The following is a 72,089-nucleotide window of genomic DNA, read 5'->3' on the forward strand; positions in this document are numbered from 1 at the left end:
CCAATCAGGCTGAAACGTTACAGGAAGGTAGAATCTATTAAGTTGTAAGTGATCTGAACGTTTCATGATGATCGCACATTCCTATAGGGGGTAAAACCATGTCCCAAAGGTCACCGGGCCTGGTGTCACTTTAAAGAAGTAGTCCAGTTACACCTTTGTGGGCTTATAACTTGGCTTCTGAATGTCCTAGAGAGATCAGGTTTGTTTTAATGTACTCCAATCAACAGCCCCTACAACCTCAAAAAGGAATGGAGTCATTAGCACTTATGGTTTGTAAATGGCACCCAGAATTATGTTGCACGAAGCACAATTTCACATCATTCTGGGTCCATTTGTGTGAAAACAAGGTCCAATCAGGCTGAAACGTTACAGGAAGGTAGAATCTATTGAGTTGTAAGTGATCTGAACGTTTCATGATGATAGCACTTTACTAAGGGGGTCAAACCATGTCCCAAAGGTCACCGGATCTGGTGTCAATTTAAAGAAGTAGTCCAGTTACACATTTGTGGGCTTATCACTTGGCTTCTGAATGTCCTAGAGAGATCAGGTTTTTTTAGTGTACTCCAATCAACAGCCCCTACAACCTCAAAAAGGAATGGAGTCATTAGCACTTATGGTTTGTAAATGGCACCCAGAATTATGTTGCACGAAGCACAATTTCACATCATTCTGGGTTAATTGTGTGAAAACAAGGTCCAATCAGGCTGAAATGTTACAGGAAGGTAGAATCTATTGAGTTGTAAGTGATCTGAACGTTCCATGATGATAGCACTTTCCTAAGGGGGTCAAACCATGTCCCAAAGGTCACCTGATCTGGTGTCAATTTAAAGAAGTAGTCCAGTTACACCTTTGTGGGCTTATAACTTGGCTTCTGAATGTCCTAGAGAGATCAGGTTTGTTTTAGTATACTCCAATCAACAGCCCCTACAACCACAAAAAGGAATGGAGTCATTAGCACTTATGGTTTTTAAATGGCACCCAGAATTATGCTGCACTAAGCACAATTTCACATCATTCTGGGTTCATTTGTGTGAAAACAAGGTCCAATCAGGCTGAAACGTTACAGGAAGGTAGAATCTATTGAGTTGTAAGTGATCTGAACGTTTCATGATGATAGCACTTTCCTAAGGGGGTCAAACCATGTCCCAAAGGTCACCGGATCTGGTGTCAATTTAAAGAAGTAGTCCAGTTACACCTTTGTGGGCTTATAACTTGGCTTCTGAATGTCCTAGAAAGGTTAGTTTTGTTTTAGTGTACTCCAATCAACAGCCCCTACAACCACAAAAAGGAATGGAGTCATTAGAACTTATGGTTTTTAAATGGCACCCAGAATTATGCTGCACTAAGCACAATTTCACATCATTCTGGGTTAATTTGTGTGAGAACAAGGTCCAATCAGGCTGAAACGTTACAGGAAGGTAGAATCTATTGAGTTGTAAGTGATCTGAACGTTTCAAGATGATAGCACTTTCCTAAGGGGGTCAAACCATGTCCCAAAGGTCACCGGATCTGGTGTCAATTTAAAGAAGTAGTCCAATTACACCTTTGTGGGCTTATAACTTGGCTTCTGAATGTCCTAGAGAGATCAGGTTTGTTTTAGTGTACTCCAATCAACAGCCCCTACAACCACAAAAAGGAATGGAGTCATTAGCACTTATGGTTTTTAAATGGCACCCAGAATTATGCTGCACTAAGCGCAATTTCACATCATTCTGGGTTCATTTGTGTGAAAACAAGGTCCAATCAGGCTGAAACGTTACAGGAAGGTAGAATCTATAGAGTTGTAAGTGATCTGAACGTTTCATGATGATAGCACTTTCCTAAGGGGGTCAAACCATGTCCCAAAGGTCACCGGATCTGGTGTCAATTTAAAGAAGTAGTCCAGTTACACATTTGTGGGCTTATAACTTGGCTTCTGAATGTCCTAGAGAGGTCAGGTTTGTTTTAGTGTACTCCAATCAACAGCCCCTACAACCACAAAAAGGAATGGAGTCATTAGCACTTATGGTTTGTAAATGGCACCCAGAATTATGTTGCACGAAGCACAATTTGACATCATTCTGGGTTCATTTGTGTGAAAACAAGGTCCAATCAGGCTGAAACGTTACAGGAAGGTAGAATCTATTAAGTTGTAAGTGATCTGAACGTTTCATGATGATCGCACATTCCTATAGGGGGTAAAACCATGTCCCAAAGGTCACCGGGCCTGGTGTCACTTTAAAGAAGTAGTCCAGTTACACCTTTGTGGGCTTATAACTTGGCTTCTGAATGTCCTAGAGAGATTAGATTTGTTTTAGTGTACTCCGATCAACAGCCCCTACAACCACAAAAAGGAGTGGAGTCATTAGCACTTATGGTTTTTAAATGGCACCCAGAATTATGCTGCACTAAGCACAATTTCACATCATTCTGGGTTCATTTGTGTGAAAACAAGGTCCAATCAGGCTGAAACGTTACAGGAAGGTAGAATCTATTGAGTTGTAAGTGATCTGAACGTTTCATGATGATAGCACTTTCCAAAGGGGGTCAAACCATGTCCCAAAGGTCACCGGATCTGGTGTCAATTTAAAGAAGTAGTCCAGTTACACATTTGTGGGCTTATAACTTGGCTTCTGAATGTCCTAGAGAGGTTAGGTTTCTTTTAGTGTACTCCAATCAACAGCCCCTACAACCACAAAAAGGAATGGAGTCATTAGCACTTATGGTTTTTAAATGGCACCCAGAATTATGTTGCACGAAGCACAATTTCACATCATTCTGGGTTCATTGTGTGAAAACAAGGTCCAATCAGACTGAAATGTTACAGGAAGGTAGAATCTATTGAGTTGTAAGTGATCTGAACGTTTCATGATGATAGCACTTTCCTAAGGGGGTCAAACCATGTCCCAAAGGTCACCGGATCTGGTGTCAATTTAAAGAAGTAGTCCAGTTACACCTTTGTGGGCTTATAACTTGGCTTCTGAATGTCCTAGAGAGATCAGATTTGATTTAGTATACTCCAATCAACAGCCCCTACAACCACAAAAAGGAATGGAGTCATTAGCACTTATGGTTTTTAAATGGCACCCAGAATTATGTTGCACGAAGCACAATTTCACATGATTCTGGGCTCATTTGTGTGAAAACAAGGTCCAATCAGGCTGAAACGTTACAGGAAGGTAGAATATATTGAGTTGTAGGTGATCTGAACATTTCAAGATGATCGCACATTCCTATAGGGGGTCAAACCATGTCCCAAAGGTCACCGGGCCTGGTGTCACATTAAAGAAGCAGTCCAGTTACACCTTTGTGGGCTTATAACTTGGCTTCTGAATGTCCTAGAGAGGTTAGGTTTGTTTTAGTGATCTCCAGTCAACAGCCCCTACAACCACAAAAAGGAATGGAGTCATTAGCACTTATGGTTTGTAAATGGCACCCAGAATTATGTTGCACGAAGCACAATTTCACATCATTCTGGGTTCTTTTGTGTGAAAACAAGGTCCAATCAGGCTGAAACGTTACAGGAAGGTAGAATCTATTGAGTTGTAAGTGATCTGAACGTTTCATGATGATAGCACTTTCCTAAGGGGGTCAAACCATGTCCCAAAGGTCACCGGATCTGGTGTCAATTTAAAGAAGTAGTCCAGTTACACATTTGTGGGCTTATAACTTGGCTTCTGAATGTCCTAGAGAGATCAGGTTTGTTTTAATGTACTCCAATCAACAGCCCCTACAACCACAAAAAGGAATGGAGTCATTAGCACTTATGGTTTGTAAATGGCACCCAGAATTATGTTGCACGAAGCACAATTTCACATCATTCTGGGTCCATTTGTGTGAAAACAAGGTCCAATAAGGCTGAAACGCTACAAGAAGGTAGAATCTATTGAGTTGTAAGTGATCTGAACGTTTCATGATGATAGCACTTTCCTAAGGGGGTCAAACCATGTCCCAAAGGTCACCGGATCTGGTGTCAATTTAAAGAAGTAGTCCAGTTACACATTTGTGGGCTTATAACTTGGCTTCTGAATGTCCTAGAGAGATCAGGTTTGTTTTAATGTACTCCAATCAACAGCCCCTACAAACAAAAAAAGGAATGGAGTCATTAGCACTTATGGTTTTTAAATGGCACCCAGAATTATGCTGCACTAAGCACAATTTCACATCATTCTGGGTTCATTTGTGTGAAAACAAGGTCCAATCAGGCTGAAACGTTACAGGAAGGTAGAATCTATTGAGTTGTAAGTGATCTGAACATTTCAAGATGATCGCACATTCCTATAGGGGGTCAAACCATGTCCCAAAGGTCACCAGATCTGGTGTCATTTTAAAGAAGTAGTCCAGTTACACCTTTGTGGGCTTATAACTTGGCTTCTGAATGTCCTAGAGAGATCAGGTTTGTTTTAATGTACTCCAATCAACAGCCCCTACAACCAAAAGAAGGAATGGAGTCATTAGCACTTATGGTTTGTAAATGGCAACCAGAATTATGTTGCACGAAGCACAATTTCACATCATTCTGGGTCCATTTGTGTGAAAACAAGGTCCAATCAGGCTGAACCGCTACAGGAAGGTAGAATCTATTGAGTTGTAAGTGATCTGAACGTTTCATGATGATAGCTCTTTCCTAAGGGGGTCAAACCATGTCCCAAATGTCACCGGATCTGGTGTCAATTTAAAGAAGTAGTCCAGTTACACATTTGTAGGCTTATAACTTGGCTTCTGAATGTCCTAGAGAGGTTAGGTTTGTTTTAGTGTACTCCAATCAACAGCCCCTACAACCACAACAAGGAATGGAGTCATTAGCACTTATGGTTTGTAAATGGCACCCAGAATTATGTTGCACGAAGCACAATTTCACATCATTCTGGGTCCATTTCTGTGAAAACAAGCTCCAATCAGGCTGAAACGCTGCAGGAAGGTAGAATCTATTGAGTTGTAAGTGATCTGAACGTTTCATGATGATAGCTCTTTCCTAAGGGGGTCAAACCATGTCCCAAAGGTCACCGGATCTGGTGTCAATTTAAAGAACTAGTCCAGTTACACATTTGTGGGCTTATAACTTGGCTTCTGAATGTCCTAGAGAGATCAGGTTTGTTTGAATGTACTCCAATCAACAGCGCCTACAACCACAAAAAGGAATGGAGTCATTAGCACTTATGGTTTGTAAATGGCACCCAGAATTATGCTGCACTAAGCACAATTTCACATCATTCTGGGTTCATTTGTGTGAAAACAAGGTCCAATCAGGCTGAAACGTTACAGGAAGGTAGAATCTATTGAGTTGTAAGTGATCTGAACGTTTCATGATGATAGCACTTTCCTAAGGGGGTCAAACCATGTCCCAAAGGTCACCTGATCTGGTGTCAATTTAAAGAAGTAGTCCAGTTACACATTTGTGGGCTTACAACTTGGCTTCTGAATGTCCTAGAGAGATCAGGTTTGTTTTAATGTACTCCAATCAACAGCCCCTACAACCACAAAAAGGAATGGAGTCATTAGCACGTATGGTTTGTAAATGGCACCCAGAATTATGTTGCACGAAGCACAATTTCACATCATTCTGGGTCCATTCCTGTTAAAACAAGGTCCAATCAGGCTGAACCGCTACAGGAAGGTAGAATCTATTGAGTTGTAAGTGATCTGAACGTTTCATGATGATAGCTCTTTCCTAAGGGGGTCAAACCATGTCCCAAAGGTCACCGGATCTGGTGTCAATTTAAAGAAGTAGTCCAGTTACACATTTGTGGGCTTATAACTTGGCTTCGGAATGTCCTAGAGAGATCAGGTTTGTTTGAATGTACTCCAATCAACAGCCCCTACAACCACAAAAAGGAATGGAGTCATTAGCACTTATGGTTTGTAAATGGCACCCAGAATTATGCTGCACTAAGCACAATTTCACATCATTCTGGGTTCATTTGTGTGAAAACAAGGTCCAATCAGGCTGAATCGTTACAGGAAGGTAGAATCTATTGAGTTGTAAGTGATCTGAACGTTTCATGATGATAGCACTTTCCTAAGGGGGTCAAACCATGTCCCAAAGGTCACCGGATCTGGTGTCAATTTAAAGAAGTAGTCCAGTTACACATTTGTGGGCTTATAACTTGGCTTCTGAATGTCCTAGAGAGATCAGGTTTGTTTTAATGTACTCCAATCAACAGCCCCTACAACCACAACAAGGAATGGAGTCATTAGCACTTATGGTTTGTAAATGGCACCCAGAATTATGTTGCACGAAGCACAATTTCACATCATTCTGGGTCCATTTGTGTGAAAACAAGGTCCAATCAGGCTGAAACGTTACAAGAAGGTAGAATCTATTGAGTTGTAAGTGATCTGAACGTTTCATGATGATAGCACTTTCCTAAGGGGGTCAAACCATGTCCCAAAGGTCACCGGATCCGGTGTCAATTTAAAGAAGTAGTCCAGTTACACATTTGTGGGCTTATAACTTGGCTTCTGAATGTCCTAGAGAGATCAGGTTTGTTTTAATGTACTCCAATCAACAGCCCCTACAACCACAAAAAGGAATGCAGTCATTAGCACTTATGGTTTGTAAATGGCACCCAGAATTATGTTGCACGAAGCACAATTTCACATCATTCTGGGTCCATTTGTGTGAAAACAAGGTCCAATAAGGCTGAAACGCTACAAGAAGGTAGAATCTATTGAGTTGTAAGTGATCTGAACGTTTCATGATGATAGCACTTTCCTAAGGGGGTCAAACCATGTCCCAAAGGTCACCGGATCTGGTGTCAATTTAAAGAAGTAGTCCAGTTACACCTTTGTGGGCTTATAACTTGGCTTCTGAATGTCCTAGAGAGATCAGGTTTGTTTTAATGTACTCCAATCAACAGCCCCTACAAACAAAAAAAGGAATGGAGTCATTAGCACTTATGGTTTTTAAATGGCACCCAGAATTATGCTGCACTAAGCACAATTTCACATCATTCTGGGTTCATTTGTGTGAAAACAAGGTCCAATCAGGCTGAAACGTTACAGGAAGGTAGAATCTATTGAGTTGTAAGTGATCTGAACGTTTCAAGATGATCGCACATTCCTATAGGGGGTAAAACCATGTCCCAAAGGTCAACGGGCCTGGTGTCACCTTAAAGAAGTAGTCCAGTTACACCTTTGTGGGCTTATAACTTGGCTTCTGAATGTCTTAGAGAGGTTAGGTTTGTTTTAGTGTACTTCAATCAACAGCCCCTACAACCACAAAAAGGAATGGAGTCATTAGCACTTATGGTTTTTAAATGGCACCCAGAATTATGCTGCACTAAGCACAATTTCACATCATTCTGGGTTCATTTGTGTGAAAACAAGGTCCAATCAGGCTGAAACGTTACAGGAAGGTAGAATCTATTGAGTTGTAAGTGATCTGAACGTTTCATGATGATAGCACATTCCTAAGGGGGTCAAACCATGTCCCAAAGGTCACCGGATCTGGTGTCAATTTAAAGAAGTAGTCCAGTTACACATTTGTGGGCTTATAACTTGGCTTCTGAATGTCCTAAAGAGATCAGGTTTGTTTTAATGTACTCCAACCAACAGCCCCCACAACCACAAATAGGAATGGAGTCATTAGCACTTATGGTTTGTAAATGGCACCCAGAATTATGTTGCACGAAGCACAATTTCACATCATTCTGGGTCCATTTGTGTGAAAACAAGGTCCAATCAGGCTGAAACGCTACAAGAAGGTAGAATCTATTGAGTTGTAAGTAATCTGAACGTTTCATGATGATAGCACATTCCTAAGGGGGTCAAACCATGTCCCAAAGGTCACCAGATCTGGTGTCATTTTAAAGAAGTAGTCCAGTTACACCTTTGTGGGCTTATAACTTGGCTTCTGAATGTCCTAGAGAGATCAGGTTTGTTTTAATGTACTCCAATCAACAGCCCCTACAACCAAAAGAAGGAATGGAGTCATTAGCACTTATGGTTTGTAAATGGCAACCAGAATTATGTTGCACGAAGCACAATTTCACATCATTCTGGGTCCATTTGTGTGAAAACAAGGTCCAATCAGGCTGAACCGCTACAAGAAGGTAGAATCTATTGAGTTGTAAGTGATCTGAACGTTTCATGATGATAGCTCTTTCCTAAGGGGGTCAAACCATGTCCCAAATGTCACCGGATCTGGTGTCAATTTAAAGAAGTAGTCCAGTTACACATTTGTAGGCTTATAACTTGGCTTCTGAATGTCCTAGAGAGGTTAGGTTTGTTTTAGTGTACTCCAATCAACAGCCCCTACAACCACAACAAGGAATGGAGTCATTAGCACTTATGGTTTGTAAATGGCACCCAGAATTATGTTGCACGAAGCACAATTTCACATCATTCTGGGTCCATTTCTGTGAAAACAAGGTCCAATCAGGCTGAAACGCTGCAGGAAGGTAGAATCTATTGAGTTGTAAGTGATCTGAACGTTTCATGATGATAGCTCTTTCCTAAGGGGGTCAAACCATGTCCCAAAGGTCACCGGATCTGGTGTCAATTTAAAGAACTAGTCCAGTTACACATTTGTGGGCTTATAACTTGGCTTCTGAATGTCCTAGAGAGATCAGGTTTGTTTGAATGTACTCCAATCAACAGCGCCTACAACCACAAAAAGGAATGGAGTCATTAGCACTTATGGTTTGTAAATGGCACCCAGAATTATGCTGCACTAAGCACAATTTCACATCATTCTGGGTTCATTTGTGTGAAAACAAGGTCCAATCAGGCTGAAACGTTACAGGAAGGTAGAATCTATTGAGTTGTAAGTGATCTGAACGTTTCATGATGATAGCACTTTCCTAAGGGGGTCAAACCATGTCCCAAAGGTCACCTGATCTGGTGTCAATTTAAAGAAGTAGTCCAGTTACACATTTGTGGGCTTACAACTTGGCTTCTGAATGTCCTAGAGAGATCAGGTTTGTTTTAATGTACTCCAATCAACATCCCCTACAACCACAAAAAGGAATGGAGTCATTAGCACGTATGGTTTGTAAATGGCACCCAGAATTATGTTGCACGAAGCACAATTTCACATCATTCTGGGTCCATTCCTGTTAAAACAAGGTCCAATCAGGCTGAACCGCTACAGGAAGGTAGAATCTATTGAGTTGTAAGTGATCTGAACGTTTCATGATGATAGCTCTTTCCTAAGGGGGTCAAACCATGTCCCAAAGGTCACCGGATCTGGTGTCAATTTAAAGAAGTAGTCCAGTTACACATTTGTGGGCTTATAACTTGGCTTCGGAATGTCCTAGAGAGATCAGGTTTGTTTGAATGTACTCCAATCAACAGCCCCTACAACCACAAAAAGGAATGGAGTCATTAGCACTTATGGTTTGTAAATGGCACCCAGAATTATGCTGCACTAAGCACAATTTCACATCATTCTGGGTTCATTTGTGTGAAAACAAGGTCCAATCAGGCTGAATCGTTACAGGAAGGTAGAATCTATTGAGTTGTAAGTGATCTGAACGTTTCATGATGATAGCACTTTCCTAAGGGGGTCAAACCATGTCCCAAAGGTCACCGGATCTGGTGTCAATTTAAAGAAGTAGTCCAGTTACACATTTGTGGGCTTATAACTTGGCTTCTGAATGTCCTAGAGAGATCAGGTTTGTTTTAATGTACTCCAATCAACAGCCCCTACAACCACAACAAGGAATGGAGTCATTAGCACTTATGGTTTGTAAATGGCACCCAGAATTATGTTGCACGAAGCACAATTTCACATCATTCTGGGTCCATTTGTGTGAAAACAAGGTCCAATCAGGCTGAAACGTTACAAGAAGGTAGAATCTATTGAGTTGTAAGTGATCTGAACGTTTCATGATGATAGCACTTTCCTAAGGGGGTCAAACCATGTCCCAAAGGTCACCGGATCCGGTGTCAATTTAAAGAAGTAGTCCAGTTACACATTTGTGGGCTTATAACTTGGCTTCTGAATGTCCTAGAGAGATCAGGTTTGTTTTAATGTACTCCAATCAACAGCCCCTACAACCACAAAAAGGAATGGAGTCATCAGCACTTATGGTTTGTAAATGGCACCCAGAATTATGTTGCACGAAGCACAATTTCACATCATTCTGGGTCCATTTGTGTGAAAACAAGGTCCAATAAGGCTGAAACGCTACAAGAAGGTAGAATCTATTGAGTTGTAAGTGATCTGAACGTTTCATGATGATAGCACTTTCCTAAGGGGGTCAAACCATGTCCCAAAGGTCACCGGATCTGGTGTCAATTTAAAGAAGTAGTCCAGTTACACCTTTGTGGGCTTATAACTTGGCTTCTGAATGTCCTAGAGAGATCAGGTTTGTTTTAATGTACTCCAATCAACAGCCCCTACAAACAAAAAAAGGAATGGAGTCATTAGCACTTATGGTTTTTAAATGGCACCCAGAATTATGCTGCACTAAGCACAATTTCACATCATTCTGGGTTCATTTGTGTGAAAACAAGGTCCAATCAGGCTGAAACGTTACAGGAAGGTAGAATCTATTGAGTTGTAAGTGATCTGAACGTTTCAAGATGATCGCACATTCCTATAGGGGGTAAAACCATGTCCCAAAGGTCAACGGGCCTGGTGTCACCTTAAAGAAGTAGTCCAGTTACACCTTTGTGGGCTTATAACTTGGCTTCTGAATGTCCTAGAGAGGTTAGGTTTGTTTTAGTGTACTTCAATCAACAGCCCCTACAACCACAAAAAGGAATGGAGTCATTAGCACTTATGGTTTTTAAATGGCACCCAGAATTATGCTGCACTAAGCACAATTTCACATCATTCTGGGTTCATTTGTGTGAAAACAAGGTCCAATCAGGCTGAAACGTTACAGGAAGGTAGAATCTATTGAGTTGTAAGTGATCTGAACGTTTCATGATGATAGCACATTTCTAAGGGGGTCAAACCATGTCCCAAAGGTCACCGGATCTGGTGTCAATTTAAAGAAGTAGTCCAGTTACACATTTGTGGGCTTATGACTTGGCTTCTGAATGTCCTAAAGAGATCAGGTTTGTTTTAATGTACTCCAACCAACAGCCCCCACAACCACAAATAGGAATGGAGTCATTAGCACTTATGGTTTGTAAATGGCACCCAGAATTATGTTGCACGAAGCACAATTTCACATCATTCTGGGTCCATTTGTGTGAAAACAAGGTCCAATCAGGCTGAAACGCTACAAGAAGGTAGAATCTATTGAGTTGTAAGTGATCTGAACGTTTCATGATGATAGCACATTCCTAAGGGGGTCAAACCATGTCCCAAAGGTCACCAGATCTGGTGTCAATTTAAAGAAGTAGTCCAGTTACACCTTTGTGGGCTTATAACTTGGCTTCTGAATGTCCTAGAGAGATCAGGTTTGTTTTAATGTACTCCAATCAACAGCCCCTACAACCAAAAGAAGGAATGGAGTCATTAGCACTTATCGTTTGTAAATGGCAACCAGAATTATGTTGAACGAAGCACAATTTCACATCATTCTGGGTCCATTTGTGTGAAAACAAGGTCCAATCAGGCTGAACCGCTACAGGAAGGTAGAATCTATTGAGTTGTAAGTGATCTGAACGTTTCATGATGATAGCTCTTTCCTAAGGGGGTCAAACCATGTCCCAAATGTCACCGGATCTGGTGTCAATTTAAAGAAGTAGTCCAGTTACACATTTGTAGGCTTATAACTTGGCTTCTGAATGTCCTAGAGAGGTTAGGTTTGTTTTAGTGTACTCCAATCAACAGCCCCTACAACCACAACAAGGAATGGAGTCATTAGCACTTATGGTTTGTAAATGGCACCCAGAATTATGTTGCACGAAGCACAATTTCACATCATTCTGGGTCCATTTCTGTGAAAACAAGGTCCAATCAGGCTGAAACGCTGCAGGAAGGTAGAATCTATTGAGTTGTAAGTGATCTGAACGTTTCATGATGATAGATCTTTCCTAAGGGGGTCAAACCATGTCCCAAAGGTCACCGGATCTGGTGTCAATTTAAAGAAGTAGTCCAGTTACACATTTGTGGGCTTATAACTTGGCTTCTGAATGTCCTAGAGAGATCAGGTTTGTTTGAATGTACTCCAATCAACAGCCCCTACAACCACAAAAAGGAATGGAGTCATTAGCACTTATGGTTTGTAAATGGCACCCAGAATTATGCTGCACTAAGCACAATTTCACATCATTCTGGGTTCATTTGTGTGAAAACAAGGTCCAATCAGGCTGAAACGTTACAGGAAGGTAGAATCTATTGAGTTGTAAGTGATCTGAACGTTTCATGATGATAGCACTTTCCTAAGGGGGTCAAACCATGTCCCAAAGGTCACCTGATCTGGTGTCAATTTAAAGAAGTAGTCCAGTTACACATTTGTGGGCTTATAACTTGGCTTCTGAATGTCCTAGAGAGATCAGGTTTGTTTTAATGTACTCCAATCAACAGCCCCTACAACCACAACAAGGAATGGAGTCATTAGCACTTATGGTTTGTAAATGGCACCCAGAATTATGTTGCACGAAGCACAATTTCACATCATTCTGGGTCCATTCCTGTGAAAACAAGGTCCAATCAGGCTGAACCGCTACAGGAAGGTAGAATCTATTGAGTTGTAAGTGATCTGAACGTTTCATGATGATAGCTCTTTCCTAAGGGGGTCAAACCATGTCCCAAAGGTCACCGGATCTGGTGTCAATTTAAAGAAGTAGTCCAGTTACACATTTGTGGGCTTATAACTTGGCTTCTGAATGTCCTAGAGAGATCAGGTTTGTTTGAATGTACTCCAATCAACAGCCCCTACAACCACAAAAAGGAATGGAGTCATTAGCACTTATGGTTTGTAAATGGCACCCAGAATTATGCTGCACTAAGCACAATTTCACATCATTCTGGGTTCATTTGTGTGAAAACAAGGTCCAATCAGGCTGAATCGTTACAGGAAGGTAGAATCTATTGAGTTGTAAGTGATCTGAACGTTTCATGATGATAGCACTTTCCTAAGGGGGTCAAACCATGTCCCAAAGGTCACCGGATCTGGTGTCAATTTAAAGAAGTAGTCCAGTTACACATTTGTGGGCTTATAACTTGGCTTCTGAATGTCCTAGAGAGATCAGGTTTGTTTTAATGTACTCCAATCAACAGCCCCTACAACCACAACAAGGAATGGAGTCATTAGCACTTATGGTTTGTAAATGGCACCCAGAATTATGTTGCACGAAGCACAATTTCACATCATTCTGGGTCCATTTCTGTGAAAACAATGTCCAATCAGGCTGCACCGCTACAGGAAGGTAGAATCTATTGAGTTGTAAGTGATCTGAACGTTTCATGATGATAGCACTTTCCTAAGGGGGTCAAACCATGTCCCTAACGTCACCGGATCTGGTGTCAATTTAAAGAAGTAGTCCAGTTACACCTTTGTGGGCTTATAACTTGGCTTCTGAATGTCCTAGAGAGATCAGGTTTGTTTTAATGTACTCCAATCAACAGCCCCTACAACCAAAAAAAGGAATGGAGTCATTAGCACTTATGGTTTGTAAATGGCACCCAGAATTATGTTGCACGAAGCATAATTTCACATCATTCTGGGTCCATTTGTTTGAAAACAAGGTCCAATCAGGCTGAAACGCTACAGGAAGGTAGAATCTATTGAGTTGTAAGTGATCTGAACGTTTCATGATGATAGCTCTTTCCTAAGGGGGTCAAACCATGTCCCAAAGGTCACCGGATCTCGTGTCAATTTAAAGAAGTAGTCCAGTTACACATTTGTGGGCTCATAACTTGGCTTCTGAATGTCCTAGAGAGGTTAGGTTTGTTTTAGTGTACTCCAATCAACAGCCCCTACAACCACAAAAAGGAATGGAGTCATTAGCACTTATGGTTTTTAAATGGCACCCAGAATTATGCTGCACTAAGCACAATTTCACATCATTCTGGGTTCATTTGTGTGAAAACAAGGTCCAATCAGGCTGAAACGTTACAGGAAGGTAGAATCTATTGAGTTGTAAGTGATCTGAACGTTTCATGATGATAGCACTTTCCTAAGGGGGTCAAACCATGTCCCAAAGGTCACCGGATCTGGTGTTAATTTAAAGAAGTAGTCCAGTTACACATTTGTGGGCTTATAACTTGGCTTCTGAATGTCCTAGAGAGGTTAGGTTTGTTTTAGTGTACTCCAATCAACAGCCCCTACAACCACAAAAAGGAATGGAGTCATTAGCACTTATGGTTTTTAAATGGCACCCAGAATTATGCTGCACTAAGCACAATTTCACATCATTCTGGGTTCATTTGTGTGAAAACAAAGACCAATCAGGCTGAAACGTTACAGGAAGGTAGAATCTATTGAGTTGTAAGTGATCTGAATGTTTCATGATGATAGCACTTTCCTAAGGCGGTCAAACCATGTCCCAAAGGTCACCGGATCTGGTGTCAATTTAAAGAAGTAGTCCAGTTACACATTTGTGGACTTATAACTTGGCTTCTGAATGTCCTAGAGAGATCAGGTTTGTTTTAATGTACTCCAATCAACAGCCCCTACAACCACAAAAAGGAATGGAGTCATTAGCACTTATAATTTGTAAATGGCACCCAGAATTATGTTGCACGAAGCACAATTTCACATCATTCTGGGTCCATTTCTGTGAAAACAAGGTCCAATCAGGCTGAACCGCTACAGGAAGGTAGAATCTATTGAGTTGTAAGTGATCTGAACGTTTCATGATGATAGCTCTTTCCTAAGGGGGTCAAACCATGTCCCAAAGGTCACCGGATCTGGTGTCAATTTAAAGAAGTAGTCCAGTTACACATTTGTGGGCTCATAACTTGGCTTCTGAATGTCCTAGAGAGATCAGGTTTGTTTTAGTGTACTCCAATCAACAGCCCCTACAACCACAAAAAGGAATGGAGTCATTAGCACTTATGTTTTGTAAATGGCACCCAGAATTATGTTGCACGAAGCACAATTTCACATCATTCTGGGTCCATTTGTGTGAAAACAAGGTCCAATCAGGCTGAAACGTTACAGGAAGGTAGAATCTATTGAGTTGAAAGTGATCTGAACGTTTCATGATGATAGCACTTTCCTAAGGGGCTCAAACCATGTCGCAAAGGTCACCGGAGCTGGTTGTCAATTTAAAGTAGTCCAGTTACACATTTGTGGGCTTATAACTTGGCTTCTGAATGTTCTAGAGAGATCAGGTTTGTTTTAGTGTACTCCAATCAACAGCCCCTACAACCACAAAAAGGAATGGAGTCATTAGCACTTAAGGTTTGTAAATGGCACCCAGAATTATGTTGCACAAAGCACAATTTCACATCATTCTGGGTTCATTTGTGTGAAAACAAGGTCCAATCAGGCTGAAACGCGACAAGAAGGTAGAATCTATTGAGTTTTAAGTGATCTGAACGTTTCAAGATGATCGCACATTCCGATAGGGGGTCAAACCATGTCCCAAAGGTCACCAGGCCTGGTGTCACTTTAAAGAAGTTGTCCAGTTACACATTTGTGGACTTATAACTTGGCTTCTGAATGTCCTAGAGAGATCAGGTTTGTTTTAGTGTACTCCAATCAACTTCCCATACAACCTCAAAAAGGAATGGAGTCATTAGCACTTATGGTTTTTAAATGGCACCCAGAATTATGCTGCACTAAGCACAATTTCACATCATTCTGGGTTCATTTGTGTGAAAACAAGGTCCAATCAGGCTGAAACGTTACAGGAAGGTAGAATCTATTGAGTTGTAATTGATCTGAACGTTTCATGATGATAGCACTTTCCTAAGGGGGTCAAACCATGTCCCAAAGGTCACCGGATCTGGTGTCAATTTAAAGAAGTAGTCCAGTTACACATTTGTGGGCTTATCACTTGGCTTCTGAATGTCCTAGAGAGATCAGGTTTGTTTTAGTGTACTCCAATCAACAGCCCCTACAACCTCAAAAAGGAATGGAGTCATTAGCACTTATGGTTTTTAAATGGCACCCAGAATTATGTTGCACGAAATACAATTTCACATCATTCTGGGTTCATTTGTGTGAAATCAAGGTCCAATCAGGCTGAAACGTTACAAGAAGGTAGAATCTATTGAGTTGTAAGTGATCTGAACGTTTCATGATGATCGCACATTCCTATAGGGGGTAAAACCATGTCCCAAAGGTCACCGGGCCTGGTGTCACTTTAAAGAAGTAGTCCAGTTACACATTTGTGGGCTTATAACTTGGCTTCTGAATGTCCTAGAAACATCAGGTTTGTTTTAATGTACTCCAATCAACAGCCCCTACAACCACAAAAAGGAATGAAGTCATTAGCACTTATGGTTTGTAAATGGCACCCAGAATTATGTTGCATGAAGCACAATTTCACATCATTCTGGGTCAATTTGTGTGAAAACAAGGTCCAATCAGGCTGAAACGTTACAAGAAGGTAGAATCTATTGAGTTGTAAGTTATCTGAACGTTTCAAGATGATCGCACTTTCCTAAGGGGGTCAGATCATTTCCCAAAGGTCACCGGATCTGGTGTCAATTTAAAGAAGTAGTCCAGTTACACATTTGTGGGCTTATAACTTGGCTTCTGAATGTCCTAGAGAGATCAGGTTTGTTTTAGTATACTCTAATCAACAGCCCCTAAAACCTCAAAAAGGAATGGAGTCATTAGCACTCATGGTTTTTAAATGGCACCCAGAATTATGTTGCAGGAAGCACAATTTCACATCATTCTGGGTTCATTTGTGTGAAAACAAGGTCCAATCAGGCTGAAACATTACAGGAATGTAGAATCTATTGAGTTGTAAGTGATCTGAACGTTTCATGATGATAGCACTTTCCTAAGGGGGTCAAACCATGTCCCAAAGGTCACCGGATCTGGTGTCAATTCAAAGAAGTAGTCCAGTTACACATTTGTGGGCTTATAACTTGGCTTCTGAATGTCCTAAAGAGATCAGGTTTGTTTTAATGTACTCCAATCAACAGCCCCTACAACGACAAAAAGGAATGGAGTCATTAGCACTTATGGCTTTTAAATGGCACCCAGAATTATGTTGCACGAAGCACAATTTCACATCATTCTGGGTTCATTTGTGTGAAAACAAGGTCCAATCAGGCTGAAATGTTACAGGATGGTAGAATCTATTGAGTTGTAAGTGATCTGAACGTTTCATGATGATAGCACTTTCCTAAGGGGGTCAAACCATGTCCCAAAGGTCACCGGATCTGGTGTCACTTTAAAGAAGTAGTCCAGTTACACATTTGTGGGCTTATAACTTGGCTTCTGAATGTCCTAGAGAGATCAGGTTTGTTTTAGAGTACTCCAATTAACAGCCCCCATTACCACTAAAAGGAATGGAGTCATTAGCACTTATGGTTTTTAAATGGCACCCAGAATTATGTTGCACAAAGCACAATTTCACATCATTCTGGGTTCATTTGTGTGAAAACAAGGTCCAATCAGGCTGAAACGTTACAAGAAGGTAGAATCTATTGAGTTGTAAGTGATCTGAACGTTTCATGATGATCGCACATTCCTATAGGGGGTAAAACCATGTCCCAAAGGTCACCGGGCCTGGTGTCACTTTAAAGAAGTAGTCCAGTTACACATTTGTGGGCTTATAACTTGGCTTCTGAATGTCTAGAGAGATCAGGTTGGTTTTAATGTACTCCAACCAACAGCCCCTACAACCACAAAAAGGAATGGAGTCATTAGCACTTATGGTTTGTAAATGGCACCCAGAATTATGTTGCACGAAGCACAATTTCACATCATTCTGGGTCCATTTGTGTGAAAACAAGGTCCAATCAGGCTGAAACGTTACAAGAAGGTAGAATCTATTGAGTTGTAAGTGATCTGAACGTTTCATGATGATCGCACATTCCTATAGGGGGTCAAACCATGTCCCAAAGGTCACCGGGCCTGGTGTCACTTTAAAGAAGTAGTCCAGTTACACCTTTGTGGGCTTATAACTTGGCTTCTGAATACCCTAGAGAGGTCAGGTTTGTTTTAGAGTACTCCAATTAACATCCCCCATTACCACTAAAAGGAATGGAGTCATTAGCACTTATGGTTTTTAAATGGCACCCAGAATTATGTTGCACGAAGCACAATTTCACATCATTCTGGGTTCATTTGTGTGAAAACAAGGTCCAATCAGGCTGAAACGTTACAGGAAGGTAGAATCTATTGAGTTGTAAGTGATCTGAACTTTTCATGATGATAGCACTTTCCTAAGGGGGTCAAACCATGTCCCAAAGGTCACCGGATCTGGTGTCAATTTAAAGGAGTAGTCCAGTTACACATTTGTAGACATATAACTTGGCTTCTGAATGTCCTAGAGAGATCAGGTTTGTTTTAGTATACTCAAATCAACAGCCCCTACAACCACAAAAAGGAATGGAGTCATTAGCACTTATGGTTTTTAAATGGCACCCAGAATTATGTTGCACGAAGCACAATTTCACATCATTCTGGGTTCATTTGTGTGAAAACAAGGTCCAATCAGGCTGAAACGTTACAAGAAGGTAGAATCTATTGAGTTGTAAGTGATCTGAACGTTTCATGATGATCGCACATTCCTATAGGAGGTCAAACCATGTCCCAAAGGTCACCAGGCCTGGTGTCACTTTAAAGAAGTAGTCCAGTTACACATTTGTGGACTTATAACTTGGCTTCTGAATGTCCTAGAGAGATCAGGTTTGTTTTAGTGTACTCCAATCAACATCCCCTACAACCTCAAAAAGGAATGGAGTCATTAGCACTTATGGTTTTTAAATGGCACCCAGAATTATGCTGCACTAAGCACAATTTCACATCATTCTGGGTTCATTTGTGTGAAAACAAGGTCCAATCAGGCTGAAATGTTACAGGAAGGTAGAATCTATTGAGTTGTAAGTGATCTGAACGTTTCATGATGATAGCACTTTCCTAAGGGGGTCAAACCATGTCCCAAAGGTCACCGGATCTGGTGTCAATTTAAAGAAGTAGTCCAGTTACACATGTGTGGGCTTATAACTTGGCTTCTGAATATCCTAGAGAGATCAGGTTTGTTTTAGTGTACTCCAATCAACAGCCCCTACAACCTCAAAAAGGAATGGAGTCATTAGCACTTATGGTTTTTAAATGGCACCCAGAATTATGCTGCACTAAGCACAATTTCACATCATTCTGGGTTCATTTGTGTGAAAACAAGGTCCAATCAGGCTGAAACGTTACAGGAAGGTAGAATATATTGAGTTGTAATTGATCTGAACGTTTCATGATGATAGCACTTTCCTAAGGGGGTCAAACCATGTCCCAAAGGTCACCGGATCTGGTGTCAATTTAAAGAAGTAGTCCAGTTACACATTTGTGGGCTTATCACTTGGCTTCTGAATGTCCTAGAGAGATCAGGTTTGTTTTAGTGTACTCCAATCAACAGCCCCTACAACCTCAAAAAGGAATGGAGTCATTAGCACTTATGGTTTTTAAATGGCACCCAGAATTATGTTGCACGAAGCACAATTTCACATCATTCTGGGTCCATTTGTGTGAAAACAAGGTCCAATCAGGCTGAAACGTTACAAGAAGGTAGAATCTATTGAGTTGTAAGTGATCTGAACGTTTCATGATGATCGCACATTCCTATAGGGGGTCAAACCATGTCCCAAAGGTCACCGGGCCTGGTGTCACTTTAAAGAAGTAGTCCAGTTACACCTTTGTGGGCTTATAACTTGGCTTCTGAATACCCTAGAGAGGTCAGGTTTGTTTTAGAGTACTCCAATTAACAGCCCCCATTACCACTAAAAGGAATGGAGTCATTAGCACTTATGGTTTTTAAATGGCACCCAGAATTATGTTGCACGAAGCACAATTTCACATCATTCTGGGTTCATTTGTGTGAAAACAAGGTCCAATCAGGCTGAAACGTTACAGGAAGGTAGAATCTATTGAGTTGTAAGTGATCTGAACGTTTCATGATGATAGCACTTTCCTAAGGGGGTCAAACCATGTCCCAAAGGTCACCGGATCTGGTGTCAATTTAAAGAAGTAGTCCAGTTACACATTTGTAGACATATAACTTGGCTTCTGAATGTCCTAGAGAGATCAGGTTTGTTTTAGTATACTCCAATCAACAGCCCCTACAACCACAAAAAGGAATGGAGTCATTAGCACTTATGGTTTTTAAATGGCACCCAGAATTATGTTGCACGAAGCACAATTTCACATCATTCTGGGTTCATTTGTGTGAAAACAAGGTACAATCAGGCTGAAACGTTACAGGAAGGTAGAATCTATTGAGTTGTAAGTGATCTGAATGTTTCATGATGATAGCACTTTCCTAAGGGGGTCAAACCGTGTCCCAAAGGTCACCGGATCTGGTGTCAATTTAAAGAAGTAGTCCAGTTACACATTTGTGGGCTTATAACTTGGCTTCTGAATGTCCTAAAGAGATCAGGTTTGTTTTAATGTACTCCAACCAACAGCCCCCACAACCACAAATAGGAATGGAGTCATTAGCACTTATGGTTTGTAAATGGCACCCAGAATTATGTTGCACGAAGCACAATTTCACATCATTCTGGGTCAATTTGTGTGAAAACAAGGTCCAATCAGGCTGAAACGTTACAAGAAGGTAGAATCTATTGAGTTGTAAGTGATCTGAACGTTTCATGATGATCGCACATTCCTATAGGGGGTCAAACCATGTCCCAAAGGTCACCAGGCCTGGTGTCACTTTAAAGAAGTAGTCCAGTTACACATTTGTGGACTTATAACTTGGCTTCTGAATGTCCTAGAGAGATCAGGTTGGTTTTAGTGTACTCCAATCAACATCCCCTACAACCTCAAAAAGGAATGGAGTCATTAGCACTTATGGTTTTTAAATGGCACCCAGAATTATGCTGCACTAAGCACAATTTCACATCATTCTGGGTTCATTTGTGTGAAAACAAGGTCCAATCAGGCTGAAACGTTACAGGAAGGTAGAATCTATTGAGTTGTAAGTGATCTGAACGTTTCATGATGATAGCACTTTCCTAAGGGGGTCAAACCATGTCCCAAAGGTCACCGGATCTGGTGTCAATTTAAAGAAGTAGTCCAGTTACACATGTGTGGGCTTATAACTTGGCTTCTGAATGTCCTAGAGAGATCAGGTTTGTTTTAGTGTACTCCAATCAACAGCCCCTACAACCTCAAAAAGGAATGGAGTCATTAGCACTTATGGTTTTTAAATGGCACCCAGAATTATGCTGCACTAAGCACAATTTCACATCATTCTGGGTTCATTTGTGTGAAAACAAGGTCCAATCAGGCTGAAACGTTACAGGAAGGTAGAATCTATTGAGTTGTAATTGATCTGAACGTTTCATGATGATAGCACTTTCCTAAGGGGGTCAAACCATGTCCCAAAGGTCACCGGATCTGGTGTCAATTTAAAGAAGTAGTCCAGTTACACATTTGTGGGCTTATCACTTGGCTTCTGAATGTCCTAGAGAGATCAGGTTTGTTTTAGTGTACTCCAATCAACATCCCCTACAACCTCAAAAAGGAATGGAGTCATTAGCACTTATGGTTTTTAAATGGCACCCAGATTTATGTTGCACGAAGCACAATTTCACATCATTCTGGGTTCATTTGTGTGAAAACAAGGTCCAATCAGGCTGAAACGTTACAGGAAGGTAGAATCTATTGAGTTGTAAGTGATATGAACGTTTCATGATGATAGCACTTTCCTAAGGGGGTCAAACCATGTCCCAAAGGTCACCGGATCTGGTGTCAATTTAAAGAAGTAGTCCAGTTACACCTTTGTGGGCTTATAACTTGGCTTCTGAATACCCTAGAGAGGTCAGGTTTGTTTTAGAGTACTCCAATTAACAGCCCCCATTACCACTAAAAGGAATGGAGTCATTAGCACTTATGGTTTTTAAATGGCACCCAGAATTATGTTGCACGAAGCACAATTTCACATCATTCTGGGTTCATTTGTGTGAAAACAAGGTCCAATCAGGCTGAAACGTTACAGGAAGGTAGAATCTATTGAGTTGTAAGTGATCTGAACGTTTCATGATGATAGCACTTTCCTAAGGGGGTCAAACCATGTCCCAAAGGTCACCAGATCTGGTGTCAATTTAAAGAAGTAGTCCAGTTACACATTTGTAGACATATAACTTGGCTTCTGAATGTCCTAGAGAGATCAGGTTTGTTTTAGTATACTCCAATCAACAGCCCCTACAACCACAAAAAGGAATGGAGTCATTAGCACTTATGGTTTTTAAATGGCACCCAGAATTATGTTGCACGAAGCACAATTTCACATCATTCTGGGTTCATTTGTGTGAAAACAAGGTACAATCAGGCTGAAACGTTACAGGAAGGTAGAATCTATTGAGTTGTAAGTGATCTGAATGTTTCATGATGATAGCACTTTCCTAAGGGGGTCAAACCGTGTACCAAAGGTCACCGGATCTGGTGTCAATTTAAAGAAGTAGTCCAGTTACACATTTGTGGGCTTATAACTTGGCTTCTGAATGTCCTAAAGAGATCAGGTTTGTTTTAATGTACTCCAACCAACAGCCCCCACAACCACAAATAGGAATGGAGTCATTAGCACTTATGGTTTGTAAATGGCACCCAGAATTATGTTGCACGAAGCACAATTTCACATCATTCTGGGTCCATTTGTGTGAAAACAAGGTCCAATCAGGCTGAAACGTTACAAGAAGGTAGAATCTATTGAGTTGTAAGTGATCTGAACGTTTCATGATGATCGCACATTCCTATCGGGGGTCAAACCATGTCGCAAAGGTCACCAGGCCTGGTGTCACTTTAAAGAAGTAGTCCAGTTACACATTTGTGGACTTATAACTTGGCTTCTGAATGTCCTAGAGAGATCAGGTTTGTTTTAGTGTACTCCAATCAACATCCCCTACAACCTCAAAAAGGAATGGAGTCATTAGCACTTATGGTTTTTAAATGGCACCCAGAATTATGCTGCACTAAGCACAATTTCACATCATTCTGGGTTCATTTGTGTGAAAACAAGGTCCAATCAGGCTGAAACGTTACAGGAAGGTAGAATCTATTGAGTTGTAAGTGATCTGAACGTTTCATGATGATAGCACTTTCCTAAGGGGGTCAAACCATGTCCCAAAGGTCACCGGATCTGGTGTCAATTTAAAGAAGTAGTCCAGTTACACATGTGTGGGCTTATAACTTGGCTTCTGAATGTCCTAGAGAGATCAGGTTTGTTTTAGTGTACTCCAATCAACAGCCCCTACAACCTCAAAAAGGAATGGAGTCATTAGCACTTATGGTTTTTAAATGGCACCCAGAATTATGCTGCACTAAGCACAATTTCACATCATTCTGGGTTCATTTGTGTGAAAACAAGGTCCAATCAGGCTGAAACGTTACAGGAAGGTAGAATCTATTGAGTTGTAAATGATCTGAACGTTTCATGATGATAGCACTTTCCTAAGGGGGTCAAACCATGTCCCAAAGGTCACCGGATCTGGTGTTAATTTAAAGAAGTAGTCCAGTTACACATTTGTGGGCTTATCACTTGGCTTCTGAATGTCCTACAGAGATCAGGTTTGTTTTAGTGTACTCCAATCAACAGCCCCTACAACCTCAAAAAGGAATGGAGTCATTAGCACTTATGGTTTTTAAATGGCACCCAGAATTATGTTGCGCGAAGCACAATTTCACATCATTCTGGGTTCATTTGTGTGAAAACAAGGTCCAATCAGGCTGAAACGTTACAGGAAGGTAGAATCTATTGAGTTGTAAATGATCTGAACGTTTCATGATGATAGCACTTTCCTAAGGGGGTCAAACCATGTCCCAAAGGTCACCGGATCTGGTGTCAATTTAAAGAAGTAGTCCAGTTACACATTTGTAGACTTATAACTTGGCTTCTGAATGTCCTAGAGAGATCAGGTTTGTTTTAGTATACTCCAATCAACAGCCCCTACAACCACAAAAAGGAATGGAGTCATTAGCACTTATGGTTTTTAAATGGCACCCAGAATTATGTTGCACGAAGCACAATTTCACATCATTCTGGGTTCATTTGTGTGAAAACAAGGTACAATCAGGCTGAAACGTTACAGGAAGGTAGAATCTATTGAGTTGTAAGTGATCTGAATGTTTCATGATGATAGCACTTTCCTAAGGGGGTCAAACCGTGTCCCAAAGGTCACCGGATCTGGTGTCAATTTAAAGAAGTAGTCCAGTTACACATTTGTGGGCTTATAACTTGGCTTCTGAATGTCTTAAAGAGATCAGGTTTGTTTTAATGTACTCCAACCAACAGCCCCCACAACCACAAATAGGAATGGAGTCATTAGCACTTATGGTTTCTAAATGGCACCCAGAATTATGTTGCACGAAGCACAATTTCACATCATTCTGGGTCCATTTGTGTTAAAACAAGGTCCAATCAGGCTGAAACGTTACAAGAAGGTAGAATCTATTGAGTTGTAAGTGATCTGAACGTTTCATGATGATCGCACATTCCTATAGGGGGTCAAACCATGTCCCAAAGGTCACCAGGCCTGGTGTCACTTTAAAGAAGTAGTCCAGTTACACATTTGTGGACTTATAACTTGGCTTCTGAATGTCCTAGAGAGATCAGGTTTGTTTTAGTGTACTCCAATCAACATCCCCTACAACCTCAAAAAGGAATGGAGTCATTAGCACTTATGGTTTTTAAATGGCACCCAGAATTATGCTGCACTAAGCACAATTTCACATCATTCTGGGTTCATTTGTGTGAAAACAAGGTCCAATCAGGCTGAAACGTTACAGGAAGGTAGAATCTATTGAGTTGTAAGTGATCTGAACGTTTCATGATGATAGCACTTTCCTAAGGGGGTCAAACCATGTCCCAAAGGTCACCGGATCTGGTGTCAATTTAAAGAAGTAGTCCAGTTACACATGTGTGGGCTTATAACTTCGCTTCTGAATGTCCTAGAGAGATCAGGTTTGTTTTAGTGTACTCCAATCAACAGCCCCTACAACCTCAAAAAGGAATGGAGTCATTAGCACTTATGGTTTTTAAATGGCACCCAGAATTATGCTGCACTAAGCACAATTTCACATCATTCTGGGTTCATTTGTGTGAAAACAAGGTCCAGTCAGGCTGAAACGTTACAGGAAGGTAGAATCTATTGAGTTGTAATTGATCTGAACGTTTCATGATGATAGCACTTTCCTAAGGGGGTCAAACCATGTCCCAAAGGTCACCGGATCTGGTGTCAATTTAAAGAAGTAGTCCAGTTACACATTTGTGGGCTTATCACTTGGCTTCTGAATGTCCTAGAGAGATCAGGTTTGTTTTAGTGTACTCCAATCAACAGCCCCTACAACCTCAAAAAGGAATGGAGTCATTAGCACTTATGGTTTTTAAATGGCACCCAGAATTATGTTGCACGAAGCACAATTTCACATCATTCAGGGTCCATTTGTGTGAAAACAAGGTCCAATCAGGCTGAAACGTTACAAGAAGGTAGAATCTATTGAGTTGTAAGTGATCTGAACGTTTCATGATGATCGCACATTCCTATAGGGGGTCAAACCATGTCCCAAAGGTCACCGGGCCTGGTGTCACTTTAAAGAAGTAGTCCAGTTACACCTTTGTGGGCTTATAACTTGGCTTCTGAATACCCTAGAGAGGTCAGGTTTGTTTTAGAGTACTCCAATTAACAGCCCCCATTACCACTAAAAGGAATGGAGTCATTAGCACTTATGGTTTTTAAATGGCACCCAGAATTATGTTGCACGAAGCACAATTTCACATCATTCTCGGTTCATTTGTGTGAAAACAAGGTCCAATCAGGCTGAAACGTTACAGGAAGGTAGAATCTATTGAGTTGTAAGTGATCTGAACGTTTCATGATGATAGCACTATCCTAAGGGGGTCAAACCATGTCCCAAAGGTCACCGGATCTGGTGTCAATTTAAAGAAGTAGTCCAGTTACACATTTGTAGACTTATAACTTGGCTTCTGAATGTCCTAGAGAGATCAGGTTTGTTTTAGTATACTCCAATCAACAGCCCCTACAACCACAAAAAGGAATGGAGTCATTAGCACTTATGGTTTTTAAATGGCACCCAGAATTATGTTGCACGAAGCACAATTTCGCATCATTCTGGGTTCATTTGTGTGAAAACAAGGTACAATCAGGCTGAAACGTTACAGGAAGGTAGAATCTATTGAGTTGTAAGTGATCTGAATGTTTCATGATGATAGCACTATCCTAAGGGGGTCAAACCGTGTCCCAAAGGTCACCGGATCTGGTGTCAATTTAAAGAAGTAGTCCAGTTACACATTTGTGGGCTTATAACTTGGCTTCTGAATGTCCTAAAGAGATCAGGTTTGTTTTAATGTACTCCAACCAACAGCCCCCACAACCACAAATAGGAATGGAGTCATTAGCACTTATGGTTTGTAAATGGCACCCAGAATTATGTTGCACGAAGCACAATTTCACATCATTCTGGGTCCATTTGTGTGAAAACAAGGTCCAATCAGGCTGAAACGTTACAAGAAGGTAGAATCTATTGAGTTGTAAGTGATCTGAACATTTCATGATGATCGCACATTCCTATAGGGGGTCAAACCATGTCCCAAAGGTCACCAGGCCTGGTGTCACTTTAAAGAAGTCGTCCAGTTACACATTTGTGGACTTATAACTTGGCTTCTGAATGTCCTAGAGAGATCAGGTTTGTTTTAGTGTACTCCAATCAACAGCCCCTACAACCTCAAAAAGGAATGGAGTCATTAGCACTTATGGTTTTTAAATGGCACCCAGAATTATGCTGCACTAAGCACAATTTCACATCATTCTGGGTTCATTTGTGTGAAAACAAGGTCCAATCAGGTTGAAACGTTACAGGAAGGTAGAATCTATTGAGTTGTAAGTGATCTGAACGTTTCATGATGATAGCACTTTCCTAAGGGGGTCAAACCATGTCCCAAAGGTCACCGGATCTGGTGTCAATTTAAAGAAGTAGTCCAGTTACACATTTGTGGGCTTATCACTTGGCTTCTGAATGTCCTAGAGAGATCAGGTTTGTTTTAGTGTACTCCAATCAACAGCCCCTACAACCTCAAAAAGGAATGGAGTCATTAGCACTTATGGTTTTTAAATGGCACCCAGAATTATGTTGCACGAAGCACAATTTCACATCATTCTGGGTTCATTTGTGTGAAAACAAGGTCCAATCAGGCTGAAACGTTACAGGAAGGTAGAATCTATTGAGTTGTAAGTGATCTGAACGTTTCATGATGATAGCACTTTCCTAAGGGGGTCAAACCATGTCCCAAAGGTCACCGGATCTGGTGTCAATTTAAAGAAGTAGTCCAGTTACACATTTGTAGACTTATAACTTGGCTTCTGAATGTCCTAGAGAGATCAGGTTTGTTTTAGTATACTCCAATCAACAGCCCCTACAACCACAAAAAGGAATGGAGTCATTAGCACTTATGGTTTTTAAATGGCACCCAGAATTATGTTGCACGAAGCACAATTTCACATCATTCTGGGTTCATTTGTGTGAAAACAAGGTACAATCAGGCTGAAACGTTACAGGAAGGTAGAATCTATTGAGTTGTAAGTGATCTGAATGTTTCATGATGATAGCACTTTCCTAAGGGGGTCAAACCGTGTCCCAAAGGTCACCGGATCTGGTGTCAATTTAAAGAAGTAGTCCAGTTACACATTTGTGGGCTTATAACTTGGCTTCTGAATGTCTTAAAGAGATCAGGTTTGTTTTAATGTACTCCAACCAACAGCCACCACAACCACAAATAGGAATGGAGTCATTAGCACTTATGGTTTGTAAATGGCACCCAGAATTATGTTGCACGAAGCACAATTTCACATCATTCTGGGTCCATTTGTGTTAAAACAAGGTCCAATCAGGCTGAAACGTTACAAGAAGGTAGAATCTATTGAGTTGTAAGTGATCTGAACGTTTCATGATGATCGCACATTCCTATAGGGGGTCAAACCATGTCCCAAAGGTCACCAGGCCTGGTGTCACTTTAAAGAAGTAGTCCAGTTACACATTTGTGGACTTATAACTTGGCTTCTGAATGTCCTAGAGAGATCAGGTTTGTTTTAGTGTACTCCAATCAACATCCCCTACAACCTCAAAAAGGAATGGAGTCATTAGCACTTATGGTTTTTAAATGGCACCCAGAATTATGCTGCACTAAGCACAATTTCACATCATTCTGGGTTCATTTGTGTGAAAACAAGGTCCAATCAGGCTGAAACGTTACAGGAAGGTAGAATCTATTGAGTTGTAAGTGATCTGAACGTTTCATGATGATAGCACTTTCCTAAGGGGGTCAAACCATGTCCCAAAGGTCACCGGATCTGGTGTCAATTTAAAGTAGTCCAGTTACACATGTGTGGGCTTATAACTTGGCTTCTGAATGTCCTAGAGAGATCAGGTTTGTTTTAGTGTACTCCAATCAACAGCCCCTACAACCTCAAAAAGGAATGGAGTCATTAGCACTTATGGTTTTTAAATGGCACCCAGAATTATGCTGCACTAAGCACAATTTCACATCATTCTGGGTTCATTTGTGTGAAAACAAGGTCCAATAAGGCTGAAACGTTACAGGAAGGTAGAATCTATTGAGTTGTAATTGATCTGAACGTTTCATGATGATAGCACTTTCCTAAGGGGGTCAAACCATGTCCCAAAGGTCACCGGATCTGGTGTCAATTTAAAGAAGTAGTCCAGTTACACATTTGTGGGCTTATCACTTGGCTTCTGAATGTCCTAGAGAGATCAGGTTTGTTTTAGTGTACTCCAATCAACAGCCCCTACAACCTCAAAAAGGAATGGAGTCATTAGCACTTATGGTTTTTAAATGGCACCCAGAATTATGTTGCACGAAGCACAATTTCACATTATTCAGGGTCCATTTGTGTGAAAACAAGGTCCAATCAGGCTGAAACGTTACAAGAAGGTAGAATCTATTGAGTTGTAAGTGATCTGAACGTTTCATGATGATCGCACATTCCTATAGGGGGTCAAACCATGTCCCAAAGGTCACCGGGCCTGGTGTCACTTTAAAGAAGTAGTCCAGTTACACCTTTGTGGGCTTATAACTTGGCTTCTGAATACCCTAGAGAGGTCAGGTTTGTTTTAGAGTACTCCAATTAACAGCCCCCATTACAACTAAAAGGAATGGAGTCATTAGCACTTATGGTTTTTAAATGGCACCCAGAATTATGTTGCACGAAGCACAATTTCACATCATTCTGGGTTCATTTGTGTGAAAACAAGGTCCAATCAGGCTGAAACGTTACAGGAAGGTAGAATCTATTGAGTTGTAAGTGCTCTGAACGTTTCATGATGATAGCACTATCCTAAGGGGGTCAAACCATGTCCCAAAGGTCACCGGATCTGGTGTCAATTTAAAGAAGTAGTCCAGTTACACATTTGTAGACTTATAACTTGGCTTCTGAATGTCCTAGAGAGATCAGGTTTGTTTTAGTATACTCCAATCAACAGCCCCTACAACCACAAAAAGGAATGGAGTCATTAGCACTTATGGTTTTTAAATGGCACCCAGAATTATGTTGCACGAAGCACAATTTCACATCATTCTGGGTTCATTTGTGTGAAAACAAGGTACAATCAGGCTGAAACGTTACAGGAAGGTAGAATCTATTGAGTTGTAAGTGATCTGAATGTTTCATGATGATAGCACTTTCCTAAGGGGGTCAAAAAGTGTCCCAAAGGTCACCGGATCTGGTGTCAATTTAAAGAAGTAGTCCAGTTACACATTTGTGGGCTTATAACTTGGCTTCTGAATGTCCTAAAGAGATCAGGTTTGTTTTAATGTACTCCAGCCAACAGCCCCCACAACCACAAATAGGAATGGAGTCATTAGCACTTATGGTTTGTAAATGGCACCCAGAATTATGTTGCACGAAGCACAATTTCACATCATTCTGGGTCCATTTGTGTGAAAACAAGGTCCAATCAGGCTGAAACGTTACAAGAAGGTAGAATCTATTGAGTTGTAAGTGATCTGAATGTTTCATGATGATCGCACATTCCTATAGGGGGTCAAACCATGTCCCAAAGGTCACCAGGCCTGGTGTCACTTTAAAGAAGTCGTCCAGTTACACATTTGTGGACTTATAACTTGGCTTCTGAATGTCCTAGAGAGATCAGGTTTGTTTTAGTGTACTCCAATCAACATCCCCTACAACCTCAAAAAGGAATGGAGTCATTAGCACTTATGGTTTTTAAATGGCACCCAGATTTATGCTGCACTAAGCACAATTTCGCATCATTCTGGGTTCATTTGTGTGAAAACAAGGTCCAATCAGGCTGAAACGTTACAGGAAGGTAGAATCTATTGAGTTGTAAGTGATCTGAACGTTTCATGATGATAGTACTTTCCTAAGGGGGTCAAACCATGTCCCAAAGGTCACCGGATCTGGTGTCAATTTAAAGAAGTAGTCCAGTTACACATTTGTGGGCTTATAACTTGGCTTCTGAATGTCCTAGAGAGATCAGGTTTGTTTTAGTGTACTCCAATCAACAGCCCCTACAACCTCAAAAAGGAATGGAGTCATTAGCACTTATGGTTTTTAAATGGCACCCAGAATTATGCTGCACTAAGCACAATTTCACATCATTCTGGGTTCATTTGTGTGAAAACAAGGTCCAATCAGGCTGAAATGTTACAGGAAGGTAGAATCTATTGAGTTGTAATTGATCTGAACGTTTCATGATGATAGCACTTTCCTAAGGGGGTCAAACCATGTCCCAAAGGTCACCGGGCCTGGTGTCACTTTAAAGAAGTAGTCCAGTTACACCTTTGTGGGCTTATAACTTGGCTTCTGAATACCCTAGAGAGGTCAGGTTTGTTTTAGAGTACTCCAATTAACAGCCCCCATTACCACTAAAAGGAATGGAGTCATTAGCACTTATGGTTCTTAAATGGCACCCAGAATTATGTTGCACAAAGCACAATTTCACATCATTCTGGGTTCATTTGTGTGAAAACAAGGTCCAATCAGGCTGAAACGTTACAGGAAGGTAGAATCTATTGAGTTGTAAGTGATCTGAACGTTTCATGATGATAGCACTATCCTAAGGGGGTCAAACCATGTCCCAAAGGTCACCGGATCTGGTGTCAATTTAAAGAAGTAGTCCAGTTACACATTTGTAGACTTATAACTTGGCTTCTGAATGTCCTAGAGAGATCAGGTTTGTTTTAGTATACTCCAATCAACAGCCCCTACAACCACAAAAAGGAATGGAGTCATTAGCACTTATGGTTTTTAAATGGCACCCAGAATTATGTTGCACGAAGCACAATTTCACATCATTCTGGGTTCATTTGTGTGAAAACAAGGTACAATCAGGCTGAAACGTTACAGGAAGGTAGAATCTATTGAGTTGTAAGTGATCTGAATGTTTCATGATGATAGCACTTTCCTAAGGGGGTCAAACCGTGTCCCAAAGGTCACCGGATCTGGTGTCAATTTAAAGAAGTAGTCCAGTTACACATTTGTGGGCTTATAACTTGGCTTCTGAATGTCCTAAAGAGATCAGGTTTGTTTTAATGTACTCCAACCAACAGCCCCCACAACCACAAATAGGAATGGAGTCATTAGCACTTATGGTTTGTAAATGGCACCCAGAATTATGTTGCACGAAGCACAATTTCACATCATTCTGGGTCCATTTGTGTGAAAACAAGGTCCAATCAGGCTGAAACGTTACAAGAAGGTAGAATCTATTGAGTTGTAAGTGATCTGAACATTTCATGATGATCGCACATTCCTATAGGGGGTCAAACCATGTCCCAAAGGTCACCAGGCCTGGTGTCACTTTAAAGAAGTAGTCCAGTTACACATTTGTGGACTTATAACTTGGCTTCTGAATGTCCTAGAGAGATCAGGTTTGTTTTAGTGTACTCCAATCAACATCCCCTACAACCTCAAAAAGGAATGGAGTCATTAGCACTTATGGTTTTTAAATGGCACCCAGAATTATGCTGCACTAAGCACAATTTCACATCATTCTGGGTTCATTTGTGTGAAAACAAGGTCCAATCAGGCTGAAACGTTACAGGAAGGTAGAATCTATTGAGTTGTAAGTGATCTGAACGTTTCATGATGATAGCACTTTCCTAAGGGGGTCAAACCATGTCCCAAAGGTCACCGGATCTGGTGTCAATTTAAAGAAGTAGTCCAGTTACACATTTGTGGGCTTATAACTTGGCTTCTGAATGTCCTAGAGAGATCAGGTTTGTTTTAGTGTACTCCAATCAACAGCCCCTACAACCTCAAAAAGGAATGGAGTCATTAGCACTTATGGTTTTTAAATGGCACCCAGAATTATGCTGCACTAAGCACAATTTCACATCATTCTGGGTTCATTTGTGTGAAAACAAGGTCCAATCAGGCTGAAACGTTACAGGAAGGTAGAATCTATTGAGTTGTAATTGATCTGAACGTTTCATGATGATAGCACTTTCCTAAGGGGGTCAAACCATGTCCCAAAGGTCACCGGATCTGGTGTCAATTTAAAGAAGTAGTCCAGTTACACATTTGTGGGCTCATCACTTGGCTTCTGAATGTCCTAGAGAGATCAGGTTTGTTTTAGTGTACTCCAATCAACAGCCCCTACAACCTCAAAAAGGAATGGAGTCATTAGCACTTATGGCTTTTAAATGGCACCCAGAATTATGTTGCACGAAGCACAATTTCACATCATTCTGGGTCCATTTGTGTGAAAACAAGGTCCAATCAGGCTGAAACGTTACAAGAAGGTAGAATCTATTGAGTTGTAAGTGATCTGAATGTTTCATGATGATAGCACTTTCCTAAGGGGGTCAAACCATGTCCCAAAGGTCACCGGATCTGGTGTCAATTTAAAGAAGTAGTCCAGTTACACATTTGTGGGCTTATAACTTGGCTTCTGAATGTCCTAGAGAGATCAGGTTGGTTTTAATGTACTCCAACCAACAGCCCCTACAACCACAAAAAGGAATGGAGTCATTAGCACTTATGGTTTGTAAATGGCACCCAGAATTATGTTGCACGAAGCACAATTTCACATCATTCTGGGTCCATTTGTGTGAAAACAAGGTCCAATCAGGCTGAAACGTTACAAGAAGGTAGAATCTATTGAGTTGTAAGTGATCTGAACGTTTCATGATGATCACACATTCCTATAGGGGGTCAAACCATGTCCCAAAGGTCACCGGGCCTGGTGTCACTTTAAAGAAGTAGTCCAGTTACACCTTTGTGGGCTTATAACTTGGCTTCTGAATACCCTAGAGAGGTCAGGTTTGTTTTAGAGTACTCCAATCAACAGCCCCTACAACCACAAAAAGGAATGGAGTCATTAGCACTTATGGTTTTTAAATGGCACCCAGAATTATGTTGCACGAAGCACAATTTCACATCATTCTGGGTTCATTTGTGTGAAAACAAGGTACAATCAGGCTGAAACGTTACAGGAAGGTAGAATCTATTGAGTTGTAAGTGATCTGAATGTTTAATGATGATAGCGCTTTCCTAAGGGGGTCAAACCGTGTCCCAAAGGTCACCGGATCTGGTGTCAATTTAAAGAAGTAGTCCAGTTACACATTTGTGGGCTTATAACTTGGCTTCTGAATGTCCTATAGAGATCAGGTTTGTTTTAATGTACTCCAACCAACAGCCCCCACAACCACAAAAAGGAATGGAGTCATTAGCACTTATGGTTTGTAAATGGCACCCAGAATTATGTTGCACGAAGCACAATTTCACATCATTCTGGGTCCATTTGTGTGAAAACAAGGTCCAATCAGGCTGAAACGTTACAAGAAGGTAGAATCTATTGAGTTGTAAGTGATCTGAACGTTTCATGATGATCACACATTCCTATAGGGGGTCAAACCATGTCCCAAAGGTCACCGGGCCTGGTGTCACTTTAAAGAAGTAGTCCAGTTACACCTTTGTGGGCTTATAACTTGGCTTCTGAATACCCTAGAGAGGTCAGGTTTGTTTTAGAGTACTCCAATCAACAGCCCCTACAACCACAAAAAGGAATGGAGTCATTAGCACTTATGGTTTTTAAATGGCACCCAGAATTATGTTGCACGAAGCACAATTTCACATCATTCTGGGTTCATTTGTGTGAAAACAAGGTACAATCAGGCTGAAACGTTACAGGAAGGTAGAATCTATTGAGTTGTAAGTGATCTGAATGTTTAATGATGATAGCGCTTTCCTAAGGGGGTCAAACCGTGTCCCAAAGGTCACCGGATCTGGTGTCAATTTAAAGAAGTAGTCCAGTTACACATTTGTGGGCTTATAACTTGGCTTCTGAATGTCCTATAGAGATCAGGTTTGTTTTAATGTACTCCAACCAACAGCCCCCACAACCACAAAAACGAATGGAGTCATTAGCACTTATGGTTTGTAAATGGCACCCAGAATTATGTTGCACGAAGCACAATTTCACATCATTCTGGGTCCATTTGTGTGAAAACAAGGTCCAATCAGGCTGAAACGTTACAAGAAGGTAGAATCTATTGAGTTGTAAGTGATCTGAACGTTTCATGATGATCGCACATTCCTATAGGGGGTCAAACCATGTCCCAAAGGTCACCAGGCCTGGTGTCACTTTAAAGAAGTAGTCCAGTTACACATTTGTGGACTTATAACTTGGCTTCTGAATGTCCTAGAGAGATCAGGTTTGTTTTAGTGTACTCCAATCAACATCCCCTACAACCTCAAAAAGGAATGGAGTCATTAGCACTTATGGTTTTTAAATGGCACCCAGAATTATGCTTCACTAAGCACAATTTCACATCATTCTGGGTCCATTTGTGTGAAAACAAGGTCCAATCAGGCTGAAACGTTACAAGAAGGTAGAATCTATTGAGTTGTAAGTGATCTGAACGTTTCATGATGATCGCACATTCCTATAGGGGGTCAAACCATGTCCCAAAGGTCACCGGGCCTGGTGTCACTTTAAAGAAGTAGTCCAGTTACACCTTTGTGGGCTTATAACTTGGCTTCTGAATACCCTAGAGAGGTCAGGTTTGTTTTAGAGTACTCCAATTAACAGCCCCCATTGCCACTAAAAGGAATGGAGTCATTAGCACTTATGGTTTTTAAATGGCACCCAGAATTATGTTGCACGAAGCACAATTTCACATCATTCTGGGTTCATTTGTGTGAAAACAAGGTCCAATCAGGCTGAAACGTTACAGGAAGGTAGAATCTATTGAGTTGTAAGTGATCTGAACGTTTCATGATGATAGCTCTATCCTAAGGGGGTCAAACCATGTCCCAAAGGTCACCGGATCTGGTGTCAATTTAAAGAAGTAGTCCAGTTACACATTTGTAGACTTATAACTTGGCTTCTGAATGTCCTAGAGAGATCAGGTTTGTTTTAGTATACTCCAATCAACAGCCCCTACAACCACAAAAAGGAATGGAGTCATTAGCACTTATGGTTTTTAAATGGCACCCAGAATTATGTTACACGAAGCACAATTTCACATCATTCTGGGTTCATTTGTGTGAAAACAAGGTACAATCAGGCTGAAACGTTACAGGAAGGTAGAATCTATTGAGTTGTAAGTGATCTGAATGTTTCATGATGATAGCACTTTCCTAAGGGGGTCAAACCGTGTCCCAAAGGTCACCGGATCTGGTGTCAATTTAAAGAAGTAGTCCAGTTACACATTTGTGGGCTTATAACTTGGCTTCTGAATGTCCTAAAGAGATCAGGTTTGTTTTAATGTACTCCAACCAACAGCCCCCACAACCACAAATAGGAATGGAGTCATTAGCACTTATGGTTTGTAAATGGCACCCAGAATTATGTTGCACGAAGCACAATTTCACATCATTCTGGGTCCATTTGTGTGAAAACAAGGTCCAATCAGGCTGAAACGTTACAGGAAGGTAGAATCTATTGAGTTGTAATTGATCTGAACGTTTCATGATGATAGCACTTTCCTAAGGGGGTCAAACCATGTCCCAAAGGTCACCGGATCTGGTGTCAATTTAAAGAAGTAGTCCAGTTACACATTTGTGGGCTTATCACTTGGCTTCTGAATTTCCTAGAGAGATCAGGTTTGTTTTAGTGTACTCCAATCAACAGCCCCTACAACCTCAAAAAGGAATGGAGTCATTAGCACTTATGGTTTTTAAATGGCACCCAGAATTATGTTGCACGAAGCACAATTTCACATCATTCTGGGTTCATTTGTGTGAAATCAAGGTCCAATCAGGCTGAAATGTTACAGGAAGGTAGAATCTATTGAGTTGTAAGTGATCTGAACGTTTCATCATGATAGCACTTTCCTAAGGGGGTCAAACCATGTCCCAAAGGTCACCGGATCTGGTGTCATTTTAAAGAAGTAGTCCAGTTACACCTTTGTGGGCTTATAACTTGGCTTCTGAATGTCCTAGAGAGATCAGGTTTGTTTTAGTATACTCCAATCAACAGCCCCTACAACCACAAAAAGGAATGGAGTCATTAGCACTTATGGTTTTTAAATGGCACCCAGAATTATGTTGCACGAAGCACAATTTCACATCATTCTGGGTCCATTTGTGTGAAAACAAGGTCCAATCAGGCTGAAACGTCACAAGAAGGTAGAATCTATTGAGTTGTAAGTGATCTGAACGTTTCATGATGATAGCACTTTCCTAAGGGGGTCAAACCATGTCCCAAAGGTCACCGGATCTGGTGTCAATTTAAAGAAGTAGTCCAGTTACACATTTGTGGGCTTATAACTTGGCTTCTGAATGTCCTAGAGGGATCAGGTTTGTTTTAGAGTACTCCAATCAACAGCCCCTACAACCACAAAAAGTAATGGAGTCATTAGCACTTATGGTTTTTAAATGGCACCCAGAATTATGTTGCACGAAGCACAATTTCACATCATTCTGGGTTCATTTGTGTGAAAACAAGGTCCAATCAGGCTGAAACGTTACAGGAAGGTAGAATCTATTGAGTTGTAAGTGATCTGAACGTTTCATGATGATAGCACTTTCCTAAGGGGGTCAAACCATGTCCCAAAGGTCACCGGATCTGGTGTCAATTTAAAGAAGTAGTCCAGTTACACCTTTGAGGGCTTATAACTTGGCTTCTGAATGTCCTACAGAGATCAGGTTTGTTTTAGTGTACTCCAATCAACAGCCCCTACAACCTAAAAAAGGAATGGAGTCATTAGCACTTATGGTTTTTAAATGGCACCCAGAATTATGTTGCACGAAGCACAATTTCACATCATTCTTGGTTCATTTGTGTGAAAACAAGGTCCAATCAGGCTGAAATGTTACAGGAAGGTAGAATCTATTGAGTTGTAAGTGATCTGAACGTTTCATGATGATAGCACTTTCCTAAGGGGGTCAAACCATGTCCCAAAGGTCACCGGATCTGGTGTCAATTTAAAGAAGTAGTCCAGTTACACATTTGTGGGCTTATAACTTGGCTTCTGAATGTCCTAGAGAGATCAGGTTTATTTTAGAGTACTCCAATTAACAGCCCCCATTAAAACTAAAAGGAATGGGGTCATTAGCACTTATGGTTTTTAAATGGCACCCAGAATTATGTTGCACAAAGCACAATTTCACATCATTCTGGGTTCATTTGTGTGAAAACAAGGTCCAATCAGGCTGAAACGTTACAGGAAGGTAGAATCTATTGAGTTGTAAGTGATCTGAACGTTTCAAGATGATCGCACTTTCCTAAGGGGGTCAAATCATTTCCCAAAGGTCACCAGATCTGGTGTCAATTTAAAGAAGTAGTCCAGTTACAAATTTGTGGGCTTATAACTTGGCTTCTGAATGTCCTAGAGAGATCAGGTTTGTTTTAGTATACTCCAATCAACAGCCCCTACAACCTCAAAAAGGAATGGAGTCATTAGCACTTATGGTTTTTAAATGGCACCCAGAATTATGTTGCAGGAAGCACAATTTCACATCATTCTGGGTTCATTTGTGTGAAAACAAGGTCCAATAAGGCTGAAACGTTACAGGAATGTAGAATCTATTGAGTTGTAAGTGATCTGAACGTTTCAAGATGATCGCACATTCCTATAGGGGGTAAAACCATGTCCCAAAGGTCACCGGGCCTGGTGTCACTTTAAAGAAGTAGTCCAGTTACACCTTTGAGGGCTTATAACTTGGCTTCTGAATGTCCTACAGAGATCAGGTTTGTTTTAGTGTACTCCAATCAACAGCCCCTACAACCTCAAAAAGGAATGGAGTCATTAGCACTTATGGTTTGTAAATGGCACCCAGAATTATGTTGCACGAAGCACAATTTCACATCATTCTTGGTTCATTTGTGTGAAAACAAGGTCCAATCAGGCTGAAATGTTACAGGAAGGTAGAATCTATTGAGTTGTAAGTGATCTGAACGTTTCATGATGATAGCACTTTCCTAAGGGGGTCAAACCATGTCCCAAAGGTCACCGGATCTGGTGTCAATTTAAAGAAGTAGTCCAGTTACACATTTGTGGGCTTTTAACTTGGCTTCTGAATGTCCTAGAGAGATCAGGTTTGTTTTAGAGTACTCCAATTAACAGCCCCCATTACCACTGAAAGGAATGGAGTCATTAGCACTTATGGTTTTTAAATGGCACCCAGAATTATGTTGCACAAAGCACAATTTCACATCATTCTGGGTTCATTTGTGTGAAAACAAGGTCCAATCAGGCTTAAACGTTACAAGAAGGTAGAATCTATTGAGTTGTAAGTGATCTGAACATTTCATGATGATCGCACATTCCTATAGGGGGTAAAACCATGTCCCAAAGGTCACCGGGCCTGGTGTCACTTTAAAGAAGTAGTCCAGTTACACATTTGTGGGCTTATAACTTGGCTTCTGAATGTCCTAGAGACATCAGGTTTGTTTTAATGTACTCCAATCAACAGCCCCTACAACCACAAAAAGGAATGGAGTCATTAGCACTTATGGTTTGTAAATGGCACCCAGATTTATGGTGCATGAAGCACAATTTCACATCATTCTGGGTCAATTTGTGTGAAAACAAGGTCAAATCAGGCTGAAATGTTACAAGAAGGTAGAATCTATTGAGTTGTAAGTGATCTGAACGTTTCAAGATGATCGCACTTTCCTAAGGGGGTCAAATCATTTCCCAAAGGTCACCGGATCTGGTGTCAATTTAAAGAAGTAGTCCAGTTACACATTTGTGGGCTTATAACTTGGCTTCTGAATGTCCTAGAGAGATCAGGTTTGTTTTAGTATACTCCAATCAACAGCCCCTACAACCTCAAAAAGGAATGGAGTCATTAGCACTTATGGTTTTTAAATGGCACCCAGAATTATGTTGCAGGCAGCACAATTTCACATCATTCTGGGTTCATTTGTGTGAAAACAAGGTCCAATCAGGCTGTAACATTACAGGAATGTAGAATCTATTGAGTTGTAAGTGATCTGAATGTTTCATGATGATAGCACTTTCCTAAGGGGGTCAAACCATGTCCCAAAGGTCACCGGATCTGGTGACAATTTAAAGAAGTAGTCCAGTTACACATTTGTGGGCTTATAACTTGGCTTCTGAATGTCCTAGAGAGATCAGGTTGGTTTTAATGTACTCCAACCAACAGCCCCTACAACCACAAAAAGGAATGGAGTCATTAGCACTTATGGTTTGTAAATGGCACCCAGAATTATGTTGCACGAAGCACAATTTCACATCATTCTGGGTCCATTTGTGTGAAAACAAGGTCCAATCAGGCTGAAACGTTACAAGAAGGTAGAATCTATTGAGTTGTAAGTGATCTGAACGTTTCATGATGATCACACATTCCTATAGGGGGTCAAACCATGTCCCAAAGGTCACCGGGCCTGGTGTCACTTTAAAGAAGTAGTCCAGTTACACCTTTGTGGGCTTATAACTTGGCTTCTGAATACCCTAGAGAGGTCAGGTTTGTTTTAGAGTACTCCAATCAACAGCCCCTACAACCACAAAAAGGAATGGAGTCATTAGCACTTATGGTTTTTAAATGGCACCCAGAATTATGTTGCACGAAGCACAATTTCACATCATTCTGGGTTCATTTGTGTGAAAACAAGGTACAATCAGGCTGAAACGTTACAGGAAGGTAGAATCTATTGAGTTGTAAGTGATCTGAATGTTTAATGATGATAGCGCTTTCCTAAGGGGGTCAAACCGTGTCCCAAAGGTCACCGGATCTGGTGTCAATATAAAGAAGTAGTCCAGTTACACATTTGTGGGCTTATAACTTGGCTTCTGAATGTCCTATAGAGATCAGGTTTGTTTTAATGTACTCCAACCAACAGCCCCCACAACCACAAAAAGGAATGGAGTCATTAGCACTTATGGTTTGTAAATGGCACCCAGAATTATGTTGCACGAAGCACAATTTCACATCATTCTGGGTCCATTTGTGTGAAAACAAGGTCCAATCAGGCTGAAAGGTTACAAGAAGGTAGAATCTATTGAGTTGTAAGTGATCTGAACGTTTCATGATGATCGCACATTCCTATAGGGGGTCAAACCATGTCCCAAAGGTCACCAGGCCTGGTGTCACTTTAAAGAAGTAGTCCAGTTACACATTTGTGGACTTATAACTTGGCTTCTGAATGTCCTAGAGAGATCAGGTTTGTTTTAGTGTACTCCAATCAACATCCCCTACAACCTCAAAAAGGAATGGAGTCATTAGCACTTATGGTTTTTAAATGGCACCCAGAATTATGCTTCACTAAGCACAATTTCACATCATTCTGGGTCCATTTGTGTGAAAACAAGGTCCAATCAGGCTGAAACGTTACAAGAAGGTAGAATCTATTGAGTTGTAAGTGATCTGAACGTTTCATGATGATCGCACATTCCTATAGGGGGTCAAACCATGTCCCAAAGGTCACCGGGCCTGGTGTCACTTTAAAGAAGTAGTCCAGTTACACCTTTGTGGGTTTATAACTTGGCTTCTGAATACCCTAGAGAGGTCAGGTTTGTTTTAGAGTACTCCAATTAACAGCCCCCATTGCCACTAAAAGGAATGGAGTCATTAGCACTTATGGTTTTTAAATGGCACCCAGAATTATGTTGCACGAAGCACAATTTCACATCATTCTGGGTTCATTTGTGTGAAAACAAGGTCCAATCAGGCTGAAACGTTACAGGAAGGTAGAATCTATTGAGTTGTAAGTGATCTGAACGTTTCATGATGATAGCACTATCTTAAGGGGGTCAAACCATGTCCCAAAGGTCACCGGGGCTGGTGTCACTTTAAAGAAGTAGTCCAGTTACACCTTTGTGGGCTTATAACTTGGCTTCTGAATACCCTAGAGAGGTCAGGTTTGTTTTAGAGTACTCCAATTAACAGCCCCCATTACCACTAAAAGGAATGGAGTCATTAGCACTTATGGTTTTTAAATGGCACCCAGAATTATGTTGCACGAAGCACAATTTCACATCATTCTGGGTTCATTTGTGTGAAAACAAGGTCCAATCAGGCTGAAACGTTACAGGAAGGTAGAATCTATTGAGTTGTAAGTGATCTGAACGTTTCATGATGATAGCTCTATCCTAAGGGGGTCAAACCATGTCCCAAAGGTCACCGGATCTGGTGTCAATTTAAAGAAGTAGTCCAGTTACACATTTGTAGACTTATAACTTGGCTTCTGAATGTCCTAGAGAGATCAGGTTTGTTTTAGTATACTCCAATCAACAGCCCCTACAACCACAAAAAGGAATGGAGTCATTAGCACTTATGGTTTTTAAATGGCACCCAGAATTATGTTACACGAAGCACAATTTCACATCATTCTGGGTTCATTTGTGTGAAAACAAGGTACAATCAGGCTGAAACGTTACAGGAAGGTAGAATCTATTGAGTTGTAAGTGATCTGAATGTTTCATGATGATAGCACTTTCCTAAGGGGGTCAAACCGTGTCCCAAAGGTCACCGGATCTGGTGTCAATTTAAAGAAGTAGTCCAGTTACACATTTGTGGGCTTATAACTTGGCTTCTGAATGTCCTAAAGAGATCAGGTTTGTTTTAATGTACTCCAACCAACAGCCCCCACAACCACAAATAGGAATGGAGTCATTAGCACTTATGGTTTGTAAATGGCACCCAGAATTATGTTGCACGAAGCACAATTTCACATCATTCTGGGTCCATTTGTGTGAAAACAAGGTCCAATCAGGCTGAAACGTTACAGGAAGGTAGAATCTATTGAGTTGTAATTGATCTGAACGTTTCATGATGATAGCACTTTCCTAAGGGGGTCAAACCATGTCCCAAAGGTCACCGGATCTGGTGTCAATTTAAAGAAGTAGTCCAGTTACACATTTGTGGGCTTATCACTTGGCTTCTGAATTTCCTAGAGAGATCAGGTTTGTTTTAGTGTACTCCAATCAACAGCCCCTACAACCTCAAAAAGGAATGGAGTCATTAGCACTTATGGTTTTTAAATGGCACCCAGAATTATGTTGCACGAAGCACAATTTCACATCATTCTGGGTTCATTTGTGTGAAATCAAGGTCCAATCAGGCTGAAATGTTACAGGAAGGTAGAATCTATTGAGTTGTAAGTGATCTGAACGTTTCATCATGATAGCACTTTCCTAAGGGGGTCAAACCATGTCCCAAAGGTCACCGGATCTGGTGTCATTTTAAAGAAGTAGTCCAGTTACACCTTTGTGGGCTTATAACTTGGCTTCTGAATGTCCTAGAGAGATCAGGTTTGTTTTAGTATACTCCAATCAACAGCCCCTACAACCACAAAAAGGAATGGAGTCATTAGCACTTATGGTTTTTAAATGGCACCCAGAATTATGTTGCACGAAGCACAATTTCACATCATTCTGGGTCCATTTGTGTGAAAACAAGGTCCAATCAGGCTGAAACGTCACAAGAAGGTAGAATCTATTGAGTTGTAAGTGATCTGAACGTTTCATGATGATAGCACTTTCCTAAGGGGGTCAAACCATGTCCCAAAGGTCACCGGATCTGGTGTCAATTTAAAGAAGTAGTCCAGTTACACATTTGTGGGCTTATAACTTGGCTTCTGAATGTCCTAGAGGGATCAGGTTTGTTTTAGAGTACTCCAATCAACAGCCCCTACAACCACAAAAAGTAATGGAGTCATTAGCACTTATGGTTTTTAAATGGCACCCAGAATTATGTTGCACGAAGCACAATTTCACATCATTCTGGGTTCATTTGTGTGAAAACAAGGTCCAATCAGGCTGAAACGTTACAGGAAGGTAGAATCTATTGAGTTGTAAGTGATCTGAACGTTTCATGATGATAGCACTTTCCTAAGGGGGTCAAACCATGTCCCAAAGGTCACCGGATCTGGTGTCAATTTAAAGAAGTAGTCCAGTTACACCTTTGAGGGCTTATAACTTGGCTTCTGAATGTCCTACAGAGATCAGGTTTGTTTTAGTGTACTCCAATCAACAGCCCCTACAACCTCAAAAAGGAATGGAGTCATTAGCACTTATGGTTTTTAAATGGCACCCAGAATTATGTTGCACGAAGCACAATTTCACATCATTCTTGGTTCATTTGTGTGAAAACAAGGTCCAATCAGGCTGAAATGTTACAGGAAGGTAGAATCTATTGAGTTGTAAGTGATATGAACGTTTCATGATGATAGCACTTTCCTAAGGGGGTCAAACCATGTCCCAAAGGTCACCGGATCTGGTGTCAATTTAAAGAAGTAGTCCAGTTACACATTTGTGGGCTTATAACTTGGCTTCTGAATGTCCTAGAGAGATCAGGTTTATTTTAGAGTACTCCAATTAACAGCCCCCATTAAAACTAAAAGGAATGGGGTCATTAGCACTTATGGTTTTTAAATGGCACCCAGAATTATGTTGCACAAAGCACAATTTCACATCATTCTGGGTTCATTTGTGTGAAAACAAGGTCCAATCAGGCTGAAACGTTACAAGAAGGTAGAATCTATTGAGTTGTAAGTGATCTGAACGTTTCATGATGATCGCACATTCCTATAGGGGGTAAAACCATGTCCCAAAGGTCACCGGGCCTGGTGTCACTTTAAAGAAGTAGTCCAGTTACACATTTGTGGGCTTATAACTTGGCTTCTGAATGTCCTAGAGACATCAGGTTTGTTTTAATGTACTCCAATCAACAGCCCCTACAACCACAAAAAGGAATGGAGTCATTAGCACTTATGGTTTATAAATGGCACCCAGATTTATGTTGCATGAAGCACAATTTCACATCATTCTGGGTCAATTTGTGTGAAAACAAGGTCCAATCAGGCTGAAACGTTACAGGAAGGTAGAATCTATTGAGTTGTAAGTGATCTGAACGTTTCAAGATGATCGCACTTTCCTAAGGGGGTCAAATCATTTCCCAAAGGTCACCGGATCAGGTGTCAATTTAAAGAAGTAGTCCAGTTACACATTTGTGGGCTTATAACTTGGCTTCTGAATGTCCTAGAGAGATCAGGTTTGTTTTAGTATACTCCAATCAACAGCCCCTACAACCTCAAAAAGGAATGGAGTCATTAGCACTTATGGTTTTTAAATGGCACCCAGAATTATGTTGCAGGAAGCACAATTTCACATCATTCTGGGTTCATTTGTGTGAAAACAAGGTCCAATAAGGCTGAAACGTTACAGGAATGTAGAATCTATTGAGTTGTAAGTGATCTGAACGTTTCAAGATGATCGCACATTCCTATAGGGGGTAAAACCATGTCCCAAAGGTCACCGGGCCTGGTGTCACTTTAAAGAAGTAGTCCAGTTACACCTTTGAGGGCTTATAACTTGGCTTCTGAATGTCCTACAGAGATCAGGTTTGTTTTAGTGTACTCCAATCAACAGCCCCTACAACCTCAAAAAGGAATGGAGTCATTAGCACTTATGGTTTGTAAATGGCACCCAGAATTATGTTGCACGAAGCACAATTTCACATCATTCTTGGTTCATTTGTGTGAAAACAAGGTCCAATCAGGCTGAAATGTTACAGGAAGGTAGAATCTATTGAGTTGTAAGTGATCTGAACGTTTCATGATGATAGCCCTTTCCTAAGGGGGTCAAACCATGTCCCAAAGGTCACCGGATCTGGTGTCAATTTAAAGAAGTAGTCCAGTTACACATTTGTGGGCTTATAACTTGGCTTCTGAATGTCCTAGAGAGATCAGGTTTGTTTTAGAGTACTCCAATTAACAGCCCCCATTACCACTGAAAGGAATGGAGTCATTAGCACTTATGGTTTTTAAATGGCACCCAGAATTATGTTGCACAAAGCACAATTTCACATCATTCTGGGTTCATTTGTGTGAAAACAAGGTCCAATCAGGCTGAAACGTTACAAGAAGGTAGAATCTATTGAGTTGTAAGTGATCTGAACGTTTCATGATGATCGCACATTCCTATAGGGGGTAAAACCATGTCCCAAAGGTCACCGGGCCTGGTGTCACTTTAAAGAAGTAGTCCAGTTACACATTTGTGGGCTTATAACTTGGCTTATGAATGTCCTAGAGACATCAGGTTTGTTTTAATGTACTCCAATCAACAGCCCCTACAACCACAAAAAGGAATGGAGTCATTAGCACTTATGGTTTGTAAATGGCACCCAGATTTATGTTTCATGAAGCACAATTTCACATCATTCTGGGTCAATTTGTGTGAAAACAAGGTCCAATCAGGCTGAAACGTTACAGGAAGGTAGAATCTATTGAGTTGTAAGTGATCTGAACGTTTCAAGATAATAGCACTTTCCTAAGGGGGTCAAACCATGTCCCAAAGGTCACCGGATCTGGTGTCAATTTAAAGAAGTAGTCCAGTTACACATTTGTGGGCTTATAACTTGGCTTCTGAATGTCCTAGAGAGATCAGGTTTGTTTTAGTGTACTCCAATCAACAGCCCCTACAACCTCAAAAAGGAATGGAGTCATTAGCACTTATGGTTTGTAAATGGCACCCAGAATTATGTTGCACGAAGCACAATTTCACATCATTCTTGGTTCATTTGTGTGAAAACAAGGTCCAATCAGGCTGAAATGTTACAGGAAGGTAGAATCTATTGAGTTGTAAGTGATCTGAACGTTTCATGATGATAGCACTTTCCTAAGGGGGTCAAACCATGTCCCAAAGGTCACCGGATCTGGTGTCAATTTAAAGAAGTAGTCCAGTTACACATTTGTGGGCTTATAACTTGGCTTCTGAATGTCCTAGAGAGATCAGGTTTGTTTTAGAGTACTCCAATTAACAGCCCCCATTACCACTGAAAGGAATGGAGTCATTAGCACTTATGGTTTTTAAATGGCACCCAGAATTATGTTGCACAAAGCACAATTTCACATCATTCTGGGTTCATTTGTGTGAAAACAAGGTCCAATCAGGCTGAAACGTTACAAGAAGGTAGAATCTATTGAGTTGTAAGTGATCTGAACGTTTCATGATGATCGCACATTCCTATAGGGGGTAAAACCATGTCCCAAAGGTCACCGGGCCTGGTGTCACTTTAAAGAAGTAGTCCAGTTACACATTTGTGGGCTTATAACTTGGCTTATGAATGTCCTAGAGACATCAGGTTTGTTTTAATGTACTCCAATCAACAGCCCCTACAACCACAAAAAGGAATGGAGTCATTAGCACTTATGGTTTGTAAATGGCACCCAGATTTATGTTTCATGAAGCACAATTTCACATCATTCTGGGTCAATTTGTGTGAAAACAAGGTCCAATCAGGCTGAAACGTTACAGGAAGGTAGAATCTATTGAGTTGTAAGTGATCTGAACGTTTCAAGATAATAGCACTTTCCTAAGGGGGTCAAACTATGTCCCAAAGGTCACCGGATCTGGTGTCAATTTAAAGAAGTAGTCCAGTTACACATTTGTGGGCTTATAACTTGGCTTCTGAATGTCCTAGAGAGATCAGGTTTGTTTTAATGTACTCCAATCAACAGCCCCTACAACCACAAAAAGGAATGGAGTCATTAGCACTTGTGGTTTTTAAATGGCACCCAGAATTATGTTGCACGAAGCACAATTTCACATCATTCTGGGTCCATTTGTGTGAAAACAAGGTCCAATCAGGCTGAAACGTTACAAGAAGGTAGAATCTATTGAGTTGTAAGGGATCTGAACGTTTCATGATGATAGCACTTTCCTAAGGGGGTCAAACCATGTCCCAAAGGTCACCGGATCTGGTGTCAATTTAAAGAAGTAGTCCAGTTACACATTTGTGGGCTTATAACTTGGCTTCTGAATGTCCTAGAGGGACCAGGTTTATTTTAGAGTACTCCAATCAACAGCCCCTACAACCACAAAAAGTAATGGAGTCATTAGCACTTATGGTTTTTAAATGGCACCCAGAATTATGTTGCACGAAGCACAATTTCACATCATTCTGGGTTCATTTGTGTGAAAACAAGGTCCAATCAGGCTGAAACGTTACAGGAAGGTAGAATCTATTGAGTTGTAAGTGATCTGAACGTTTCATGATGATAGCACTTTCCTAAGGGGGTCAAACCATGTCCCAAAGGTCACCGGATCTGGTGTCAATTTAAAGAAGTAGTCCAGTTACACCTTTGAGGGCTTATAACTTGGCTTCTGAATGTCCTACGGAGATCAGGTTTGTTTTAGTGTACTCCAATCAACAGCCCCTACAACCTCAAAAAGGAATGGAGTCATTAGCACTTATGGTTTTTAAATGGCACCCAGAATTATGTTGCACGAAGCACAATTTCACATCATTCTTGGTTCATTTGTGTGAAAACAAGGTCCAATCAGGCTGAAATGTTACAGGAAGGTAGAATCTATTGAGTTGTAATTGATCTGAACGTTTCATGATGATAGCACTTTCCTAAGGGGGTCAAACCATGTCCCAAAGGTCACCGGATCTGGTGTCAATTTAAAGAAGTAGTCCAGTTACACCTTTGTGGGCTTATAACTTGGCTTCTGAATACCCTAGAGAGGTCAGGTTTGTTTTAGAGTACTCCAATTAACAGCCCCCATTGCCACTAAAAGGAATGGAGTCATTAGCACTTATGGTTTTTAAATGGCACCCAGAATTATGTTGCACGAAGCACAATTTCACATCATTCTGGGTTCATTTGTGTGAAAACAAGGTCCAATCAGGCTGAAACGTTACAGGAAGGTAGAATCTATTGAGTTGTAAGTGATCTGAACGTTTCATGATGATAGCACTATCCTAAGGGGGTCAAACCATGTCCCAAAGGTCACCAGGGCTGGTGTCACTTTAAAGAAGTAGTCCAGTTACACCTTTGTGGGCTTATAACTTGGCTTCTGAATACCCTAGAGAGGTCAGGTTTGTTTTAGAGTACTCCAATTAACAGCCCCCATTACCACTAAAAGGAATGGAGTCATTAGCACTTATGGTTTTTAAATGGCACCCAGAATTATGTTGCACGAAGCACAATTTCACATCATTCTGGGTTCATTTGTGTGAAAACAAGGTCCAATCAGGCTGAAACGTTACAGGAAGGTAGAATCTATTGAGTTGTAAGTGATCTGAACGTTTCATGATGATAGCTCTATCCTAAGGGGGTCAAACCATGTCCCAAAGGTCACCGGATCTGGTGTCAATTTAAAGAAGTAGTCCAGTTACACATTTGTAGACTTATAACTTGGCTTCTGAATGTCCTAGAGAGATCAGGTTTGTTTTAGTATACTCCAATCAACAGCCCCTACAACCACAAAAAGGAATGGAGTCATTAGCACTTATGGTTTTTAAATGGCACCCAGAATTATGTTACACGAAGCACAATTTCACATCATTCTGGGTTCATTTGTGTGAAAACAAGGTACAATCAGGCTGAAACGTTACAGGAAGGTAGAATCTATTGAGTTGTAAGTGATCTGAATGTTTCATGATGATAGCACTTTCCTAAGGGGGTCAAACCGTGTCCCAAAGGTCACCGGATCTGGTGTCAATTTAAAGAAGTAGTCCAGTTACACATTTGTGGGCTTATAACTTGGCTTCTGAATGTCCTAAAGAGATCAGGTTTGTTTTAATGTACTCCAACCAACAGCCCCCACAACCACAAATAGGAATGGAGTCATTAGCACTTATGGTTTGTAAATGGCACCCAGAATTATGTTGCACGAAGCACAATTTCACATCTTTCTGGGTCCATTTGTGTGAAAACAAGGTCCAATCAGGCTGAAACGTTACAGGAAGGTAGAATCTATTGAGTTGCAAGTGATCTGAACGTTTCATGATGATAGCACTTTCCTAAGGGGGTCAAACCATGTCCCAAAGGTCACCGGATCTGGTGTCAATTTAAAGAAGTAGTCCAGTTACACATTTGTGGGCTTATCACTTGGCTTCTGAATTTCCTAGAGAGATCAGGTTTGTTTTAGTGTACTCCAATCAACAGCCCCTACAACCTCAAAAAGGAATGAAGTCATTAGCACTTATGGTTTTTAAATGGCACCCAGAATTATGTTGCACGAAGCACAATTTCACATCATTCTGGGTTCATTTGTGTGAAATCAAGGTCCAATCAGGCTGAAATGTTACAGGAAGGTAGAATCTATTGAGTTGTAAGTGATCTGAACGTTTCATCATGATAGCACTTTCCTAAGGGGGTCAAACCATGTCCCAAAGGTCACCGGATCTGGTGTCATTTTAAAGAAGTAGTCCAGTTACACCTTTGTGGGCTTATAACTTGGCTTCTGAATGTCCTAGAGAGATCAGGTTTGTTTTAGTATACTCCAATCAACAGCCCCTACAACCACAAAAAGGAATGGAGTCATTAGCACTTATGGTTTTTAAATGGCACCCAGAATTATGTTGCACGAAGCACAATTTCACATCATTCTGGGTCCATTTGTGTGAAAACAAGGTCCAATCAGGCTGAAACGTCACAAGAAGGTAGAATCTATTGAGTTGTAAGTGATCTGAACGTTTCATGATGATAGCACTTTCCTAAGGGGGTCAAACCATGTCCCAAAGGTCACCGGATCTGGTGTCAATTTAAAGAAGTAGTCCAGTTACACATTTGTGGGCTTATAACTTGGCTTCTGAATGTCCTAGAGGGATCAGGTTTGTTTTAGAGTACTCCAATCAACAGCCCCTACAACCACAAAAAGTAATGGAGTCATTAGCACTTATGGTTTTTAAATGGCACCCAGAATTATGTTGCACGAAGCACAATTTCACATCATTCTGGGTTCATTTGTGTGAAAACAAGGTCCAATCAGGCTGAAACGTTACAGGAAGGTAGAATCTATTGAGTTGTAAGTGATCTGAACGTTTCATGATGATAGCACTTTCCTAAGGGGGTCAAACCATGTCCCAAAGGTCACCGGATCTGGTGTCAATTTAAAGAAGTAGTCCAGTTACACCTTTGAGGGCTTATAACTTGGCTTCTGAATGTCCTACAGAGATCAGGTTTGTTTTAGTGTACTCCAATCAACAGCCCCTACAACCTCAAAAAGGAATGGAGTCATTAGCACTTATGGTTTTTAAATGGCACCCAGAATTATGTTGCACGAAGCACAATTTCACATCATTCTTGGTTCATTTGTGTGAAAACAAGGTCCAATCAGGCTGAAATGTTACAGGAAGGTAGAATCTATTGAGTTGTAAGTGATCTGAACGTTTCATGATGATAGCACTTTCCTAAGGGGGTCAAACCATGTCCCAAAGGTCACCGGATCTGGTGTCAATTTAAAGAAGTAGTCCAGTTACACATTTGTGGGCTTATAACTTGGCTTCTGAATGTCCTAGAGAGATCAGGTTTGTTTTAATGTACTCCAATCAACAGCCCCTACAACCACAAAAAGGAATGGAGTCATTAGCACTTATGGTTTGTAAATGGCACCCAGATTTATGTTGCATGAAGCACAATTTCACATCATTCTGGGTCAATTTGTGTGAAAACAAGGTCCAATCAGGCTGAAACGTTACAGGAAGGTAGAATCTATTGAGTTGTAAGTGATCTGAACGTTTCAAGATGATCACACTTTCCTAAGGGGGTCAAATCATTTCCCAAAGGTCACCGGATCTGGTGTCAATTTAAAGAAGTAGTCCAGTTACACATTTGTGGGCTTATAACTTGGCTTCTGAATGTCCTAGAGAGATCAGGTTTGTTTTAGTATACTCCAATCAACTGCCCCTACAACCTCAAAAAGGAATGGAGTCATTAGCACTTATGGTTTTTAAATGGCACCCAGAATTATGTTGCAGGAAGCACAATTTCACATCATTCTGGGTTCATTTGTGTGAAAACAAGGTCCAATCAGGCTGAAACATTACAGGAATGTAGAATCTATTGAGTTGTAAGTGATCTGAACGTTTCATGATGATAGCACTTTCCTAAGGGGGTCAAACCATGTCCCAAAGGTCACCGGATCTGGTGTCAATTTAAAGAAGTAGTCCAGTTACACATTTGTGGGCTTATAACTTGGCTTCTGAATGTCCTAGAGGGATCAGGTTTGTTTTAGAGTACTCCAATCAACAGCCCCTACAACCACAAAAAGTAATGGAGTCATTAGCACTTATGGTTTTTAAATGGCACCCAGAATTATGTTGCACGAAGCACAATTTCACATCATTCTGGGTTCATTTGTGTGAAAACAAGGTCCAATCAGGCTGAAACGTTACAGGAAGGTAGAATCTATTGAGTTGTAAGTGATCTGAACGTTTCATGATGATAGCACTTTCCTAAGGGGGTCAAACCATGTCCCAAAGGTCACCGGATCTGGTGTCAATTTAAAGAAGTAGTCCAGTTACACCTTTGAGGGCTTATAACTTGGCTTCTGAATGTCCTACAGAGATCAGGTTTGTTTTAGTGTACTCCAATCAACAGCCCCTACAACCTCAAAAAGGAATGGAGTCATTAGCACTTATGGTTTTTAAATGGCACCCAGAATTATGTTGCACGAAGCACAATTTCACATCATTCTTGGTTCATTTGTGTGAAAACAAGGTCCAATCAGGCTGAAATGTTACAGGAAGGTAGAATCTATTGAGTTGTAAGTGATCTGAACGTTTCATGATGATAGCACTTTCCTAAGGGGGTCAAACCATGTCCCAAAGGTCACCGGATCTGGTGTCAATTTAAAGAAGTAGTCCAGTTACACATTTGTGGGCTTATAACTTGGCTTCTGAATGTCCTAGAGAGATCAGGTTTGTTTTAATGTACTCCAATCAACAGCCCCTACAACCACAAAAAGGAATGGAGTCATTAGCACTTATGGTTTGTAAATGGCACCCAGATTTATGTTGCATGAAGCACAATTTCACATCATTCTGGGTCAATTTGTGTGAAAACAAGGTCCAATCAGGCTGAAACGTTACAGGAAGGTAGAATCTATTGAGTTGTAAGTGATCTGAACGTTTCAAGATGATCACACTTTCCTAAGGGGGTCAAATCATTTCCCAAAGGTCACCGGATCTGGTGTCAATTTAAAGAAGTAGTCCAGTTACACATTTGTGGGCTTATAACTTGGCTTCTGAATGTCCTAGAGAGATCAGGTTTGTTTTAGTATACTCCAATCAACAGCCCCTACAACCTCAAAAAGGAATGGAGTCATTAGCACTTATGGTTTTTAAATGGCACCCAGAATTATGTTGCAGGAAGCACAATTTCACATCATTCTGGGTTCATTTGTGTGAAAACAAGGTCCAATCAGGCTGAAACATTACAGGAATGTAGAATCTATTGAGTTGTAATTGATCTGAACGTTTCATGATGATAGCACTTTCCTAAGGGGGTCAAACCATGTCCCAAAGGTCACCGGATCTGGTGTCAATTTAAAGAAGTAGTCCAGTTACACCTTTGTGGGCTTATAACTTGGCTTCTGAATACCCTAGAGAGGTCAGGTTTGTTTTAGAGTACTCCAATTAACAGCCCCCATTGCCACTAAAAGGAATGGAGTCATTAGCACTTATGGTTTTTAAATGGCACCCAGAATTATGTTGCACGAAGCACAATTTCACATCATTCTGGGTTCATTTGTGTGAAAACAAGGTCCAATCAGGCTGAAACGTTACAGGAAGGTAGAATCTACTGAGTTGTAAGTGATCTGAACGTTTCATGATGATAGCACTATCCTAAGGGGGTCAAACCATGTCCCAAAGGTCACCGGGGCTGGTGTCACTTTAAAGAAGTAGTCCAGTTACACCTTTGTGGGCTTATAACTTGGCTTCTGAATACCCTAGAGAGGTCAGGTTTGTTTTAGAGTACTCCAATTAACAGCCCCCATTACCACTAAAAGGAATGGAGTCATTAGCACTTATGGTTTTTAAATGGCACCCAGAATTATGTTGCACGAAGCACAATTTCACATCATTCTGGGTTCATTTGTGTGAAAACAAGGTCCAATCAGGCTGAAACGTTACAGGAAGGTAGAATCTATTGAGTTGTAAGTGATCTGAACGTTTCATGATGATAGCTCTATCCTAAGGGGGTCAAACCATGTCCCAAAGGTCACCGGATCTGGTGTCAATTTAAAGAAGTAGTCCAGTTACACATTTGTAGACTTATAACTTGGCTTCTGAATGTCCTAGAGAGATCAGGTTTGTTTTAGTATACTCCAATCAACAGCCCCTACAACCACAAAAAGGAATGGAGTCATTAGCACTTATGGTTTTTAAATGGCACCCAGAATTATGTTACACGAAGCACAATTTCACATCATTCTGGGTTCATTTGTGTGAAAACAAGGTACAATCAGGCTGAAACGTTACAGGAACGTAGAATCTATTGAGTTGTAAGTGATCTGAATGTTTCATGATGATAGCACTTTCCTAAGGGGGTCAAACCGTGTCCCAAAGGTCACCGGATCTGGTGTCAATTTAAAGAAGTAGTCCAGTTACACATTTGTGGGCTTATAACTTGGCTTCTGAATGTCCTAAAGAGATCAGGTTTGTTTTAATGTACTCCAACCAACAGCCCCCACAACCACAAATAGGAATGGAGTCATTAGCACTTATGGTTTGTAAATGGCACCCAGAATTATGTTGCACGAAGCACAATTTCACATCATTCTGGGTCCATTTGTGTGAAAACAAGGTCCAATCAGGCTGAAACGTTACAGGAAGGTAGAATCTATTGAGTTGTAATTGATCTGAACGTTTCATGATGATAGCACTTTCCTAAGGGGGTCAAACCATGTCCCAAATGTCACCGGATCTGGTGTCAATTTAAAGAAGTAGTCCAGTTACACATTTGTGGGCTTATCACTTGGCTTCTGAATTTCCTAGAGAGATCAGGTTTGTTTTAGTGTACTCCAATCAACAGCCCCTACAACCTCAAAAAGGAATGGAGTCATTAGCACTTATGGTTTTTAAATGGCACCCAGAAATATGTTGCACGAAGCACAATTTCACATCATTCTGGGTTCATTTGTGTGAAATCAAGGTCCAATCAGGCTGAAATGTTACAGGAAGGTAGAATCTATTGAGTTGTAAGTGATCTGAACGTTTCATCATGATAGCACTTTCCTAAGGGGGTCAAACCATGTCCCAAAGGTCACCGGATCTGGTGTCATTTTAAAGAAGTAGTCCAGTTACACCTTTGTGGGCTTATAACTTGGCTTCTGAATGTCCTAGAGAGATCAGGTTTGTTTTAGTATACTCCAATCAACAGCCCCTACAACCACAAAAAGGAATGGAGTCATTAGCACTTATGGTTTTTAAATGGCACCCAGAATTATGTTGCACGAAGCACAATTTCACATCATTCTGGGTCCATTTGTGTGAAAACAAGGTCCAATCAGGCTGAAACGTCACAAGAAGGTAGAATCTATTGAGTTGTAAGTGATCTGAACGTTTCATGATGATAGCACTTTCCTAAGGGGGTCAAACCATGTCCCAAAGGTCACCGGATCTGGTGTCAATTTAAAGAAGTAGTCCAGTTACACATTTGTGGGCTTATAACTTGGCTTCTGAATGTCCTAGAGGGATCAGGTTTGTTTTAGAGTACTCCAATCAACAGCCCCTACAACCACAAAAAGTAATGGAGTCATTAGCACTTATGGTTTTTAAATGGCACCCAGAATTATGTTGCACGAAGCACAATTTCACATCATTCTGGGTTCATTTGTGTGAAAACAAGGTCCAATCAGGCTGAAACGTTACAGGAAGGTAGAATCTATTGAGTTGTAAGTGATCTGAACGTTTCATGATGATAGCACTTTCCTAAGGGGGTCAAACCATGTCCCAAAGGTCACCGGATCTGGTGTCAATTTAAAGAAGTAGTCCAGTTACACCTTTGAGGGCTTATAACTTGGCTTCTGAATGTCCTACAGAGATCAGGTTTGTTTTAGTGTACTCCAATCAACAGCCCCTACAACCTCAAAAAGGAATGGAGTCATTAGCACTTATGGTTTTTAAATGGCACCCAGAATTATGTTGCACGAAGCACAATTTCACATCATTCTTGGTTCATTTGTGTGAAAACAAGGTCCAATCAGGCTGAAATGTTACAGGAAGGTAGAATCTATTGAGTTGTAAGTGATCTGAACGTTTCATGATGATAGCACTTTCCTAAGGGGGTCAAACCATGTCCCAAAGGTCACCGGATCTGGTGTCAATTTAAAGAAGTAGTCCAGTTACACATTTGTGGGCTTATAACTTGGCTTCTGAATGTCCTAGAGAGATCAGGTTTATTTTAGAGTACTCAAATTAACAGCCCCCATTAAAACTAAAAGGAATGGAGTCATTAGCACTTATGGTTTTTAAATGGCACCCAGAATTATGTTGCACAAAGCAAAATTTCACATCATTCTGGGTTCATTTGTGTGAAAACAAGGTCCAATCAGGCTGAAACGTTACAAGAAGGTAGAATCTATTGAGTTGTAAGTGATCTGAACGTTTCATGATGATCGCACATTCCTATAGGGGGTAAAACCATGTCCCAAAGGTCACCGGGCCTGGTGTCACTTTAAAGAAGTAGTCCAGTTACACATTTGTGGGCTTATAACTTGGCTTCTGAATGTCCTAGAGACATCAGGTTTGTTTTAATGTACTCCAATCAACAGCCCCTACAACCACAAACAGGAATGGAGTCATTAGCACTTATGGTTTATAAATGGCACCCAGATTTATGTTGCATGAAGCACAATTTCACATCATTCTGGGTCAATTTGTGTGAAAACAAGGTCCAATCAGGCTGAAACGTTACAGGAAGGTAGAATCTATTGAGTTGTAAGTGATCTGAACGTTTCAAGATGATCGCACTTTCCTAAGGGGGTCAAATCATTTCCCAAAGGTCACCGGATCTGGTGTCAATTTAAAGAAGTAGTCCAGTTACACCTTTGAGGGCTTATAACTTGGCTTCTGAATGTCCTACAGAGATCAGGTTTGTTTTAGTGTACTCCAATCAACAGCCCCTACAACCTCAAAAAGGAATGGAGTCATTAGCACTTATGGTTTGTAAATGGCACCCAGAATTATGTTGCACGAAGCACAATTTCACATCATTCTTGGTTCATTTGTGTGAAAACAAGGTCCAATCAGGCTGAAATGTTACAGGAAGGTAGAATCTATTGAGTTGTAAGTGATCTGAACGTTTCATGATGATAGCACTTTCCTAAGGGGGTCAAACCATGTCCCAAAGGTCACCGGATCTGGTGTCAATTTAAAGAAGTAGTCCAGTTACACATTTGTGGGCTTATAACTTGGCTTCTGAATGTCCTAGAGAGATCAGGTTTGTTTTAGAGTACTCCAATTAACAGCCCCCATTACCACTAAAAGGAATGGAGTCATTAGCACTTATGGTTTTTAAATGGCACCCAGAATTATGTTGCACAAAGCACAATTTCACATCATTCTGGGTTCATTTGTGTGAAAACAAGGTCCAATCAGGCTGAAACGTTACAAGAAGGTAGAATCTATTGAGTTGTAAGTGATCTGAACGTTTCATGATGATCGCACATTCCTATAGGGGGTAAAACCATGTCCCAAAGGTCACCGGGCCTGGTGTCACTTTAAAGAAGTAGTCCAGTTACACATTTGTGGGCTTATAACTTGGCTTATGAATGTCCTAGAGACATCAGGTTTGTTTTAATGTACTCCAATCAACAGCCCCTACAACCACAAAAAGGAATGGAGTCATTAGCACTTATGGTTTGTAAATGGCACCCAGATTTATGTTGCATGAAGCACAATTTCACATCATTCTGGGTCAATTTGTGTGAAAACAAGGTCCAATCAGGCTGAAACGTTACAGGAAGGTAGAATCTATTGAGTTGTAAGTGATCTGAACGTTTCAAGATAATAGCACTTTCCTAAGGGGGTCAAACCATGTCCCAAAGGTCACCGGATCTGGTGTCAATTTAAAGAAGTAGTCCAGTTACACATTTGTGGGCTTATAACTTGGCTTCTGAATGTCCTAGAGAGATCAGGTTTGTTTTAATGTACTCCAATCAACAGCCCCTACAACCACAAAAAGGAATGGAGTCATTAGCACTTGTGGTTTTTAAATGGCACCCAGAATTATGTTGCACGAAGCACAATTTCACATCATTCTGGGTCCATTTGTGTGAAAACAAGGTCCAATCAGGCTGAAACGTTACAAGAAGGTATAATCTATTGAGTTGTAAGTGATCTGAACGTTTCATGATGATAGCACTTTCCTAAGGGGGTCAAACCATGTCCCAAAGGTCACCGGATCTGGTGTCAATTTAAAGAAGTAGTCCAGTTACACATTTGTGGGCTTATAATTTGGCTTCTGAATGTCCTAGAGGGACCAGGTTTATTTTAGAGTACTCCAATCAACAGCCCCTACAACCACAAAAAGTAATGGAGTCATTAGCACTTATGGTTTTTAAATGGCACCCAGAATTATGTTGCACGAAGCACAATTTCACATCATTCTGGGTTCATTTGTGTGAAAACAAGGTCCAATCAGGCTGAAACGTTACAGGAAGGTAGAATTTATTGAGTTGTAAGTGATCTGAACGTTTCATGATGATAGCACTTTCCTAAGGGGGTCAAACCATGTCCCAAAGGTCACCGGATCTGGTGTCAATTTAAAGAAGTAGTCCAGTTACACCTTTGAGGGCTTATAACTTGGCTTCTGAATGTCCTACGGAGATCAGGTTTGTTTTAGTGTACTCCAATCAACAGCCCATACAACCTCAAAAAGGAATGGAGTCATTAGCACTTATGGTTTTTAAATGGCACCCAGAATTATGTTGCACGAAGCACAATTTCACATCATTCTTGGTTCATTTGTGTGAAAACAAGGTCCAATCAGGCTGAAATGTTACAGGAAGGTAGAATCTATTGAGTTGTAATTGATCTGAACGTTTCATGATGATAGCACTTTCCTAAGGGGGTCAAACCATGTCCCAAAGGTCACCGGATCTGGTGTCAATTTAAAGAAGTAGTCCAGTTACACATTTGTGGGCTTATAACTTGGCTTCTGAATGTCCTAGAGAGATCAGGTTTGTTTTAGAGTACTCCAATTAACAGCCCCCATTACCACTAAAAGGAATGGAGTCATTAGCACTTATGGTTTTTAAATGGCACCCAGAATTATGTTGCACGAAGCACAATTTCACATCATTCTTGGTTCATTTGTGTGAAAACAAGGTCCAATCAGGCTGAAATGTTACAGGAAGGTATAATCTATTGAGTTGTAAGTGATCTGAACGTTTCATGATGATAGCACTTTCCTAAGGGGGTCAAACCATGTCCCAAAGGTCACCGGATCTGGTGTCAATTTAAAGAAGTAGTCCAGTTACACATTTGTGGGCTTATAACTTGGCTTCTGAATGTCCTAGAGAGATCAGGTTTGTTTTAATGTACTCCAATCAACAGCCCCTACAACCACAAAAAGGAATGGAGTCATTAGCACTTATGGTTTGTAAATGGCACCCAGATTTATGTTGCATGAAGCACAATTTCACATCATTCTGGGTCAATTTGTGTGAAAACAAGGTCCAATCAGGCTGAAACGTTACAGGAAGGTAGAATCTATTGAGTTGTAAGTGATCTGAACGTTTCAAGATGATCACACTTTCCTAAGGGGGTCAAATCATTTCCCAAAGGTCACCGGATCTGGTGTCAATTTAAAGAAGTAGTCCAGTTACACATTTGTGGGCTTATAACTTGGCTTCTGAATGTCCTAGAGAGATCAGGTTTGTTTTAGTATACTCCAATCAACAGCCCCTACAACCTCAAAAAGGAATGGAGTCATTAGCACTTATGGTTTTTAAATGGCACCCAGAATTATGTTGCAGGAAGCACAATTTCACATCATTCTGGGTTCATTTGTGTGAAAACAAGGTCCAATCAGGCTGAAACATTACAGGAATGTAGAATCTATTGAGTTGTAATTGATCTGAACGTTTCATGATGATAGCACTTTCCTAAGGGGGTCAAACCATGTCCCAAAGGTCACCGGATCTGGTGTCAATTTAAAGAAGTAGTCCAGTTACACCTTTGTGGGCTTATAACTTGGCTTCTGAATACCCTAGAGAGGTCAGGTTTGTTTTAGAGTACTCCAATTAACAGCCCCCATTGCCACTAAAAGGAATGGAGTCATTAGCACTTATGGTTTTTAAATGGCACCCAGAATTATGTTGCACGAAGCACAATTTCACATCATTCTGGGTTCATTTGTGTGAAAACAAGGTCCAATCAGGCTGAAACGTTACAGGAAGGTAGAATCTATTGAGTTGTAAGTGATCTGAACGTTTCATGATGATAGCACTATCCTAAGGGGGTCAAACCATGTCCCAAAGGTCACCGGGGCTGGTGTCACTTTAAAGAAGTAGTCCAGTTACACCTTTGTGGGCTTATAACTTGGCTTCTGAATACCCTAGAGAGGTCAGGTTTGTTTTAGAGTACTCCAATTAACAGCCCCCATTACCACTAAAAGGAATGGAGTCATTAGCACTTATGGTTTTTAAATGGCACCCAGAATTATGTTGCACGAAGCACAATTTCACATCATTCTGGGTTCATTTGTGTGAAAACAAGGTCCAATCAGGCTGAAACGTTACAGGAAGGTAGAATCTATTGAGTTGTAAGTGATCTGAACGTTTCATGATGATAGCTCTATCCTAAGGGGGTCAAACCATGTCCCAAAGGTCACCGGATCTGGTGTCAATTTAAAGAAGTAGTCCAGTTACACATTTGTAGACTTATAACTTGGCTTCTGAATGTCCTAGAGAGATCAGGTTTGTTTTAGTATACTCCAATCAACAGCCCCTACAACCACAAAAAGGAATGGAGTCATTAGCACTTATGGTTTTTAAATGGCACCCAGAATTATGTTACACGAAGCACAATTTCACATCATTCTGGGTTCATTTGTGTGAAAACAAGGTACAATCAGGCTGAAACGTTACAGGAAGGTAGAATCTATTGAGTTGTAAGTGATCTGAATGTTTCATGATGATAGCACTTTCCTAAGGGGGTCAAACCGTGTCCCAAAGGTCACCGGATCTGGTGTCAATTTAAAGAAGTAGTCCAGTTACACATTTGTGGGCTTATAACTTGGCTTCTGAATGTCCTAAAGAGATCAGGTTTGTTTTAATGTACTCCAACCAACAGCCCCCACAACCACAAATAGGAATGGAGTCATTAGCACTTATGGTTTGTAAATGGCACCCAGAATTATGTTGCACGAAGCACAATTTCACATCATTCTGGGTCCATTTGTGTGAAAACAAGGTCCAATCAGGCTGAAACGTTACAGGAAGGTAGAATCTATTGAGTTGTAATTGATCTGAACGTTTCATGATGATAGCACTTTCCTAAAGGGGTCAAACCATGTCCCAAAGGTCACCGGATCTGGTGTCAATTTAAAGAAGTAGTCCAGTTACACATTTGTGGGCTTATCACTTGGCTTCTGAATTTCCTAGAGAGATCAGGTTTGTTTTAGTGTACTCCAATCAACAGCCCCTACAACCTCAAAAAGGAATGGAGTCATTAGCACTTATGGTTTTTAAATGGCACCCAGAATTATGTTGCACGAAGCACAATTTCACATCATTCTGGGTTCATTTGTGTGAAATCAAGGTCCAATCAGGCTGAAATGTTACAGGAAGGTAGAATCTATTGAGTTGTAAGTGATCTGAACGTTTCATCATGATAGCACTTTCCTAAGGGGGTCAAACCATGTCCCAAAGGTCACCGGATCTGGTGTCATTTTAAAGAAGTAGTCCAGTTACACCTTTGTGGGCTTATAACTTGGCTTCTGAATGTCCTAGAGAGATGAGGTTTGTTTTAGTATACTCCAATCAACAGCCCCTACAACCACAAAAAGGAATGGAGTCATTAGCACTTATGGTTTTTAAATGGCACCCAGAATTATGTTGCACGAAGCACAATTTCACATCATTCTGGGTCCATTTGTGTGAAAACAAGGTCCAATCAGGCTGAAACGTCACAAGAAGGTAGAATCTATTGAGTTGTAAGTGATCTGAACGTTTCATGATGATAGCACTTTCCTAAGGGGGTCAAACCATGTCCCAAAGGTCACCGGATCTGGTGTCAATTTAAAGAAGTAGTCCAGTTACACATTTGTGGGCTTATAACTTGGCTTCTGAATGTCCTAGAGAGATCAGGTTTGTTTTAGAGTACTCCAATTAACAGCCCCCATTACCACTAAAAGGAATGGAGTCATTAGCACTTATGGTTTTTAAATGGCACCCAGAATTATGTTGCACGAAGCACAATTTCACATCATTCTTGGTTCATTTGTGTGAAAACAAGGTCCAATCAGGCTGAAATGTTACAGGAAGGTATAATCTATTGAGTTGTAAGTGATCTGAACGTTTCATGATGATAGCACTTTCCTAAGGGGGTCAAACCATGTCCCAAAGGTCACCGGATCTGGTGTCAATTTAAAGAAGTAGTCCAGTTACACATTTGTGGGCTTATAACTTGGCTTCTGAATGTCCTAGAGAGATCAGGTTTGTTTTAATGTACTCCAATCAACAGCCCCTACAACCACAAAAAGGAATGGAGTCATTAGCACTTATGGTTTGTAAATGGCACCCAGATTTATGTTGCAGGAAGCACAATTTCACATCATTCTGGGTCAATTTGTGTGAAAACAAGGTCCAATCAGGCTGAAACGTTACAGGAAGGTAGAATCTATTGAGTTGTAAGTGATCTGAACGTTTCAAGATGATCACACTTTCCTAAGGGGGTCAAATCATTTCCCAAAGGTCACCGGATCTGGTGTCAATTTAAAGAAGTAGTCCAGTTACACATTTGTGGGCTTATAACTTGTCTTCTGAATGTCCTAGAGAGATCAGGTTTGTTTTAGTATACTCCAATCAACAGCCCCTACAACCTCAAAAAGGAATGGAGTCATTAGCACTTATGGTTTTTAAATGGCACCCAGAATTATGTTGCAGGAAGCACAATTTCACATCATTCTGGGTTCATTTGTGTGAAAACAAGGTCCAATCAGGCTGAAACATTACAGGAATGTAGAATCTATTGAGTTGTAATTGATCTGAACGTTTCATGATGATAGCACTTTCCTAAGGGGGTCAAACCATGTCCCAAAGGTCACCGGATCTGGTGTCAATTTAAAGAAGTAGTCCAGTTACACCTTTGTGGGCTTATAACTTGGCTTCTGAATATCCTAGAGAGGTCAGGTTTGTTTTAGAGTACTCCAATTAACAGCCCCCATTGCCACTAAAAGGAATGGAGTCATTAGCACTTATGGTTTTTAAATGGCACCCAGAATTATGTTGCACGAAGCACAATTTCACATCATTCTGGGTTCATTTGTGTGAAAACAAGGTCCAATCAGGCTGAAACGTTACAGGAAGGTAGAATCTATTGAGTTGTAAGTGATCTGAACGTTTCATGATGATAGCACTATCCTAAGGGGGTCAAACCATGTCCCAAAGGTCACCGGGGCTGGTGTCACTTTAAAGAAGTAGTCCAGTTACACCTTTGTGGGCTTATAACTTGGCTTCTGAATACCCTAGAGAGGTCAGGTTTGTTTTAGAGTACTCCAATTAACAGCCCCCATTACCACTAAAAGGAATGGAGTCATTAGCACTTATGGTTTTTAAATGGCACCCAGAATTATGTTGCACGAAGCACAATTTCACATCATTCTGGGTTCATTTGTGTGAAAACAAGGTCCAATCAGGCTGAAACGTTACAGGAAGGTAGAATCTATTGAGTTGTAAGTGATCTGAACGTTTCATGATGATAGCTCTATCCTAAGGGGGTCAAACCATGTCCCAAAGGTCACCGGATCTGGTGTCAATTTAAAGAAGTAGTCCAGTTACACATTTGTAGACTTATAACTTGGCTTCTGAATGTCCTAGAGAGATCAGGTTTGTTTTAGTATACTCCAATCAACAGCCCCTACAACCACAAAAAGGAATGGAGTCATTAGCACTTATGGTTTTTAAATGGCACCCAGAATTATGTTACACGAAGCACAATTTCACATCATTCTGGGTTCATTTGTGTGAAAACAAGGTACAATCAGGCTGAAACGTTACAGGAAGGTAGAATCTATTGAGTTGTAAGTGATCTGAATGTTTCATGATGATAGCACTTTCCTAAGGGGGTCAAACCGTGTCCCAAAGGTCACCGGATCTGGTGTCAATTTAAAGAAGTAGTCCAGTTACACATTTGTGGGCTTTTAACTTGGCTTCTGAATGTCCTAAAGAGATCAGGTTTGTTTTAATGTACTCCAACCAACAGCCCCCACAACCACAAATAGGAATGGAGTCATTATCACTTATGGTTTGTAAATGGCACCCAGAATTATGTTGCACGAAGCACAATTTCACATCATTCTGGGTCCATTTGTGTGAAAACAAGGTCCAATCAGGCTGAAACGTTACAGGAAGGTAGAATCTATTGAGTTGTAATTGATCTGAACGTTTCATGATGATAGCACTTTCCTAAGGGGGTCAAACCATGTCCCAAAGGTCACCGGATCTGGTGTCAATTTAAAGAAGTAGTCCAGTTACACATTTGTGGGCTTATCACTTGGCTTCTGAATTTCCTAGAGAGATCAGGTTTGTTTTAGTGTACTCCAATCAACAGCCCCTACAACCTCAAAAAGGAATGGAGTCATTAGCACTTATGGTTTTTAAATGGCACCCAGAATTATGTTGCACGAAGCACAATTTCACATCATTCTGGGTTCATTTGTGTGAAATCAAGGTCCAATCAGGCTGAAATGTTACAGGAAGGTAGAATCTATTGAGTTGTAAGTGATCTGAACGTTTCATCATGATAGCACTTTCCTAAGGGGGTCAAACCATGTCCCAAAGGTCACCGGATCTGGTGTCATTTTAAAGAAGTAGTCCAGTTACACCTTTGTGGGCTTATAACTTGGCTTCTGAATGTCCTAGAGAGATGAGGTTTGTTTTAGTATACTCCAATCAACAGCCCCTACAACCACAAAAAGGAATGGAGTCATTAGCACTTATGGTTTTTAAATGGCACCCAGAATTATGTTGCACGAAGCACAATTTCACATCATTCTGGGTCCATTTGTGTGAAAACAAGGTCCAATCAGGCTGAAACGTCACAAGAAGGTAGAATCTATTGAGTTGTAAGTGATCTGAACGTTTCATGATGATAGCACTTTCCTAAGGGGGTCAAACCATGTCCCAAAGGTCACCGGATCTGGTGTCAATTTAAAGAAGTAGTCCAGTTACACATTTGTGGGCTTATAACTTGGCTTCTGAATGTCCTACAGGGATCAGGTTTGTTTTAGAGTACTCCAATCAACAGCCCCTACAACCACAAAAAGTAATGGAGTCATTAGCACTTATGGTTTTTAAATGGCACCCAGAATTATGTTGCACGAAGCACAATTTCACATCATTCTTGGTTCATTTGTGTGAAAACAAGGTCCAATCAGGCTGAAATGTTACAGGAAGGTAGAATCTATTGAGTTGTAAGTGATCTGAACGTTTCATGATGATAGCACTTTCCTAAGGGGGTCAAACCATGTCCCAAAGGTCACCGGATCTGGTGTCAATTTAAAGAAGTAGTCCAGTTACACATTTGTGGGCTTATAACTTGGCTTCTGAATGTCCTAGAGAGATCAGGTTTGTTTTAATGTACTCCAATCAACAGCCCCTACAACCACAAAAAGGAATGGAGTCATTAGCACTTATGGTTTGTAAATGGCACCCAGATTTATGTTGCATGATGCACAATTTCACATCATTCTGGGTCAATTTGTGTGAAAACAAGGTCCAATCAGGCTGAAACGTTACAGGAAGGTAGAATCTATTGATTTGTAAGTGATCTGAACGTTTCAAGATGATCACACTTTCCTAAGGGGGTCAAATCATTTCCCAAAGGTCACCGGATCTGGTGTCAATTTAAAGAAGTAGTCCAGTTACACATTTGTGGGCTTATAACTTGGCTTCTGAATGTCCTAGAGAGATCAGGTTTGTTTTAGTATACTCCAATCAACAGCCCCTACAACCTCAAAAAGGAATGGAGTCATTAGCACTTATGGTTTTTAAATGGCACCCAGAATTATGTTGCAGGAAGCACAATTTCACATCATTCTGGGTTCATTTGTGTGAAAACAAGGTCCAATCAGGCTGAAACATTACAGGAATGTAGAATCTATTGAGTTGTAATTGATCTGAACGTTTCATGATGATAGCACTTTCCTAAGGGGGTCAAACCATGTCCCAAAGGTCACCGGATCTGGTGTCAATTTAAAGAAGTAGTCCAGTTACACCTTTGTGGGCTTATAACTTGGCTTCTGAATACCCTAGAGAGGTCAGGTTTGTTTTAGAGTACTCCAATTAACAGCCCCCATTGCCACTAAAAGGAATGGAGTCATTAGCACTTATGGTTTTTAAATGGCACCCAGAATTATGTTGCACGAAGCACAATTTCACATCATTCTGGGTTCATTTGTGTGAAAACAAGGTCCAATCAGGCTGAAACGTTACAGGAAGGTAGAATCTATTGAGTTGTAAGTGATCTGAACGTTTCATGATGATAGCACTATCCTAAGGGGGTCAAACCATGTCCCAAAGGTCACCGGGGCTGGTGTCACTTTAAAGAAGTAGTCCAGTTACACCTTTGTGGGCTTATAACTTGGCTTCTGAATACCCTAGAGAGGTCAGGTTTGTTTTAGAGTACTCCAATTAACAGCCCCCATTACCACTAAAAGGAATGGAGTCATTAGCACTTATGGTTTTTAAATGGCACCCAGAATTATGTTGCACGAAGCACAATTTCACATCATTCTGGGTTCATTTGTGTGAAAACAAGGTCCAATCAGGCTGAAACGTTACAGGAAGGTAGAATCTATTGAGTTGTAAGTGATCTGAACGTTTCATGATGATAGCTCTATCCTAAGGGGGTCAAACCATGTCCCAAAGGTCACCGGATCTGGTGTCAATTTAAATAAGTAGTCCAGTTACACATTTGTAGACTTATAACTTGGCTTCTGAATGTCCTAGAGAGATCAGGTTTGTTTTAGTATACTCCAATCAACAGCCCCTACAACCACAAAAAGGAATGGAGTCATTAGCACTTATGGTTTTTAAATGGCACCCAGAATTATGTTACACGAAGCACAATTTCACATCATTCTGGGTTCATTTGTGTGAAAACAAGGTACAATCAGGCTGAAACGTTACAGGAAGGTAGAATCTATTGAGTTGTAAGTGATCTGAATGTTTCATGATGATAGCACTTTCCTAAGGGGGTCAAACCGTGTCCCAAAGGTCACCGGATCTGGTGTCAATTTAAAGAAGTAGTCCAGTTACACATTTGTGGGCTTATAACTTGGCTTCTGAATGTCCTAAAGAGATCAGGTTTGTTTTAATGTACTCCAACCAACAGCCCCCACAACCACAAATAGGAATGGAGTCATTAGCACTTATGGTTTGTAAATGGCACCCAGAATTATGTTGCACGAAGCACAATTTCACATCATTCTGGGTCCATTTGTGTGAAAACAAGGTCCAATCAGGCTGAAACGTTACAGGAAGGTAGAATCTATTGAGTTGTAATTGATCTGAACGTTTCATGATGATAGCACTTTCCTAAGGGGGTCAAACCATGTCCCAAAGGTCACCGGATCTGGTGTCAATTTAAAGAAGTAGTCCAGTTACACATTTGTGGGCTTATCACTTGGCTTCTGAATTTCCTAGAGAGATCAGGTTTGTTTTAGTGTACTCCAATCAACAGCCCCTACAACCTCAAAAAGGAATGGAGTCATTAGCACTTATGGTTTTTAAATGGCACCCAGAATTATGTTGCACGAAGCACAATTTCACATCATTCTGGGTTCATTTGTGTGAAATCAAGGTCCAATCAGGCTGAAATGTTACAGGAAGGTAGAATCTATTGAGTTGTAAGTGATCTGAACGTTTCATCATGATAGCACTTTCCTAAGGGGGTCAAACCATGTCCCAAAGGTCACCGGATCTGGTGTCATTTTAAAGAAGTAGTCCAGTTACACCTTTGTGGGCTTATAACTTGGCTTCTGAATGTCCTAGAGAGATCAGGTTTGTTTTAGTATACTCCAATCAACAGCCCCTACAACCACAAAAAGGAATGGAGTCATTAGCACTTATGGTTTTTAAATGGCACCCAGAATTATGTTGCACGAAGCACAATTTCACATCATTCTGGGTCCATTTGTGTGAAAACAAGGTCCAATCAGGCTGAAACGTCACAAGAAGGTAGAATCTATTGAGTTGTAAGTGATCTGAACGTTTCATGATGATAGCACTTTCCTAAGGGGGTCAAACCATGTCCCAAAGGTCACCGGATCTGGTGTCAATTTAAAGAAGTAGTCCAGTTACACATTTGTGGGCTTATAACTTGGCTTCTGAATGTCCTAGAGGGATCAGGTTTGTTTTAGAGTACTCCAATCAACAGCCCCTACAACCACAAAAAGTAATGGAGTCATTAGCACTTATGGTTTTTAAATGGCACCCAGAATTATGTTGCACGAAGCACAATTTCACATCATTCTGGGTTCATTTGTGTGAAAACAAGGTCCAATCAGGCTGAAACGTTACAGGAAGGTAGAATCTATTGAGTTGTAAGTGATCTGAACGTTTCATGATGATAGCACTTTCCTAAGGGGGTCAAACCATGTCCCAAAGGTCACCGGATCTGGTGTCAATTTAAAGAAGTAGTCCAGTTACACCTTTGAGGGCTTATAACTTGGCTTCTGAATGTCCTACAGAGATCAGGTTTGTTTTAGTGTACTCCAATCAACAGCCCCTACAACCTCAAAAAGGAATGGAGTCATTAGCACTTATGGTTTTTAAATGGCACCCAGAATTATGTTGCACGAAGCACAATTTCACATCATTCTTGGTTCATTTGTGTGAAAACAAGGTCCAATCAGGCTGAAATGTTACAGGAAGGTAGAATCTATTGAGTTGTAAGTGATCTGAACGTTTCATGATGATAGCACTTTCCTAAGGGGGTCAAACCATGTCCCAAAGGTCACCGGATCTGGTGTCAATTTAAAGAAGTAGTCCAGTTACACATTTGTGGGCTTATAACTTGGCTTCTGAATGTCCTAGAGAGATCAGGTTTATTTTAGAGTACTCCAATTAACAGCCCCCATTAAAACTAAAAGGAATGGAGTCATTAGCACTTATGGTTTTTAAATGGCACCCAGAATTATGTTGCACAAAGCACAATTTCACATCATTCTGGGTTCATTTGTGTGAAAACAAGGTCCAATCAGGCTGAAACGTTACAAGAAGGTAGAATCTATTGAGTTGTAAGTGATCTGAACGTTTCATGATGATCGCACATTCCTATAGGGGGTAAAACCATGTCCCAAAGGTCACCGGGCCTGGTGTCACTTTAAAGAAGTAGTCCAGTTACACATTTGTGGGCTTATAACTTGGCTTCTGAATGTCCTAGAGACATCAGGTTTGTTTTAATGTACTCCAATCAACAGCCCCTACAACCACAAACAGGAATGGAGTCATTAGCACTTATGGTTTATAAATGGCACCCAGATTTATGTTGCAGGAAGCACAATTTCACATCATTCTGGGTCAATTTGTGTGAAAACAAGGTCCAATCAGGCTGAAACGTTACAGGAAGGTAGAATCTATTGAGTTGTAAGTGATCTGAACGTTTCAAGATGATCGCACTTTCCTAAGGGGGTCAAATCATTTCCCAAAGGTCACCAGATCTGGTGTCAATTTAAAGAAGTAGTCCAGTTACACATTTGTGGGCTTATAACTTGGCTTCTGAATGTCCTAGAGAGATCAGGTTTGTTTTAGTATACTCCAATCAACAGCCCCTACAACCTCAAAAAGGAATGGAGTCATTAGCACTTATGGTTTTTAAATGGCACCCAGAATTATGTTGCAGGAAGCACAATTTCACATCATTCTGGGTTCATTTGTGTGAAAACAAGGTCCAATCAGGCTGAAACGTTACAGGAATGTAGAATCTATTGAGTTGTAAGTGATCTGAACGTTTCAAGATGATCGCACATTCCTATAGGGGGTAAAACCATGTCCCAAAGGTCACCGGGCCTGGTGTCACTTTAAAGAAGTAGTCCAGTTACACCTTTGAGGGCTTATAACTTGGCTTCTGAATGTCCTACAGAGATCAGGTTTGTTTTAGTGTACTCCAATCAACAGCCCCTACAACCTCAAAAAGGAATGGAGTCATTAGCACTTATGGTTTGTAAATGGCACCCAGAATTATGTTGCACGAAGCACAATTTCACATCATTCTTGGTTCATTTGTGTGAAAACAAGGTCCAATCAGGCTGAAATGTTACAGGAAGGTAGAATCTATTGAGTTGTAAGTGATCTGAACGTTTCATGATGATAGCACTTTCCTAAGGGGGTCAAACCATGTCCCAAAGGTCACCGGATCTGGTGTCAATTTAAAGAAGTAGTCCAGTTACACATTTGTGGGCTTATAACTTGGCTTCTGAATGTCCTAGAGAGATCAGGTTTGTTTTAGAGTACTCCAATTAACAGCCCCCATTACCACTAAAAGGAATGGAGTCATTAGCACTTATGGTTTTTAAATGGCACCCAGAATTATGTTGCACAAAGCACAATTTCACATCATTCTGGGTTCATTTGTGTGAAAACAAGGTCCAATCAGGCTGAAACGTTACAAGAAGGTAGAATCTATTGAGTTGTAAGTGATCTGAACGTTTCATGATGATCGCACATTCCTATAGGGGGTAAAACCATGTCCCAAAGGTCACCGGGCCTGGTGTCACTTTAAAGAAGTAGTCCAGTTACACATTTGTGGGCTTATAACTTGGCTTATGAATGTCCTAGAGACATCAGGTTTGTTTTAATGTACTCCAATCAACAGCCCCTACAACCACAAAAAGGAATGGAGTCATTAGCACTTATGGTTTGTAAATGGCACCCAGATTTATGTTGCATGAAGCACAATTTCACATCATTCTGGGTCAATTTGTGTGAAAACAAGGTCCAATCAGGCTGAAACGTTACAGGAAGGTAGAATCTATTGAGTTGTAAGTGATCTGAACGTTTCAAGATAATAGCACTTTCCTAAGGGGGTCAAACCATGTCCCAAAGGTCACCGGATCTGGTGTCAATTTAAAGAAGTAGTCCAGTTACACATTTGTGGGCTTATAACTTGGCTTCTGAATGTCCTAGAGAGATCAGGTTTGTTTTAATGTACTCCAATCAACAGCCCCTACAACCACAAAAAGGAATGGAGTCATTAGCACTTGTGGTTTTTAAATGGCACCCGGAATTATGTTGCATGAAGCACAATTTCACATCATTCTGGGTCCATTTGTGTGAAAACAAGGTCCAATCAGGCTGAAACGTTACAAGAAGGTAGAATCTATTGAGTTGTAAGTGATCTGAACGTTTCATGATGATAGCACTTTCCTAAGGGGGTCAAACCATGTCCCAAAGGTCACCGGATCTGGTGTCAATTTAAAGAAGTAGTCCAGTTACACATTTGTGGGCTTATAACTTGGCTTCTGAATGTCCTAGAGGGACCAGGTTTATTTTAGAGTACTCCAATCAACAGCCCCTACAACCACAAAAAGTAATGGAGTCATTAGCACTTATGGTTTTTAAATGGCACCCAGAATTATGTTGCACGAAGCACAATTTCACATCATTCTGGGTTCATTTGTGTGAAAACAAGGTCCAATCAGGCTGAAACGTTACAGGAAGGTAGAATCTATTGAGTTGTAAGTGATCTGAACGTTTCATGATGATAGCACTTTCCTAAGGGGGTCAAACCATGTCCCAAAGGTCACCGGATCTGGTGTCAATTTAAAGAAGTGGTCCAGTTACACCTTTGAGGGCTTATAACTTGGCTTCTGAATGTCCTACAGAGATCAGGTTTGTTTTAGTGTACTCCAATCAACAGCCCCTACAACCTCAAAAAGGAATGGAGTCATTAGCACTTATGGTTTTTAAATGGCACCCAGAATTATGTTGCACGAAGCACAATTTCACATCATTCTTGGTTCATTTGTGTGAAAACAAGGTCCAATCAGGCTGAAATGTTACAGGAAGGTAGAATCTATTGAGTTGTAAGTGATCTGAACGTTTCATGATGATAGCACTTTCCTAAGGGGGTCAAACCATGTCCCAAAGGTCACCGGATCTGGTGTCAATTTAAAGAAGTAGTCCAGTTACACATTTGTGGGCTTATAACTTGGCTTCTGAATGTCCTAGAGAGATCAGGTTTGTTTTAGAGTACTCCAATTAACAGCCCCCATTACCACTAAAAGGAATGGAGTCATTAGCACTTATGGTTTTTAAATGGCACCCAGAATTATGTTGCACGAAGCACAATTTCACATCATTCTTGGTTCATTTGTGTGAAAACAAGGTCCAATCAGGCTGAAATGTTACAGGAAGGTATAATCTATTGAGTTGTAAGTGATCTGAACGTTTCATGATGATAGCACTTTCCTAAGGGGGTCAAACCATGTCCCAAAGGTCACCGGATCTGGTGTCAATTTAAAGAAGTAGTCCAGTTACACATTTGTGGGCTTATAACTTGGCTTCTGAATGTCCTAGAGAGATCAGGTTTGTTTTAATGTACTCCAATCAACAGCCCCTACAACCACAAAAAGGAATGGAGTCATTAGCACTTATGGTTTGTAAATGGCACCCAGATTTATGTTGCATGAAGCACAATTTCACATCATTCTGGGTCAATTTGTGTGAAAACAAGGTCCAATCAGGCTGAAACGTTACAG

Source organism: Nothobranchius furzeri, chromosome 18, assembly GCF_043380555.1.
Source record: "Nothobranchius furzeri strain GRZ-AD chromosome 18, NfurGRZ-RIMD1, whole genome shotgun sequence".
Taxonomy (NCBI): Eukaryota; Metazoa; Chordata; class Actinopteri; order Cyprinodontiformes; family Nothobranchiidae; genus Nothobranchius; species Nothobranchius furzeri.